Here is a 71,925-nt window from a genome sequence, read left to right on the forward strand (position 1 = left end):
CTTTTAGGATGAGATTCTCAACGTTGGCAAATCAATTGAAGATCTCCTTCCAGGTGAAAGGTATTCTAATTTCCAGGTCTACTGTGTTTATAGTCGTAGTTCCTTCAATGTATAAACAGTAAAGGAAGCCTTTCACAAATAAATACTTAAGTTTTGGAGCATGAATTTTTAAAGAAGAGGATTCATACACGAGTAGATGTAGACTCTCAAGTTGTGGGCATCTTGAAATAAGAGTCTCCAATACCTTTGTCTCAACAGAGAGCTCTTGGCTCCCCACCAATTTAAAGTAAATAAGGCACGGAAAACCCATAAAAGACGGCGGAAGAGAGCGGAGTTTGCATCCGATGAGAGTCAAATGCGTCAAGCCCGAACATGTGAACAAACATTCAGGCAATTTCTTTTTCAGATTTGGATAAAATTCGCCATCACGAAAAACATAGTTTACCCATGGGTATCTTTCTCCGGGGAAAGAGGGAACAAAAAGTACAAACTTAGATATCGGTCCAACATGACTAAGAAGTATACTGTTGACAACCTTTGAGTAACGCAACGAGATATCTGCAGGTTCACTTTTACCATTTACGATGGTAGCACAGAATGACTCATCAAGTACAAGCTGTGGGATAGAAGCCCATAAAAACCTCCAATGTTGCGACAAAACGCTTGTCTTGGCAGCTTCTTGTAGCGGTAAACATTCTAGGATATTGTACGTTAAATCCAGAGGCAAGTTGCTTATTCGATCAGCTTCCATTTTTATTTGCTTGTTTATAGCAGCTCCAATGGCACACATACAATCTGTCAGATAATATAAACTCCTTGATTAAATTTTCATTGATCAATATTTATAGAGTTATAATAAGAGTCCTGATCATATTAGGTAACTAACAAGATATATAAAGATATCAAAAAGATATTTTTATACAAATTATATCTTAAACCTAGGATGAGAATATTCTATGGATATTCTCTATCACTATCAATTGATTTTTGGAATCAAGAATGAAAGTAAGCAAAGAAAACTCAATAATAAAAAGAGGTAGCTTAGTGAGATGTCAGCAATAATTTAAAGCCCAATGAAGAAGGTAGAAAGACAGGTTTTACTTTGAAGTGGAAAGGTTTGATGGTATTTTCAGTAAATCCGTGTTAATGATATTTTCACTATTTAAATAGTCACACCGTTAGTTCTTCTTGATTCATATACTAGCCTTGAACATGTGTGATCAATTAATGGAGAACTCCTTATTAAATTAGAGGATGGAACATTTGGTTACAGAGTAAGTTTGACTCATACTTGCATCATTCAAAAACTACTACGGAGTAGTCCTCGCTAAATATTTTGCAACGTTTAATACGTAGTACTATTTCATATCACATGTATAAAGTATTAAATGGTTTCCTTAAAAAAAAAAAAAAAAAAAAAGGTATTAAATGTATTATGTTAAAATGGACACTGCTAATCATCGTATTCAACATAATCCACTCCTCAGTTTACTTTGATTCTTTTGATAAATCGTTTGAAAATGAAAGGCTAAAACTTACGAAATTTTCGAAATTTTAATATTGAGATTGTAAATTAATTTATTTTAACAAATAGAGATAAATGATGTAAGCTTACATAAGAAGTGAAGGTAATGTCTGATAATGCAAGATCATCAATCACAATGGCTTAAGAACAAAGTTTGTGGGCATAACAGATGAGCAGAAGAGGCAATCCATGGTGCTTTGCTAGTTTGTTAAATCATATTGAGAGACTTTAGTGTTTCACATGTCTTGTGATACTGTCAAATTGAGATATGCAATCTCTGACTACACAGAAGACTACTTTGGATTTGTATTCAAATGTTCAAGTTGAAGCGGCGAAATGCAGTTCGCCCTTTACTTTGAGGGTATATAATGAACAAGCAACCTAATAGAGCATAGACCTCTACACAACTAAATCCAAGGTACAAAAGATTAGCAAGATTTGTTCAGTAGAGAAGAAAGCAGCTACTTGATTAGTTCACAAAAGATAAACAAAATATCATCAACTAGCCATATTATCCTAATAGTAGCAGCATATTTCAAGCCCCAGCTCATATCCAGATGTTACTAAAGTGTATAAAAAAGATCGAAGGCAGACTTGGAACAAACTAAAGTGCATCACGGCATCACTATACAATCCATACCATTTTAGGGACAGATAGAGTCTATATATAAACTTACTGTGTGTTGATAATAACTTCTACATTCGTTGAGGCTCTATGATATTGCATGGTCTCCTTGGCAAAATCGAACTTTTCTGGAGCTCCTCCCATCGTCGTACTGAGTTCAATTGTCATTATCTCCAGCAAAGGAGAGTATGCTAGTAGAAACTTAATAAGCTGTAACTCACCAGTCAGCCCAGAGATACCAAACAGTTGCACATTTTTGAGGCAAGGAAGGATGCAAGAACCTTTGATCTTATCTGAAGGCGGCTGATCAGAGACTGCATACTGTTTTGAAGCCTAAATTTCATAAAGATAAAGGTTATAGATGTCATCAAAGATGTGTGAAACTTGATGCATAAGCTGTGGTTACTTAAATCCAATAGGCCGGGGAGCTCATAAACAGGAAAACAGAAAAACTGTGAAAACTCACTTCGATGTATAGTTCCTGTAAATGAGGGCAGCTTACAAACAAGGAAAGAGCAAGAGAGATGGTCCACTGACGATGAAGAGTTATCCCTTCTAGTTTGAGAGTTCGTAGCTGTTCCAATTTGCTTGGAAATATTTTGGGAGATTCATGGCTTCTAAGTCTGCAAATTAAACATAAAATTATTGAGCAGCTACTAAAGAAATTAAGGAAAAGTAAATGATTAGTTACGACATACAACTTTTAAAGGTCATTTTACCCACCCACCAAAAGAGCTCCCTTAGAACAAGCTTCTCAACATTAGTCAAGCAATTGAAGATCTGATACGAATACAAACATGGAGAACTTTCAAGATTTACAAATACAAACAAGCTTCTCAACATTAGTCAAGCAAGCTTGTCACTAAACATTGATGCAAGCCTAGCAAGCAACGCACACTTTCTTGGATATCAAAGCAAAGCTACGGTTTGTTTAGTAGCTTTTCTTGGTATTTAGATTATTTCTTTGATTAGTTTACTTAGATTTTGCTACAAGTTTTTACCGTTCACTTGAAAGGGTTTTTCTTGGTTTAAGCATTAGGATTCTTCAAAGTTATTCTAGTTAAATTGTTAGGATATTTTTTTTAGTTAGTATAACTAATTTTAGGCATGTGGATTTAATTAAGTTAGGTTGTTAGAGTTGCTAAAACCGTGTAGCTTGGTTTTCAAGCTAAACTAGTATTCTACTTGCAATAGAATTCTAGGATCGATAGTCAAGTATGTTCGGGTCATATTCGGATCAGGTTAAAATCTGGTCGGGTCATATATGGGTTAGGTCAAAATCTGATCAGGTCATGTTTGGGTTGTTTCATATGTGGATCAAGCTCAAATCAATAAGTTTATACGAAGTATATATTTTGTTATTGTTATAATAAAAACTATCAATTCAGTTTTTTAGCTTAGCTACGGTTGAAGATGAACAATTTAAATTATTTTTGGCACAAGACATATTTAGTTCAATTATAAGGTAATTGTAGTTCGGGACATTTCGGGTATTGGGTCTGTTCGAGTTAATTTTGGGTATCGGGTCTGTTCGGGTCAAACACTTCGGATTAATTTCAGGTCGGGTCAGGATCAGGTCAACTCTATTTTCAAGTCGAGTCAATTTAGGGTCAATGTTTTTAGGTCATTTTCGGGTCAAGGTCGGGTCATCAAGTCTGGGTCAGGATTGACAGGTCTAGCCTTCAACACAACTTTTTCCCTATTTCCACCTATAACCCAAACCAATCACCCGAAACCCCCTTGAGAACCTAGGTTCAATTATGAATATAATGGTTTCGATAGAGTTAGTATTATATACTCTTGGAGTACTATGGATCATGGTACTCCATACTCAATATGCTGCTTAAATTTTCTGTTATTAAACCAACATGTTATTTACTTCAACATCAGGTCTTGGTATTTTACATAAAATTTGCGTTATTTTGCCAAAATATTATTTTATTTCACATAAGTTTCAACTTGTGTTATTTTACCAATAATACTCATATTATTTATACAAATTTTGTGCTATTTACTTAGACTTTGTGTTAGTTTGCTTAAAATTTTAATAATCTTTTGTATTCAAAACCAACTTATGTTTATTCTTACTCCTTTGAGAGAATTAAATATTAAATGATTTTTTTTTACAGCACATGAAAATTATTGTTAAGAGTGAAAAATTCAAATTAACACAAGAGCTTCATACAGTAAAATGATCAATATTTAGTTGATTATAAAAATAGCATACATGTATAAAATAACATGTACTTATTTAAAAATAACATATATATAAATTGATATAATAAGAAGTTCACATCAAAATAACATAAAATTTTATAAACCTAACCTGCAGTACCTTGTGCATGGTACTCCAGAAGTACAAAAGAAATTGCGATTTCGACACCCAAAACCCCCTTGAAAACGAAACTAGGTTCAGGAGTGGTGGTTATGGGGAAGCAGGCATGTACGGGTTAGTATTTTGATTATATCGATCTTATTCGTTATTAGTCTGAATTCGTCTTATAATATACCACTAAAAACCTCTTTGAAAGGGCTATCAATCTTTTTAGGCCTTGAACGAATATTAAGTGGCTTGGTTAATTGATAGGCTAGGTTTTTAACAATGTAGGTGTCTACAAGTATATTAATATCGGAAATATGTAAATCTTTTTGTAAATCTTTTTTGAAAGATTGTAAATAGAAATAGTTTTATTAGGACTTGGGAGTATGTAAATATTTTGTAGAACATACTAGACACGTAATCATTAAAGAAAAACACATAAAAGACAAACATAACCCTCTTTCAGAATGGAGAACACTAGCTAGCTAGTACACATACAAATTCGTTAACAAATTAAGGTACCATTTCATAATTTTACCTGAACTTTTTACCATTCTAATCTGTGCAAATCCCAATTTAAGCACTTAACTAAATACTGAGTACAGTGCTATTAAAAAAAAAAATACCGAGTACAAAACTCAGCAATATAAGAAATATATTTACAGATGTCTAAATGTGACAATACAGAACAAATTGTCTTTCTTCAAGTAGAGAAAAAATTCCACTATTTTTTTTTTCATTTTTTTTTTTTGACACAAAGAACAGCCATATTTATTTATCAATCACAGTAGCCAAGTCATTACAAATCTCATCATGAATATCTTGAGGACAATCCTCAAGCCAAAAACAAACGAGAAAGAAACACCATGACAACTTTACAAGCTTTGGCAATGTGAAGAATAACCTTAATGATACTACCAAACGCTGAACATGGAGTTTTGCCTGTCTTCAAGTGCTGAGACAAGATAATATTGTCACTTAATTCTATATACACTTTTCAGTCTTTTTTATTTTTATTTTTTATATATATATATAATTTTGACCATTAATAACTTTAGTTTCATATCAAATATAAAAAAAAAAAAAATCTGTAAAAGAACGGAATGAGTAATTATTGTTATAATTTTTATAAGAAAAAATTGTTAACCATAGATAATTGAAATTAATCATTTAAAAAATAAAAATAAAAATAAAATTGATATCAGCTTACATGCGAAAGCAATGTCTGATAACGCAAGATCTCAATCACAAATTCACAATGGCTTAAGAACCAAGTTTGTGGGCACAAGAGATGAGCAAAAGAGGCAATCCACGCACGGTGCTAGAATTTGTTGCTAGCTTGTTCTATCATATAGAAAGCCTTTAGTGTTTCACAGAGATAAGCAGTCCCTGATTACATAAAAGACTACTTTGGATGTCTTCAAATGTTCAAGTAAAAAACGGCAAAGTGCATCAAACACAAGCCACAGATCATAAAACACACCTAATACAGCATAAATCTCTACACCACTGAATTTAAGGTACAAATGATTAGCAACATTTGTTCAGTAGAGAGGAAAGCAGCTACTTAGATCACAAAAGACCAAAACATCATCAGCTAGCCATATTATCCTAATAGTAGCAGCACATTTACAGGTCATATCCAGATGTTACTAAAGTGTATCAAAAGATAGAAGGCAAACTCATCAACATACCATTTTAGGGCTTGTCCTCCTTCAATACAATACGTCAGTGATGGTTACGATAAAGTCTATAAACGAACTTTCTCTGTGATGATAATAACCTCGACATCTGCTGAGGCTCGACGATATCTCGTGGTCTCCATGGCAAAACTAAACTTTTCAACAGCTCCTCCCATTTTCTTACTGAGTTCTATGGTCATTTCCTCCAGTGAAGGAGAAAATGCTAGTAGATACTTTATAAGCTGTAATTCACCTCTCAGCCCACAGATACCAAAAAGTTGTACATTTTTAAGGCAAGGAAGGATGCAAGAATTTTCAATCTGAATTAAAGGCTGATCAGAGACTTCCCTCTGTTTTGATGCCTAGATTTCATAGAGATGCAAGATTACATATATCATTGAAGATTGTGTTGAACTAATAAACTTACAAGATATATAGAAAGAATTAAACAATAATAACACTCCTATTAAGTATTAAACTCATCTACTCAACATGCAATACATTACATAATTTACATAAAAGTAACCAACTAAAACTATAATATAGGAAGATAAAGATAATATCATGATCACATGATGAGAATAAATGCCTAAATAATCTGTCTACTAACAGCATAATAACTTAGCATAACTACCTAAGACGCGACTAACATATTGACTCCTAACTCTTAGTTAGCAGTTAAGTACTTAGCATAAATAAATGCCTTAACAAGCTAAGTACTAACCAATACTTTAGGAACTCAATTATCTACTTTGAAGGAATAAACTGATAAGGGGAAGAAAATTTTTAGAATTTACTTGATGTGTATTAGTAGAATAAACAAAATTAGAAGATTACTTGAAGGAAATAGGGGATCTCACAAACAAGCGAGCAAAAAAACTGTGATAACTTACTTTGATGTATAGTTGCTCTAAGTGAGGGGAGCTCACCAATAAGCAAAGAGCAAGAGAGATTGCTGGCTGATAATAAAGTGGTATTTCTTCTAGTTTGAGAATTTGCAGCCGTTCCAATTCCCTTGGAAATTGCGTGGGAAATTCATACCTTTCAATACTCTGCAAATTAAACATAAGATTCTTGAACAGCCAATATAGAATTTAAACAAAATTTTATAATTTGTTGCTACGTACAACTTTTATATCATTTACCCACCTTCCAAAAGCTGTTGCTTAGAGCAAGCTTCTCAACATTAGTCAAGCAAGTGAAGATCTCATTCATTTGTCTATTCTGTTCACAAATATGAATATCCAGGGTCAGTGAGGTTAACACTTTGGCTCCTTTCAGATATAATTCAGAAACCAGGCCTTTCAGACATAGGTCCTTCATATTTAAAGCATGAATAGTCAAATTAATTCGTGGCTCGATGATAAACAAGTAGAGGCTTTGAAGTTGTGGGCATTTGGAAATAAGAGTTTCCAAAACTTTGACTGCTACACGAGTGCTTGCAAAATAAAAACTGAACCTCATCTTTAGACTAATAAGGCTTGGAAAGCCTTTAAATGTTGGAGGAAGAGAAAGCAGTTTGCATCCCCCAATTGTCAAATGTGCCAAGCCCACACAAGAGAACAAACTAGTAGGCAAGTTCTTTTCTGGACCCCGATCATCCACTAGAGTGAAATCCTGAACACCATGAGCTCGAACATACCGTATCCATTGGCACAAGTCTGTTTCTTTTGGAAACCAAGCAGGAACGTAAAGAACAAACTTCCGTATTGGGCCAACATGACTGAGTAGAATATCATTGACAGTTTTTGAGTATGCCAATGAAATGTCAGCAGTTCTGGGTTTAGGCTTCCGGATGCTAGAAAAAAATCTCTTATCAAGTATAAGCTGTGAAATCGAACACCATTTTTGCCTCCAATGACTAGATAGGATGCTCATTCTTGCTGCCTCTTCCAGAGGTAAGCATTCTAGGATCTGTTGTGTTACATTTTGAGGCAAGTTGCTGATTCTATCAGTAGTAGTTTTGACGCACTTTCTTGGTAACCAAACTGCCGACATGTTGATGAACCTAAGACATACACAGGTGTAATAAACAATGTAAAAATAAATTAGAAGAAGTGGAATTATAAAGCATAAAATTTTTAGAGTAACAGAGTAAATTACATTTAATGAAGTAACAAGCTCAGAGTAATATTGCTGGCATCTTCTTATTACGGGGCGTTCAGGTTTAGCCAATTCAGGCTCCTTGAATCCTAAAATATGACAGAAATTAGTCAAACTACTCTCCTTAAGAAAGGTAAAGTATTCTTCAATTTTCCACTTACCTATACAACACTCCTCTTTAAAAAATTCTAACATGATCTACCTAAGATTCTTTCAAATTTAGCTTATTTTTTCTGAAATTGAAAAGAAAAACAATAACCCAAAAGACGTCTCATTTAGACCTTTGCGTTACAAGTACATTTTTGTTCATCTCTTTACATCAACTACCTAGTTCACAGCATTCTCTCACCACCAATTTCTGTTTTTCCACTTCCCAAAAAACTTCAAATGTAAAATTTTAGAAGATTTGATAAGTCAATTGTTCCTTAACTTGATGAAACAAGAACACAATTAAGGTTTCCCAGTTCCCACTACATCAATGACAAACTTTCTCCTTTTTAAATCTGAAGACATAGTAGGAACTCAAGCAATCTAAAATTAATATCACCCTCCTGATTGTTGCAATACTGAAAAGATAATATACATAGGTTTTATACTTAAGACGAGAAACCCGCGAGATGACTGCTTTGTGATTGATAGGTGGTAATGAACATTTATGATGACGAGGTATTTATCAAAGGGATTTCATTAACATGGTAATGAGCATGGTTTTCCATATAAATTTACACACAGATTCATTACTTCCCTGGCAATTATGACTGCTTACCAATGACACTTTAAGATCATTTCCAGTTTTAACTGAGATATCTTTGCCAGTTTCAACTGTGATAAAGTAATACTTTGTCACTCAGGCAGTTAGGCCCAATAACAGATCCCTAATCTTCACCGACAATACCCCCCAGAAGAAAAAGAAAAAGAAAAGGAAAAAAAAAAAAAAAACCTAATTAATTAAAAAGAAATGGATCATCAAATTGGTTACTACTAGTGTTATAATCAACTAATATAGCTACATTCCTAAGACAATACATTCTCATGCTGATATGCTTTAACCCGCATACTCATACAAGGTGTAAATAAACCAATGAGGTCTTTGCCAAGACAAAGATTGTGGATTGTACATAATATATCATAGGTTGAACCGCTTGCCATTTTGTAATTTGTACCTTGTTATATACTGACATTTACAAAACCGGTGTATACCCAAATCCGATTAAGATAAATATGAGTATATGATACCATTGATACCCCGATTCGATTAACACTGACATCACAAGTTTCTGAAATAAATATCTCAACAATTTACATCATGAAAATAATCTTTAAGCAGCCAATCCATTTTTAATACACCACCATTAACCAAAGTTAGCATCAAATTGACATATTTTAAGTAAAACCCTTCCATTCCAGCAGTAGAAAAACTCAGACCCCCAATATTAGAAAATTTCAAGGAGACAAAATTCGCCAAAGTTTATTATAAATCATCACAACACATAATTTTTATCTTAATTACTTCGTATATGAAAAACATAGACTACGTCTAACACTAAAAAAAAAAAAAATTAAATTAACTAAAAACACCAAATTTCTAACATAATTAGCAAGATCAAAACTTTAACAAAAGAACCCAAGTAATGTGTATGAAAGCATTTTAATTTATTACGGCAAAATTATCAATTCAAAGTTAAAACAAAAATGGTAAATCACTCAAAATTGAAGCCCAAAAACGGAAGTTAACTCAAAATAATAGCAAAATAATCAATTCAAAGTTAAAACAAAAATGGTAATCACTCAAAATTGAAGCCCAAAAACGGAAGTTAACTCAAAATAATAGCAAAATAATCAATTCAAAGTTAAAACAAAAATGGTAATCACTCAAAATTGAAGCCCTAGAAATGGAAAATAACTCAAAATTAAAGCAAAATTGAGAAAACAAATATATTATGGAGAGACGTACTGTTGTGCAGATAGCAATTGACAATTTGGCGAAGTTGATCAAAGAAAGAGATTCGAAATCAGCTGATGAAGCAAAAGAGTAACCGTGGCAACGAAGAGAAACATCAAACTTCAAGAAGCCATTGATTTAAGAAGTGTCTAGAGTATAGAGAAATCTAAGCTTTTATAGTACCTCCACGGCTCCACATTTTTATTTTTGAAAGTCTTATGTGTGGCTGATCATGCTGGGTGCCATTATATAAATTATTTCGTTAGTATAACAGGGGTTATTTGGTCAGTGTTAAAGGGTTACTTTGTTAGTGAATATGGGTTATCTGATCAGTGCTATAGGGGTTACTCGATCCGTATTACAGGGGTTACTTGGTCAGTATTATAAGAGTTACTTTGTTTTTTTATAAGTGGTCACACAGTGTGGCCAGCCACACACAAGACGAGCTAATTTTTTTAATATTTACCTCGATTTATTAAAAATTACAACACTTAAACTAAGACAAATTTTGACAAGATAAAAGTATATGTTTTAAGTCAGAATATTGTAATTATAGTGAAAACAAAGAGTAAAGCACATTATAGCCCCTAAACCATTGTATTTGTGCACTTTTGGTCCCTTAACTACCTAGTGTGCACTTTTAATCTGATCCTTAACCACCCATTGTGGTGTTTCTAAGTTCTAACTAAATAGTTTAGGGATTAATCCATCCTAATCAGCAATAGTTTAGGGAGGAAGGCCGAAATCAGGACGGAGGAGGGTCGAAATCAGAACAGTGAAGAGGAAGGGGTTGGAATCAGGACGGAGAAGGGGACGGGTCGAATCCAAGATCACTACTAGAAATAGGCTAAATTACGACGGAATACTTACGACGGACATTTTTTTCCGTCGTTAAGGTGGATATTTACGACGAAAAACATTTCGTCGCAATTTAGCGACGAAAAATTTTAGTTACGAGGCATTTTCCCTCGTAAAGTTTACGACGGAATATTCCGTCGTAAAGTAATTTGCGACGGAATATTCCGTCGTAAGTTTATATTTACAACGGAATTTATTTCCGTCGTAAAAGTCATTGTCATTTTTGAAAATTAAAATTGTATCCTTGACCTAAAAAAAGGGGGAAAGAAATGCAGAGAGAGAAAGAGAAGCAGTGGCAGGAGAGAGAGAAAGATAAGGAGAGAGAAGAAAGAACGAGGCGACCTTGGTTTTTCCGGCGACGCCTTGGTGAACGAAAGAGAAGGAGAGAGAAAGAGAGAGGGAATTTTTGGAGTCGTTGCACAGAAGAAAGAGAAGGAGAGAGAAAGAGAGAGGGAAAGAGAAGTCGCCGCCGTCGGTGACCCAAACCTCAGCCCTCCGTCACGCAACTGTCGCCGTCGGTGACCCAAACGGAGCCGACATTGTAAGAGAGAAAGAGGACGAGTAGGAGAAAGAAAAAGTGGCCGAGAAGGAGAAAGAGGGCGGCTGAAGGGGCGGCTTGTGTCCGTCGTCGAGCCTCCGTCGCCACCTTACCAGGTCAGTGTACACCTGTTTTTTTTTTTTTTTTTTTTTCATTCAAATCTGACTCCGACCTCCGGCCTCCTCCCCTAAATTCTGTTGAAGAAAACAAACAATAAACCCCAAAATAACCCCTTTCAATCACCCCTAAATTCTGTTGAACTTCCTGAAGAACTCATCTTTTCTGAAATCCTTCCAAGATTGCCGGTAAATTCCTTAACCCGCTTCAAATCTGTTTCAAAAACATGGAATTTTATTATCTCCTCCCCAAAATTTCATCAATTCCCATCTCAAATGCACTATTTGAAACCCTTTTGTGCCCTCAAATTGTGTGTTTATTAAATCTGCTTATGATTTTTACATTCTTAATTATTCTGCATATGATAGATACCCAGATGATAATTATGATGAAAAGGGTTTGATTAAGGTTAAAAGTCTTCATTTTGATGATAATGGTGTGAATACTTTCTTAATTGGTTCATGTAATGGGTTAGTATGTTTTGGGCGTGGAACTGCTTTTAGTAAATTTGGCTATAACTTTCGTGTTTATAATCCAATAATGGGTCAGTTTCTTCATGTGTAAGATCCTTTAGGGAATTTTCAAGGGAAATTGATTTTTGGGTTTGGGTTCGTTTCTTGTAAAAATGATTATTTGATGTTGGTTGGTGGTCTTCAGAGGAAGAGTTATAAGAATTTTGTGTATAATTATTTATTAAGGTCTAATGATTGGAAGAAAATCGGAGCGTTTGATGAAGATGAGTTTTCGATATATTTGGGTGGTAGAGGAGTATTGGTTAATGAGACATTGCATTGGCTTACAACCCAAGTTCGAAGAACGAACACTAAGTTTATAAGTGGCTTTGATTTGGTTTAGTTTAGTTTACTTTTTTGTGGGGTGAAGATATCAAGTTTAGTTTAGTTTAATCTAATAAGCACATACTTTTTTGTATAAGTGAACGAACACTAAGTGCTTGGGGTGAAGATATCTATGGTGGGGTGAAGATATCAAGTTTAGTTTAGTTTACTTTTTTGTTTTGTTTAATATGATGTATGTTAGATTACTTTAGTTCATTATAATCTATGGAGGAGTGAGGGTTGAAAATTGACATATGTGCTTATTTCTCTTAATTTCTATCCTTAAGCACTTAAAAGCAATTGATATTGGAATTTTAGAAGAAAGAACGAGTCCATTTGCTTGAAAACTTAGAAAATAGGCATGGTTTTAGCCATATAGGCCAAATTTGGATGATTTTGGATGAGTGAGGGTTGAAAATTGACTTATGTGCTTAATTTTCTTAATTTCTATCCATAGGCACCTAAAAGTATGCGATATAACTCCATATTGTTGGTTGTTTTTTTAACAATATTTTTTTTATCTTCAATATTTTGTAGGACACCTACCAGAAGAAGCTCGAAGAAACAAGGAGTCAGGGGATTCAGAAGACCAGATGGAACACAGGGTGCAAACTCTCCAAACTCAAATGGAAGCCCGAATGGCAAAAATGGAGAGGAGATACAAGGAGAGTTTCGATGAGATGATGAGTCGTCTCAACAACAACGACTCATGTTCCACCATTCATCCTCAGCATCGAGACCCTAGGAACGACCCGGGTGGTGGTGGAGCAGGCCAGGGTTTCTAGGCGATTGCGTAGCTTAGCTTTAGTCTAGCATAGAATCACTCTAACCTACCTTTTGTTTGGTATAGATACCAAAATGTGGACTATCTTTTGTACTAGGACATAATTATTATATATATATGTACATAACCATAACCCTAATTTCGGAGGTCGGTAATTAATTTTTTTTAAAACAACAATTTTAGGACTCAATATAAAGTTTTAAAACATAATTATTATATTATTTGTCGATTTATCATTAAAAAAATTCAGGTTTGAAAATGCAGAAAATTACCAAAATTAGTTTCGGGCTGGAAACTAAAATTTGCGACGGAATTTTCCGTCGGAAGTTTGCGACGAATATTCATGAAAGGCCAATTCCAAGTCCGACGATTTTATTTTCGTCGTAAGGTTGGTTTACGACGGAATTTCCGTCGTAAATTGGCCATTTTCCTACAAAAGGTTTTCCGACAACCATTTACGACGGAATTCCGTCGTAAACCAACTTTACGACGGATTTTACATAGTTTACGACGAACTATTTCTGTCGTAATTTTGTTGTTTTCTTGTAGTGGATCAGGATGTGGAAATGGGTTTTCGAGGGTGGGGGATGGTTTAATTTTAGGGGGTTTCATGGGGGAGGGGCTGGGTTGGTGGTTTATGGGGAGGGGGAGGGGGCCCGATGTGGGGGGACGACTAGAGCCGGGGGCAGGTAGGGGGGTCGGGCTAGCGGGGGTGGGCGGCGGTGGGGAGGGTTGTTGGGCTAGATTTATAAAACATAATTAATTTTTTTTTATTTTTCTAAAATAAATCTTTTAATTTTTTTTTATTTTTTTGTCAATCGCATGCCGACACGTGTCAGGTACCATGTTAAGTAACTTGTTATAACAAATAAATTAGATGACTAATTGGGGCCATTTTGAAAGGGATTAACATTAAAGTTTGGATTATTAAAAAATAATTAGAAATTTGGATTATTTTAGGCGGATAAGCCACAGTTCGAATTATTTTGGGCAATTATTCTAAAAAAAGGAAGATTAATTAATCAACATTGAATACGGAAAAAAAAAATCAGTTTTTTTTTTTTTTTTTTTTTTTTTTTTTTTTTGTGTGTGCATAAGAGGGGACAAAGCCCCGAGAAAATAAAACAAACAAGAAATAAAATAAGGAAGGATAAGTCGTGGCAAAGCCTCACTAACTACATCATCATGCAAAATACGCCCTAAAGTTATAGGGGGAATTGAATCAATTCAATGGAGTTGTTCTGGGATACTCTGTGATTGGCTAACCAATCTGCACTCTGTTTGCTTCCCTGTAAACAGAGAATCACCTCTACCTGCCAATTTGTATCCTCTAGCAAACACTTGCATCTTTACAACACGTGCACACTCTCTTTACTGTATGTACTAGAACTACTCAAAGCTTGAACCAATGCTTGACTATCTAGCTGAACTTGGAGTTTTTCAGGTTGCATTCGAGCAGCCAGATGAAGACCATACTCAAGAGCCTTTGCTTCTGCCGGACTGCCATGAAATAAAATATTAGCAATGTGACTATTCGTATATAAAAAAATATTTACTACGTACTCTCCTAGAATGTCTATCCCTACAAGAAGCCGCTAAGACAAGTGTATTGTCGAAATATTGGAGATTCAAATGGGCTTCGACTCCACAACTTATACTTGATGGGCCATTTTATAATAGCATCCGAAAGGGAAGATATGAACCTGCGGACATGCCATCGACTTACTCAAATGCTGTCAACAACATACTACTTAGTCGTGTTGATCCGATTTCTAAGTTCGTGCTTTATATTCTCCATAGGTTCCCAGGAGAAATATACAAGTGGGTAAGGTATGTTTGTGCTAACGATGTCAAGGAACTCACTCTTAAGTATTCTCCCATTATGAGAAATAATTTGCCTGAATGTTTGTTCACATGTTCGGGCTTGACTCATTTGACTCTCATCCGATGCAAACTTCTCTCTCTTCCTCCATCTTTAAAGGGCTTTCCATGCCTTATTTATCTTAATTTGGAAACCTGCTTTAGTCTAGACAAAACTTGTATAGATGCAAATGTGCTGGAAACTCTTATTTCAAAATGCCCAAAACTTGAGCAATTGTTTGTGGGTGGTTTACCTTGATAGTTTACGCTTGAAAGGAACTACGGCTATTGACCTAGCTTTCGGCAGGAATGAGATCTTCAATTGCTTTGCAAACATTGAGAATCTCTTTCTAATAGGCTCTTTTGGGTTGGTAAGTAAACTGAATTTTAAGTTCCAACAGTACATATTGCAGCGCGCTATTCTTTTCTTTGCTCATTCACTTTTGTTAATTGTTGGCTTTGCAGGAGTTTATTATTGAATATATATGTACTAAAACAATTCCGAAAGAATTTAAACAGTTGCGAACTTTGTGTTTGGAAAATATACAACTAAATCCTTACAACATTTCGTTTGTTCTGAACTTGCTTACAAGCTCCTCACAGTTGGAGAGACTGCTATTCACTAAAGTGAGTTTTAGGAGTTACTTCGTATATATTTACTCGTATGATCTGGTCAATTTTAATGTGACGTTTGATTATTTAATTCTTGATGACTTTTATAAATAGGCTGAAGAAATTACAGAAGTCACTGATGATCACTCAATTCAGATTGAATGCTGTTACACCCTTCAATGCCTTAGATATGCACAATTCCTTGATATCTCAGGGACGAGTGGCGAGTTACAGCTAATAAAATATATTCTAGCCCATTCTCCTGTCCTAGAGGAAATGACTATTGAGCTCATAGGAGGAGCTGAAGAGAAGTTCAAATTTGCAACAGAGGTAACGAGGTATTGTCGAGCCTCACCAAAGGCAGAGATAATAATTAAGGCTAAGTAATGTCTTCAACAGATATTTGTTCTGTACTGTCCAATATAGACAACTCTGAAAAATTATAATTCCGATTGTAATTCCTCTGTTTCGTTTACTTGCTACATCTGGACTTTTACCGTATTCATATACTCTACCTTGACCAAGTTTGATGATTTAATAGTCAATGTGATTACTGTAATCTTGTTATATTCACTTCAATTAATTGACAATGTCATAATATCATATTGTTATAATATTGTGGTTAAAATTATATATATGATCGAAAAAATATAATGGAAAGTATATAAGAATTGTTGCAAATAAAAAGAAATTGAAAAATATTGTATTACTAACTTCATTAAATGGAACTTGAATTCCAACAAAGCAGACGAAAGTCTTAAACTGTGTATGACAAATCATAGTTTGAAATATCAAACATAAAATTAGTATTTAGTAGATCAACCTGGAGTAACATTCTTATTATATTCTTCGTAACATGAATCTTTTCATATAAATCAGTAAATCACACCTTATTGAGTTGAAGTCTCAGGGCTTTAGAATAATCTCTGCATTTGGCGAGGCTCGGTCATATCGCATCAACTCCTTTGCTACTTCTATCTCTTTTTCAGCAGTTGAAGTCTCACTGAGCACAATTGTCATTTCCTCAAGAGCCGGAGAGCATGCTAGTAGAACTTTTATCAACTCCATACCCTCCTTAAAGACAAATTCAACGTATTTAAGACAGGAAAGTATGAAGTTTCCCTTGTTCTGTACACTCTTCCCTGAACATTTCTCAAATGATGAAGCCTAATTTTACATGAGAGTGAATGTTAGATTACTCATAATTCAAGTAAGATTTGAGATAAGTATTCAAGCAAGCTGAAAGATAATAGGTGAACATGATATATGAGCTATGGAAAACACTTACATTGATGCATAGTCGTTGTCAGTGAGGAGAGCTTCGAAATAAGCAGAGGATAAAAGGGACTGCATAATTACAATTGAATAGTACTTCCAAAAGTTTAAGAGTTTGTAAAGATTCCAAATCTTTTCCAAGCTTTTCAGGAGGTTCAAGATCACAATAGAGTTTGCAATTCCGCTGCAAGACAATAAGATCAACAATTTAGCACAAAGGAAACAAAAGCAAATTAAGACACTGGTTATTTTACAAAATGAACTACTAATTCGGGCTTTAATCGTAGTTAATTACCATGGTATACCAGAAAGATTTATGAAGAACAAGCATTTGACAGCTGAGCAAGGAGCCGAAGAATTCTCTCATGCTTCTCGTCAATCCAGCGTCCTGCAAAAGTACCGCATCCACTCCTAAATTTTTTATATTTCTAGTTGCTTTGAGGGATAGACTAGACATTATGCCTTTCACAACCAAATCTTGAAGTTCCGGAGCACAAATTGTAAAATTAATCATCTTTCCGAGCATACATAATGTGAGTTTCTGTAATCGCGAGCAAAGGGAAATAAGCTTTTCCAACATCCATGCCTCTAATGCTCCGACTGGTACACTCGACATATGCATGTCCATGCTAGTAAGGCAAGGAAGTCCTTTGAATGTTGGGGGCAGATTCAGATCATGGCAATTGAATAGTGTCAACTGCGTCAACCCCACAAAAGAGCATAAACAAGCAGGCAGCTTTTGTGACAGAGACTTATTATAGTTTTTGAGAACAAATTTTTTGATGCTACTACGAGAATCCAATAGTAATAGCCACTGATTTATGTCGGCTTCTAAAAACATCCAAGAGAGATAGTAAGAGCAAGTTTATCAATAGGGACAATGTGACGAAGTAGCATATTTTCAATGATATCTGAATATGTTAGTAAGGCCTCGATACTTCCCTTTGCAAACTTCTTCAGGGCATGATTAAAGAATTTTTGGTCAAGTATTACTTGAGCAAGCATAAGCCATTTATACCTCCAATATCTGGATAAGATGCTCATCCTCACAACATAATAATAAGGTAAGCGTACTAGTATACACTCTATTAAATGTAATGGCAAGTTGCTGATAAGATCATTGCTCTCTCTGCAAAGCTGCTTATTGATTCCTGCAACAAATATTACAGATATGCTATCAGCAAATCGATTAACGAAAATTGCTACTGAACCAAGCTTAAACTGCTTCTCCTTCATTAGAAATCATCTAGCAAAACACGAATATTGTAATCTAGAGCCTTATAGTACTAATACATGCTTTAAACTTCACATAAATCAGGCCAATTATGGAGGAGGCACTAAGCTAACAGATGCTCATAGATTTTACGCCCAAGTCGAGATTATTGAGTACTTTACACTTATAGATCTAAGTACTTCCCACTAGACAGTATCGTCTTCTGTTTAAATGGAAGAACACCATCCTCAAAAATCAGAGTACATGTGTCATGGTCCAAGAGTTCTGACACCGGATCACGTCGTGCGGCGCGCTCTTGTCTTTTGGCGACAAGGACGCAAGCCTAGAGCGGCTAGGGTTTGTGAGCACATAGCAACACGGACCAAAGGTATCTCAAGGAAGCACTCGTCAACAACGAGTGCGGAGTCGGGACTTGTGACGGCCGATATTTTGAAGCGGGCACAAGCGGGACCGACGACAATGAAGGCGTCTTTTGAGGTTCTCTTGGTTTGGAGGGGATGCTTTAAAACAAGGCAAGCATAATATCTTTAAAGGCTTAAACCAACACACAAGTCAAAGCAATATGCAACGGGGTTGGGAGCTTTGATTCATTCAACCATTCGCTCCCTAAAGAGCTTTATATTGATTACATAGAGAATTACTAGTGAACACTGAAACTACAATAACACAATAATTCTCCCTAAAGCCTAGAAAGCATAAAGAAAGACTTAGAAGACAATATATAAGGAAAATACAAGAAAAAAGGAAAGGGGATACATTGAGAAAGAGGCGGATTCTAACAACATGATACCAAGAATAATAGCTATTTACTAAATATTAAAGACCATTATCTTATTTTAAATCTTAAACAACCCTAGTTAAACCAGTTTAGATCATTTCAATGTACCAATTATCATTTCAATTTTCTTGTACAAGAAATTGGCCCTATATAATACTTAGTATAAACTTTCGGACTTTCGCTTAGAGTGATCCAAAAGACGAATAATTTAAAATAGGCTCTACAAAATCCTAAATATATAGGCAATTTCCCAACAATCGTTGAATAATAGACCATTCAATTGTTAATCCAAATAAACAAGATTACAAGAACCAGGTTCAATTTTAAAGTTCTGAATTCAGTGATTTATCAAATTTCATATCGATACAGAAGAGTTACTCAAATTACATACCATTGAAATCCAATTCTAGTCTAATTTATCAGAAATCAAAGAGAATTAATATTTTATATGATAAAACCACCCTAAAACCTCAAAATATGTACATTTTATTAAATCAGAAAGTAAAAACTAATCCCAATTCTAATCTTAAAATATAAATCGGGTACAATCAAAGTTATAGTTTAACTATCAAATTCAATACTCAAAGATGAAAGATTATGGTATATAAAGAAAGCCTCAAAATTTGAGTTTTCAAAAAAAAAAAAAAAAAAAAAAAATTTAAAAAGAAAGCCTCAAAATTTGAATGCGTGAAGAAAGTTGAGAGCTTGATGAATTGAAAAATATGTAACCTGATTGACAAGTGGACTCCAATGCCATTAATCACAAATTAACAAATTCTGTCAATTTTTGTATGTGACGTCTGAAGCAATTTGATGAGAATTACGCAATTACCTCAAGGGCTCAAGGTGCAAACAAAAGTTATTATTGTATTTCCTCTGGTTTACCGTAATTCCGTCAACGTACTTGTATTATAGATGGTAATCTTATAGAGAAGCTTAATAAAAGATAAACTTTAAGAGACACTTAGAATAATAGGTTATCGAAAGCTGACACGAAACAATAAGCTGAACTCAATGCACATATGTGTGTATAAAATTGGTTCACTTTGTATTTCATGTATCTTATTTCATTTCACGTGTGTATAATAATATGCAGCGGTGCGGTTTGAAAAATCTCAAACCGAATTAATATCATTTCACGTGTGTATCAATGCATGGTTTCAACCATACAAATGTTATTTATTATGAAGTAATAAATAAATTTATAAAATTAAATTTGATATTATGATAGTGTAAATTGAAACTAATCTAACAATATTGTACATAATGATTTAAACGTTTTACTTAAATATTATACTTAGTGTAATGAAAAGGAAAAGTTGTTAGAAACTACCCACTGAATAGGTCATTTTATTAACAACTACTCATATAAAATGTTAGGAAAAATTGCTAGGAACTTTGTGATAGTTAATAACAACATTATATAAATATGTTATAGTCTAGGATAATATCTTCATTCATATTTTCTTGTGTTTCTAGCTGTAATGTCAGGGTTTTAAATGTCATTAGATAACCTAGCTATCAAGAAATATAATTATACAAATTAAATTAAAATATAAAGTGAAGTGTGTAGTTTAGTACCTAATTATCAGTTATCAATAGGTAACCAAATGAGTAGAATGGTAGCATAATAAAAATAATAATTATCAATAAGTAATCAATTTTGTTAATTACATAAACTACGGAGCCACCTAGCTCGAAAAGGGAAAAAAAAAATTAAAAATTAAAAAATTGGCCATATTGGTGCTAAGGAGATTCGAATCTCAGATCTAGGAAATTGAAGCTTTAACTCAAAAAAATATTGCGGATTACCACTGAAGTAACAACTAGATAACATAAATCAGTTGACATATATAATATATATATATATATACAGAATTCTGTAGAGGCTAAGTTTATAAATCAACGATTGCGGAGCCGGGCCTCCACCAGCCCCTTGTCAAAAGCACAAATGCTATAAAAAAGAATTTATCATGGAAGCTTCCTAAAGAAAGTCGTCCTCGTCTTCATATACTCATTCATTGCATGATGTTTGAGTCATGCTCAGAAAGTCAACAGAATAATTAACTACTCTTTAAAAAAAATTGAATTTGTGGTATGTATTAGCTAGGATTTTGATATTAGGGGAGATTTACAAATAAACAATACTATGTAGAATAAGTACTCCGATCCATAGTCCGTACCTCATATGTGCATGTGTCCACTCTTATCATATACACAAAGTGACAAAGGTAATTGTACATTATGATATTTTCTAAATAAAAACATTTTTTTTATACAGTAAGGTCAACTAGACCCAACCTAAAGTCCTATCAAACAACATACCATTAAAATTTTAAATGATATGCATGTAATCTATGTAATGTAATTCCACAATTTTACTTATAAAATCATGTCTGGTCAAATTAAGCTACTTGACTAAGTATTTGCTTAGCACTCATCATTCATCAATCATCATATAGGTCCTGTTTGGTAATTAGCTTTTAGCTGATTGATATAGTTGGTTATATTAACTGGTTTGACTATTTGGTTATATTAGCTTATTTGACTAACTAGTTGTAAATAGCTGATTATTTAAAAGTGTTTGGTACATAGCCGATTATTCTTAACTGTTTCAATGTATTAAATACCTAAAAAGCTAGATTTTCAATAAGCTATTTGCAAAAAGTTCTTAAAATGAGCTTTTTCAAAAAGAGCTTTTTGGACCCAAAAAAGCTTTTTAATAACCTATTTATCAAACACCTAAATTAGCTTTTTAAAATGGTCAAACCTCTAATAGTGATTAATAAGTTAAAAACTTTCCAAGAAGCTCTTTACAAAACAAGGCCATAGTCAAATTATTACTTAATTGTACTTATTTATATTATTAATTTTTTGATCAATAATTATCAAATTAATCAGTCAAGTCTTGAATCTATCTTAATGTAATATTGTTATACGAATAATGCACACTACTTTGTCTAGCTACTTAAGTTTCATGGGTGATTTCTCTATTACAAAAAAATCCTTTAATTTATTCAAACCTTTGAACCGTACCCTTCTTCAAATTTACTTATTTCTTCAGATTACCACAGTACATGAAAATGAAGAGGTTATTCATTTTGCTCTTTCCTCTGTATTCTTTGATTTGCATACAATGTAGTGTTACGACTGCTACCGGTTCTTCTGAGGCCTTTCATACAATTAAACGAGCTGGAAAGTTGTCAACTACGCGCTTTGAAGCCATTTACCAGTTCGGAGACTCCCTCTCCGATACTGGTAACTTAATTCGGATTCCTGGGTCACATGACCCCTCCGCAAATCTCCCTTATGGACAGACCTTCGGTCGTCCCACTGGCCGTAGCTCCGATGGTCTTCTCATGGTCGATTACTTTGGTATGGTTCACCTAACACCTTTTATGCATATACTTTAAAGTATCAACTTTTATTATACTCGTATTAAATAAAATATTTAGTATACAATGATTATCATACTCGTATTACATAAAATACTTAGTATACAATGATTATTATACTCGTATTAAACAAAATATTTAGTATGCAATGACTGTATCGGGTCAATACAACCGTCTCTCAACCCCCATAAGATAAGAACGAGGGTTGATCTGATGATTGAATTATTACCTCCGTTATTTTTTAGTTGCAACAAAGAAATTTTTTATATATAGCAAAAAACCCTTTGTTACATCTAAAAAGTAACGGAGGTAGTACATGAAGAGATTGACAATAACTAACATTATTAATTTGGAATCATAGCTAAGTACTTTCACCTACCACTCGTAAACCCATTCCTGGCCAACGGAAGCAACTTCAACCATGGAGCCAATTTCGCCGTTGCAGGTGGGACTGCTCTAGACGCGGCCACTTTGGCTACAAGAAATATTACATTGCGGCTAGCCAATGTCTCGCTGGTTTCTCAACTTAGTTGGTTTAAGTCTCACCTCCATAATATTTGCTGCAGTCCAGCAGGTACATGTACTAGATACTCGTAGTAATCTTTTACTTCAGATTAGTTGCAACATCTATTTCAAAATGTTATCAACCCTGTATTATTTTTTTCAAATTTAGTTGAAGTTATGCATTAACAAATACTAATGTAAAAGTCAAAATGTTTAACTTTTTCGAAATGATAAAGGAATTTTATTTTTATACTCCGTACTAAGTACTAAATTGCTTGCAGAGTGCAAAGAAAAACTTCGAAAATCTCTAGTACTAGTAGGGGAAATTGGAGCCAATGACTATAACTATGCTCTTCTTCAACGCAGAACAATGAAAGAAGCATATAAGCTAGTTCCCGAGGTTGTAAATACCATCATACATGTCGTTAGAGTGAGTTACTTTGCATCTACATAACTAACTAATTAAAATAATGTTGTCAAAAAAATTTAAGTGATCGCGATTGATGCTATGTTTCTTGCATAATTATTTTGCAGGAAGTGATTAAGCTTGGGGCGGTTAATGTTGTGGTACCGGGAAATGTTGCCATTGGTTGCGTTACTTCTCTTCTATATAGATATGGTTCAAATGATTCCTCAAAGTATGATGATCTTCATTGCTTGAAAGAGCATAATACTCTTTCAAGGTTCCACAATCACCATCTAATACAAGCTATCAAGATTTTGAAACGTGAAAACCCGAGTGTTGCAATTGCTTATGGAGACTACTACTCTGCCACAACTTGGGTCCTTCGCCACGCTTCTTCGTTAGGTTAGTTATTGGCTTAGCTTCTTTCTCTGTCCATTCGAATTTAATTGTCACTGTGCATTATCATCCGATGATCTTACTATAGTAGGGGTATGTTTGAAAATTAATTTACAGGATTCGAGAAAGATGGCCTGTATAAAGCATGTTGTGGAATAGGTAAGAATTCATACAATTTTGATCCAAGCAGACCTTGTGGGAGTCGAGGTGTTACAGTTTGTACAAATCCTAATAGGCGCGTGAGTTGGGATGGGACCCATTTGACTCAACAATCATACAAATACATGGCAAATTGGTTGTTAGGACAGTTCCTACCTAAACTTTAATTAAGATCGATGTGTATCGATGTCTAGTGTATGGATCGAAGTAATATATCTTTACTTTAATCTATTTACATAGCATAATATGAGCCATTTAATATCTAATAGTATGGATATTTATGTTTGCAATACTTCTAGTTTGTTTTCTACTCTTTTTTTGATGCATTAAGAATTCCTCATAATGAAAGTTTTCTAATATTTATTTATCTTACGTTAAAAAAAATATATATTAAACAGCATTTATCTCCGTACTTTGCATAGCTTTTGTATTGCAAATAAGGAATTTTAGCTTATTTAATTATGCTCTTGTTGATGATGTCGACAAATATTTCCGCACGAGGGGCGAGTGTCAATTGGTAGAGACATGAACTCCTTCGTATACAACAAATTGTCTTTTATAGATCGGCCTATCTTTATCTACAAGCTAAAATTAGAAACAGTTAAAAAAAATAACTTTTTAAAAACAATTTTTTGTATGCGGCTTACCGTACCGAGCAACAGTGGTTACTCGAGTTACTCGGCCAGGGGTTACTTAAGTTACTCCTGACTAAGTAACCCCTGACCGAGTAACGTATCCTTCAAGTAACCCCTGATTGAATCCTCAAGTAACCTCTGACCGAGTAACCCCTGACCAAAATCCTTATGTAACCCCTGATCGAATTACTCGAGTAACCCCTAACCGAGTAACTCGAGTAACCCTTGACCGAGTAACCCCTCAAGTAACCCTTGATCGAGTGAACGCCTCGATTGAGTAACCTTTGTACGAACCTCTCAAGTCACCCCTGATCGAGTAACTCGAGTAACCCCTGACTGAATAACTCGGGTAACCCCTGCCACACGGTGTGGCCTGCTGGTAGAGGGATAAATCGGTCGTTGGATAATCATCCTAAGCCAAACAATATATCTACCTAATCAAACCTAGGACAAGTCTAGGGTAAGTAGAGGATCGTATTCATAGGGAATGGACAAAGAACACCAAGAGTATGAAACGATTGTAAGCTAATTCGGTCACAAATTAGGGTTTGATTAGTTAATTTCTATAGAGATGAGTGCTAGGGGAAACAAGATTCAACGCCAACCAAACCAAACAATTAATAACAAGGATAAATCATGAACATACCCTGGTGATAAAATAGGAACTTAACATTATCTTCTTTCAAAGTACGTCACAACATAAGTATTCCCTAGATCAAACACTAACATGAATAAGAGTAAGTCTCAATGATAGGAAGTGGGTTTCTAGCTCGAGTTTGTCTCTCGATTGTTTCGAACTATCATGAAACACAAATAATTGGGATTTCTCACCTAATTACCACACTAAAGCATCCTATTCAATGGAACCAAACATCCATAATCATGAAAGTAGCATAATCTAACTGCACAAGAAATGACTCACTACTAAACCCCATCTTTCAATGTAAGTAAAGGAATGAACACATGAGCATGAAGTGGCCACCAAAATATACATGCAATAATCAATTCAAGCACAAAGAGACATCAACCCAAAGTAAAACATGAAGGAATCCAAGTCAATCAACCATGGCTTTGTTTGGTTTTCACCCATCCCCTAACTAAGGAACTACTCACTAAACATGGTGGAAATCAAGCTAACAATTAAATCTAGGGTTATCATGAATTCAAATAAATTAGGAGAGAGATAAAACAAGGATGGATTAAGCATGAAAGAACAATTGACAAAGATTAAACAAAAACTAGAATAAAACCAAGATAAAATCAGAAAATTAAACAATAAAGGAGAGAGAAAGAGATTACTAATTGATACTTCAAGGTTAAGAATGATTGTTGATGAAATTGATAGAACAAACTTCAACTAAATCTTACAAATGATTGTGTTTTTGAGAATCTAAATTAAGGGAGAGGAAAACTATGCACTAACTAAGAGGATAAGCCTAAGGGAGTTAAGAGAGAAGCAGGTCCGTACAAATGAAGCTAAGGGTGGTATTTATACCCCCAAAAAATTACATAGGAAAATCCGTCAAGAAAACCGGATATCAGCTAGGAGCGCCTGCTCCATATACTTGTGCGTCCGCTCCCGTGCTCTTCAGAAAATTGGCAGATTCAAAATACTAGGGAGGAGCGCCCACTCCATGCAAGGTGCACGCCCGCTCCTCGCAGGTGTAAAACTTGGCAGATTGTTTGGGGAGATGAAGGAGCGCCCGCTCCTGTGGAGGTGCATGCCCGCTCCACCAAGAGCGGGCTCTCCCTTCTTCTTTCTTGCTCCATCTCAAGTCCTTAAAGAGCTATTTTTGCACCAAAGCTTCACTTACACTTGCAAGTCATGTACACAAACACACAAAGAGAGGGAAAAGCCAAAAATGTAAGACTTATATACAAAATGGGTTAGAAAGAGGGGCAAAAATTACAAAACCGGGTTAAAATCACTACAATAAGTGGTCAAATAAACCACTTATCACCTGCTGCACCAAAAAGTTGTTGCTCTTTAAAAGGCGTTTTTATAGTCTTGCACAATTAGGGTTGAAAGTTCGGTTTGCAATGCGGTTTATAGCCCAAACCGAAACCAAATCATATTAATTCGGTTTGAGATTTTTCAAACCGCACCGCTACATATTATTATTCGTTCAAACCAAACCACGCCATTTTTAACTCGTTTAAATAATAAAATTAACCGCACCGCAATTTTTGGGTCCTATTGCTTTGAGCTTTGATTTGTATTTTTTTGGATTTACTCAACATAATCTATTTTTGGCCTTATAAAGTAGTGCTGAAAAGCAAAATAGGGCTATAATTTAGACATGGGCCCATATTTCGGTTTGGTTTTCGATTTTCGATTTTTCAAATCCTAAACTGAAACCAAACCGCAAACCGGAATTTTTTTATTTCTCAAACCGCACTGAATCAAAATAAATCGAACCACATTACTAATTCGGTTTGGTTCAGATTAAACCATAGTATTAGTTTCACCCCTAAATATTATTATTCAAAAATTCTTATACTCCCTCCGTATATTATTGCTTGTTTCATTTCTTCAAACGTGGAGTTTTAGGAGAAATAGTAGAAAGTAATAAAATATGAAAGAATGTTGGTGGAAGAATAAAGTATGATACTCGTAGTTGGGAGGAGAGAATATGGAAATATTAAAGTATGATAGTTGAAGGAGGGGTCTACTAGGAGAGAAGAAATTAATTAAATATAGTGAAAGGTTTCAAAAAAGAAAATTGAGGAAATAATAAAATACAACCGCAATTGAAAAGTGGAGCAAGTAATAAAAATACAAAGGGAGTTGGCTAGTTATTTATTATGGGGGTTAATTCGTCGATGTTATAGGGGTTACTCAATGAGTGTTATAAGAGTTACTTCATTTGTGTGTTATAGTGGTTATTCGGTAAATGCTATAGGGGTAATTATGCAATATTTATGACAAGGAAGTGTGAACATTCCACAAATGATCCATCCAGTTTATTTTACACAAGAGTAACAAAGGTTAATTTACTCTGAGCTCGAGTAAGATATGAGATAAGTACTCCCTCCGTTTTTAAATACTTGCTTTATTTCTCTATGCACAGAGTTTTTGGAGAAATTGATGAAAGTAATAAAATATGGAGGTAGAGGGGTTAGTAGAAAGTAAATTTGAGAAAAGAGAATATAAAGGTAATAATAATTTTATAAGGTTCCACTAGTTGAGAAAAATGAATTAAATATCGTAAAAGCTTTAATTTCCAAATAAGGAAATGAAGCAAGTATTAAAAAACAGCCGAAAATGAAAAGTGGAGCAAGTATTTAAAAACAGATGAACATTACATACTACGTATAAGCTAACGAGGACACTTACATGATCGATGAATAGCCGTTGTAAATTAGGAGAGCTTCGAAGTAAGCAGAGGATAAAATGGACTGCGTAATTGCAATTCAATGGTACTTCCAAAATTCTAAGAGTTATTAAAGCTTCCAATTCTTTTCCAAGCTTCTTAGGAGGTGCAAGATCACAAAATACATGACAACCCAGCTGCAAAACAATAAGATCAACAAATTATTAGGACAAAGGAAACAAAAGCAAAGACTGGTTTGTTGTTTTCCAAAATCAACTGCTAATTAAGTCTAAAATCGTACTTACCATGGGTAAATGGAATTGTTTGTCAAGAACAAGTTTTTGACAACTGAGCAAGCTACCGAAGAATTCATTCATGCTTCTCTTCAACCCAACATCTTTAAAAAGTACCACATCCATTGCTATAACTTTTATGTTTCGAGTTTCTCTCAAGGATAGACTAGTAGAGAGTATGCCTTTCACAACCAATTCTTGAAGATTTGGAGCACAAATTGTTAGATTAGTCATTATCTCTATTAGTTTGAGGTGCTCTAGCCACGAGCATAGGAAAATAAGATTTTCCAACATCTGTGCCTCTAAAGGTCCAAGTAGTTTTGTAAAGTACAAATCTAGATCCATGAATTTAAGGTGAGGAAATGCTTTGAATGTTGGAGGCAAATTTAGATCATGGCAATTGTAGAATGCCAACATCCTCAAGTTCTCAAAAGAATATAGACAAGAAGGCAGCTTTGGTGACCGAACATGATGAATATTAGCCAAAGTAAATTCTTTGATGCCATGACGAGCAACAAATTGCAACCACTGACTTAAGTCTGCTTTCTTTGAGGGAGCCCCAATTCGTCATTATGAGGAACACTTTTGTTCCTCAATGACATTTTAGAAAATAATGTGATGTTTTTCGTTTGCAGGGACCGCCTATGTGTAATGAGTGGAACTCTCATGTCTTGACACATACCCCATGAGGAACAAAACCTGTTCCTCACAATGAGGAACAAGGAATTCCCCGCTTTTAATGGAAACCAAGAGGGGATACAAAGAACAAATTTATCAATAGGGCCAATGTGACGAAGTAAAATGTTGCTAATGATATCTGAATATGCTTGTGAAGCCTCAAAAGTTCGATTTTTAAACCTCTTCAGGACATATTCATAGAATTTTTGGTCAAGTATTATATGTGGAAGCATAACCCATTTACACCTCCAATATCTGGATAAGATGCTCGTCTGCACAGCATGATGATAGGGTAAGCGCATAAGTATACACTCAGTTATTTGTCGCGGCAAATTGCTGATAATATCATTGCTCTCTTGCAAAGCTGCTTGCTGATTCCTGCAACAAAAATAACAGATATGCTATCAGCAAATCGAATAATGGAAAGTGGTAGTAACCAGAGCTTATACTGCTTCTCCTCCCTAAGAAATCATCTAACAAAGCACAAATATTGTAATATATACTTAAATTTTCACATAAATTAGGCGAATTGAGGAGGCACCAAGCTAACAGATACACAATTTTACACCCAAGTCTGGATTATTGAGTGTTTTACCACTTACAGATCTGAAGAATATATTTTTGGCATATATATTTTAATTTTTTTCCACTAGAAAATGGCTTCTGTTTAAAAATCCCATTTCTGAGATATACGTAAGAACACCATCCTAAAAAATCAGAGTATATGATACCAAGAATTATCTTAAAATCTCTACAAAAGTCTTTCAGCTCCTACTAAAGATTAAAGACCATAATCTTATTTAATTCCTGACAACCCAAGTTAAACTAGTTAAGATCAGTATAATGTACCAATTATCATTTCAATTATCCTGTAAAAGAAATTGGCCATAAAAATTATACTTCGTATAAACTTTATTTCGGTCGAGTGATGGCAGTGGGTCCAGGACCCTATCCAGAACTTGTTGAACCTTATCCTAAAACACAGGTATGGGTCTTAATTTTCTAGACCCTATGGGTCCGAGAAGGGTATAAGTCTAGGTGGTATCGTGTAGAGTAAGGTCCGGTTATAATGTTTGATGTGTAGAGTAATGTTCGGTTATAATTTTTGATGTTTCTAGACCTAGACCCACACTTGCATATAGACCCGCATAATAAATTAAGTTAGAAAAAGTTTTGTAATCAAATATAAAAAGAAAAAGCTTAGAGATCTTGATTTGGTAAGAAGTTGATGATGAAATCGAGTATGATACAAAAGACGACTACAAAATGAAAGCATACCAGTATTATATTTGTAGTTGTACAATTAATGTCATGAGACTTTGAATTGTAACTAGTTTGTGGCCCGTACAATGCCCTGAGTCATTATATTTATATTGAAAATGAGCTTTTATAATAAAAAAATTATGTGATGAAATGTAAATATAGAGACTAAATTAGTTACATCTACTTCAGTATTTACATCTTCAAGTTTATGAATATAATTAAATTTCTTTAAAAAAACATTGTAGACATTAGATATGTCATTGGAGTAGTGGTTGAAATTAAAGTATAATGAGCACGAGGTTATGGGTTTGAACATTAATGCCAACAATTCATCATTTTTGTTGTAATCTATGACATAGCACCACCTGGGATGCGTGCACACGCCACCAGGAAAACGTGTCCGAGTCGACACGGGGCGACACGTGTCCGACACACAGAAAACCGTGTCCGTTTTTTTTAAAAAAAAATTGATGCTTGGACACGGACCGTGTCACCCCAAGACATGGCCCCTTTTGTATTGGACACGCAAAATAAATATACCCTCACTAGTCACTGCTCGTTGCTCTACCTCTCTCAAGTCTCAATCCTCTCATTCTCTCACAACAACTGAAACCCTAAGTACACTTTGTACCTCGTCGCCTTCAGTTGTCACCGTCGGTCGTCACTCACACCATCATTGTTACATTCGGTCGTCGCTCTCAAGTCTCAATCCTCTCATTCTTGATTTCTCTCGCAAATCTGCTGCGTGCTCTCACCGTTGCTGCTTAGGGTTGCTGTCGCTGTCGCCGTCGCTCGTTCTCACCTGTCTCTCGTCAGCCGTCGCACCGTTCAGGTATGTTTAGTTGTTTTCTCTCTCAAATCTACTATTCTGCTACAGTGTTGCTCTCAATTTGATTTGATATGAGATGTTAGGATTTGGGAATAAAGGATAAAAATTTGTAGGAATGTCTTCTAGTATTGTACATGTACACTGTTTAATTTGATTGTGTTGTTTGATCTGAACTGAAAATGTACATTGTACTCTGTTTAATTTGATTTGTTGAAAATGTATTGTTGTCTTGCTGAAATTGTCAGGAATATCTTCTAGTTCCTCTGCTTCTTGCAATGTCAATGGTAGTAGTAATTCATCTGAGTCTATGAAAGTCCCCTACCATTTGTGGAAGTTTGTTGTTAAGAGTGATAGAATATCAGGTGGTGGAAGAAATTATAATTGGAAATGTAACTTTTGCGGCGAAGTTAAAAATGGTTCATCCACTAGAGTGAAAGCTCATTTGCTATGTGAACAAGGGAAAGGGATTGTAATAAAGTGAAAATTGATGACCTTTCTAAACTAAGAAAGCTTCATTGTGAATCCGAGGATTATAAAAAATCTTTGTTACCAAAAGTTCCACCTTTTTCAAATGAACCCATATCTTCTCATATCAACTGAAGCTACATCAGTGAGACTAGGTTCATCTGATAATGTAAAGAAGAGGAAATCAAACAATACAATTTCTGATGCTTTTAATATGATATCTCGTGACCACTTGTGTTTTGAAATTGCTAGGATTTTTTTACATAGGGGGGTTGCCTTTTAATCTTGCTAGAAACCCTTATTATGTTAGATCATATACATTTGCTGTCAATTCTAATCTCTCTAGTTATAAGCCTCCTGGATACAACAAACTTTTTGCTTTGTAAAGAGACAAAAAATGTGGATATGTTAATTATTACAACCTATTAAAGCCACATGGAAAACAAAAGGTGTTAGCATTGTTAGTGATGGGTGGAGTGATCCACAAAGAAGGCCTTTGATTAACATTATGATTGCTTTCGAAACGGGTCCTATGTTTATGAAAGTTATTGATTGCTCAGGTGAGATTAAGGACAAAGATTTACTTGTTTAAATAAAATTGTGTGTTTTGAGGCTAATTATTTAGTGTTTTATTGAATAGGTTGTCAAATTCTCGTTTTTTTTTTATATATTATATGCCTTGTTATACGCCGTACACGTGTCCCCTATTTTAGGATTGCCATTTTCCCGTGTCCGTATCGTATCCGTATCCGTGTCCGTGTCAGTATCCGTGTAACCTAGAGCACCACATCATCTGCCTAGTAATGATTACACGTGACGGGCTCATGTCTTCCCATTGAGTTTTAATATAGATATATAGATATGTTTATAGATAAAAATAATTTGCTTATTTTTATCATTCTAACAATTTTTTTATATAATTATTTTATGATAAATCAAATTAATCTGTCATTTACTTATGTGTTTTTTTTTTTTTTTTTTTTTTACATACAAATCATACACTAAACAATAAACATTTTAAATTTAGGGAAAAAATGGTAAAGGACCCAAATTGAACCCTGGACCCAATCTATGCCTTGTTAGATCCATAGGGTACGGGTAAGGGTATCGGTATGGGTATGAATTAAATATTTCAGGTCCTGGTCCTACTAGACCCTACATATTGCCACCACTACTTTCGGACTTTCACCAAGAGTGATCCGAATAATTTAAAATAGGTATGGGTGAACACTGATATCCGAAGATTGTGAAATTTGATATCCGAAAATTTCGGATCATACTGGATATTTGATTTCCGAAATACTATATAAGTATTTAGAATTTTGATTTTTTTTTAAAAAAAATGTAAATAACACCCTTTTTTGTATTTTGGATCAGATATCCATTATTTGATATCCGAAATAAGTGGATATCCGAAATCCAACTTATTTCGGATATCGAATATTTGAAAATCCGAAAATTGATAATCCGAAGAGGTATCCGATATCTAAAATTTTCGGATCGGATATCCAAACCGCAATTAATATCGGATCGGATATTCTAAATTATCATATTGGATCTGCTTCTATAGTTTTTCTTAGCCCTAAAAAAGGCTCTACAAAATCCAAAATAAATTAATCAAGTTATAGACCATTCAATTATTTTTCCCAACAAGATTTCAAGAACCATGTTCAATTGTTAAGTTCTAATTTCAGTGATTTATCAAACTTCATATCAATACAGAAAAATTACTCAAATTACAGACCATTTGAAATCCAATTTACATTTAATTTATCAGATATCAAAAAGATTTAGTAATTTATATAACAGATCCATCCTATAACCTAAAAATTAAAAAAAAAATAAAATAAAATAAAATAAAAACCTTCCAAAATATTTGGCTTGGTAATTAAAAGAAAGTCCCAGAAATTGAATGCATGAAGAAAGTTAGGAACTTGATGAATTGAAAAAAAAAATTAAAAAAAATTAAAATAAAAATATTGGTAGGATGCATAGAGATGAATAACCTGCTGACTGACAAGTGGACTCCAATAATGCCATTAATCCCAAATATCAAACTTCTGCCAATTTTTGTAGGTAGTGTCTGAAGCAATTTGATGAGAATTACCTCAAGGGCTCAAGCCTCAAGGTGCATAAAAAAAAAGCCTCAAGGTGCATAAAAAAAAAACAAAAACAAAAACAAAAAAAATATTTTCAATTCATTGTAAGAGTAAAGTTGTAGTCTAGTGGAATATTATTTTCAATTAATTGTAAGAGTAAAGTTGTAGTCTACTTTAATATCGTCTACATACATGTATAATATACATGGTAATCTCTTAGAAACGCTTAAAATGGGATAAACATTAAGTGATACGTGGATAATAGGTACCACAAGCTGATGACACAAAGCAATATATTAAACTCAACGTGCATAATGTGTGTATCACATTATTGTTCACTTCAATTTCACTTATCTTAGCTTGTATTAAAAACAGAGTCGGCAATATCAAGAATACACTCACGAATACACACATAATAAGTTAATTACGTAATTTTATTTTACGTTTTAAAATAAAAAAGACTCCTAATCCAAGTCGATGCTCGATAGGGACTGTAAGGGGGTTAAGGCCTCCAAAACAAAGGACATAATTATATCAAAAAGAAGAAAAAGGCTTAAATATGTAAATAGTCGTTACAAGCAACTAAAAATGTCCATTGTTCCTAAGCAAATAGAAAGATGGGAGCTACTGAGTAAAATTTGACCAAATTACATGTCAGATGTTGCACCATAACATACAAATGTGTTGTTACACCTTGAAAATGACCTCTGCTGTTGAGGTCGGCCAAAGTGCATGAGCTTCTTGGCTAAATTTAACTTAAACTCTGATTCATAGCCTGAAGGCCATGGACTACTATAAAGTACAACAGTCATCTTCTCAAGTGCTGGCGAACTTGCTAGTAGATATTTTATGACCTCTAAATCATTATGTATACCTAAGGTCTCAATTTCTACATGTTTAAGAGATGGAAAGGTAGAAGATTCGTTGATTCGAAGCAACTCACAACAACAATGCACACGCATTTTAGCCTGAATGTTATATGAAAAGCAGAATTAGTTATCTCATTTGATTATTTGAAATCAAGTGACTTCGATCATGACAAAGTTAACAAGGAGAATGAATGTAGAATTTTAAATACTTACATTACAACGTAGTCGCTGTAAGTTTGGTGAGTTTTCAATCAAGTAAAGAAAAATATGGAAGATGTACTGACAACCAAAAGATACATGAAGAAGTTCCAGCACTTTCAATCGTTCAAATTTGATTGCAGGCAAATCAGGAGATCGAGTATTACAGACCTGTTTCCACTGCACAGCATAGTATCAGTAAATCATAACAACAATATTTAAGAGAAATAAGCAGATCAATACAGAGAAGCTAAATGGATTTAGTACCGCAGGCCAAAAAAAGTCGTTGAGAACGAGCTTCCTGATATTGGGCAAGCAACTGAACCACTGACTTCACCTAAGTCATTTTCCAGTACGCATGAAACACGTAGATCTAACGTGCCTATATTTGCTGTTCCTTCAATGCGTAATAAATTATCAAAAATTCCTTGTACAATTAACTCTTGTAGTTCTGGAGCACGAATAACCAGATCCTCCACTCTAAAAGCGTTTAATTTGAAACTCTGTAGCCTAGGACAACTGGAAATGAGAATTTCTACCGCTTTTGTGTTACTAGGATTGGCTAATCTCGTATGCATAAACAAATTCAGGCAAGTAAGGAATGGAAAGCCCGAAAATGTTGGTGGAAGGGATAGAATGTAGCAATTGGTGCAGAAGAACAAACAAGAAGGTAGCCTCATTATGTCATAGCGACTATCATTAATCAGATGGAATTCTTTGACCCCTTTACCATAAACATACTGCACCCATTGACTAATGTTCACATCCTTTGTAAACCAGAAAGGTACACTAAGAACAAAAGTGTGTATGGGGCCAATGTTGCTAAGTAGAATATTGTAAGTGATATCTGAAAGTGGCAATAATAAATTGTATGAACTTCCTGTTATGAAATGTTTGATGCTGCTAAAAAATTCCTGATCGAGTTTTATCTTGGAAAGCGTTTTCCATTGGTATCTCCATTTGTCTTGATAAGACGCTTGTCCTCACAGCATCAAAGAAAGGTAAGCATTCAAGGATATGCTTTGCTACGTCTGGTGGCAAGTCACTGATCATATCAGCCCTTGCTCTGTACGACCTACAAAAAGAATGCAACAAAATCAGATGCTGCTTCCTAGCCTAAAATCAATATGAATTGTGATGATTTTCTTCAAAATTAGGGTGTTTAATACCAATAATAGATTATCTCTATGTAATTTTTTATACCAATAAGCAATATGTAAGTACTCCGTAACTTGTCACTAACAAGTCACTTCACCTGCCCCTCATATTTCCTGCAAATCTTGCAAGATTCTAGTGTTTGTTCATCAGTCAAATCACATAATTTGATTTATTCCACAAAATAAATTTCCTCTGTTTTTGGAGTATAATTATATTAGGGATATTATAATTATTGTATATATCTTTTGCATATATTTAGGGATATATGTATAGTTGACTTTCTTAACTTAATATTCTCTAGGTAGCTCTAAGGCCTCTAACCTAAGTGTATATATGATTATATGCTGAGAGGCAGCAGCCGTAAAAGGCACACAGAACTACAAGAAGTCTTTGCCTCTTTCTCTGTTTTCTATAATTGATTTTTTATTTTTTTTTTCTTTCTTCCGCACATTAATCTATTAGTTCTTGATTACTTGCAACAATGGGTGAAGACGGAAAAGCTAAAGCAGAATTTGTAGCCTTCACAGTACGAAACAAATTTAAAACATCAAATCTTAAAACAGACTATACAAAGATAATAGCAACAAAATTAGGGTTAATGAATAATTAAATTCGAATAATAATGAGCCCTAATAATAAAATAAAATAAAAAAAAAATAAAAAAAAAATCGGATTAGAGAAACAATAAAAGTTGGAACTTGACATAAAATAAACAAAAATGAAGAGAGAAATACGGACCTGCCAGAGAGGATGCCTCCATAGCCATTAAGCAAACACCTAAAATACCTTGTTCAGATTGATTTTATGTTAAATTGTTTCGAGTCAGGTTTCTATCTTTAGAAGTTTAGAGGTGTAGGCTTACACTTTGTATTAAGTAATAGAGTCCACTTCAAAATCAAATAATATTTTATTAATGTGAGATACTTATATGTGTTGTTTGGAAAATTCCAATTTCAACAATTTATTTTTTGATTAAGATCGAATTTTGGTCAATTTTTTTTTTTTTTTTTTTATTTAAGATATGGTAAATGACCATTAGTAACACTAAGATTTGCATCAAAACTAACCAAAAGATAACTATTGGTTGAAACCCAAGTTTAAAGTTTTTTTTTTTTTTTTTTTTTTTTGGGTGGGCCTTAAGATATGAAAATAAGGATTGCTTGATTCTATTTGCATTGTACATGCAATTACGTGCAACTTTAATGATACTTTTTTAAAATTTCAAACGATATTAATTTGCATTAGCTAGAGTGTTAAAGAAAGAATGAAATTTACTTGATATTAAATAAAATAAAATAAAATCTTAACGATCATTGGGTGAGAAAGGGAACATATGATTACATTTAAATGCAATTGTAATGATAAAAAAAAATTAGTAAAAAAAAGTTCAACAAGTTCTCAACGTCGGGCTTGATATGATGCAGCCTTCAATTCAGCTATCAAATTTCACTATCAGAAGCAACTTTGAAATTTGATTAATTGAACCTACTGCACGTTTTTCTAATTTCTCCTTGGTTGCCTGTTAGTACATCAAGTGCTTGCAATTTCACCATGGCATTAGCCAATTTGGTGTTGAATAAGGAAGCACTTTGCGCGAATTGTTGAACAAAGGGAATCGTTTTAGGATCACGAGCCAAGGCTTGGTCGATTGGGAGAATTCCTCTTTGCTTTTGGATTTGAACAAAGAAAGAGTTGTCGACTATATTCGAACTTTGTGGATTTTGATCAAGAAATGTCGAATTGTTAGCTGTTGTGCCCTTGGGGCATGTTGGCATAAGTTGTTGGCGAAGAGTTGGGTCCATATTTGGGTCAAATTCGCTAGTACCTTGGTATAGTCTATCTTGGAAGAATGCACAGCTTGAGACACCAACTGTGTGGCAACCTAAAAGAATAACCATCTCTTCTGTTGTAAATCTTTTAGCACTGAATGCTGAAATAGTTTCACTAACTGTCAAAAATGGGCTCGGAAGATTGACATCTTGGGCTGTTGACACTTGTCCATCTCTTCGCCCTGTTTGTACGGAATAATTTGGTCCACCTCCCTATTTTTGGAGACGATTTATTAAAATATTTATAAGAAAAAGATGCAAATTTTCCCTTGATGCAAATTAAACAATTCGAGGAAATAATTAAGGCTATGAAATTACCAGTTTAATAAGCTCCTTAGTAGCAATAGCAATAATGTCAGCACACGAAACAACTCCTGGACATTGTGCTTCTGCTATAGCTTTCATGGCATCAATCAATTCATATCCTCTTACGCTAAGGTTGGGACCAGCTGTTTTCTCGGTTGAAAGTCCATTTATAAGGATTGATGCATCACATCCCTTCAAACAATTAAAAAAAATCATTGGATGACATATTTATAATTATGACATGATCCGATGGGGGTTGGAATTACTGATATTAAGTTACGTTGATTAGCATTTTGTATGAGAGCGACGTACGTGCACTATAAGCTTTTGCATGATCGTGTAATTTTATTAAGAAAAAATTAACATTTTGCAATATGAGGTAAGTATAAGTACCTATAAAGCTATAATAACTGTTTGTTTATAGTGTCATCACCCTTTGAAAGTAAAATTGATGCAATAATAGAGATAGAAAGAAAGTTGAGGGCTTACATGTACGAAACAATCATGAAATTGCATGCGAAGGATGGCAGGAAGAATAGTTGGATCCTTTCGGAAATGTTCTTGTACTTTGGTTGTAAGTGCTGCCTCAATATCCACTAGTTTGTTAGGGCATAGACCCTTATAAAAGCCGACTTGCAAAGCCGAAGGTCTAGTAGGGGTAGGACTACTTGGAGGAACATTAGGAGGACTCGGAGGAGGACTTGAAGTGATTGGGGTAGGACTATTTGTAGGGGGCTTGTTATTTCCACGACCCATATGACGACCCTTGGAACCATGGTTCTTTTGCCCATGACTAGAACCATAGGATTTATGACCATGACTCGATTTTGAACCTCCTTGTTTCCAACCTGAACCTTTAGACTGACCCACATGGCTTAGAGCCAAGATGAGCATGGTTAGAGCTAGCACTCTAACCAAAATACTATTAACCGGAAACTTCATTTTTTTTTTCTAGCTTCCTATGAACAACTATGGATGAAATTGCTAGTGTATGTTTGCAAATGTGTTAGCAAATTGGTTTGTATGTTTCATTTGCGCGAATGCCTATTTATATAACGATGGAAGACATGCAAATTAAACTTATAAAATAAATAAATTGGTTAATAATTTAGTTTTATTTAATTATCAATCAATAATTTCTAAACTTGGCTGTTAAAAATCACAATTAGGTTTGCAACAATACGTGCGAAGCAGATTGTATTGTCTCCAATTCAATTCGCCGTGAAATGTACATGTACTTATATACGTCGGTGTATACGTAATAACCTACAGATAATTCCTTCCAGACCATCCTTATATTTATATATTCTGGTAGGTGGATGTTTCCTAGACAATTATTCTGAAAATTACTATATTATTATTATTATTGTACTGTCAAGAAATTTGGGATAGAACACAAAATAGAAGCGTTGACTTACAACTAGAAGCTGAAACAGGTCCAAAAATTCTGGTTTACTCCTAAGAATCTGAAAACATAAGAATATAGCCTGATTTTTCAAGCTCGTCTCAAATATTTCAAATTTATATCAGAAACTTATTTTTCCCCTGTTCTTTTTTTAATTGTAAAGTTGAGATTTCACCCTTTCATTGCACATTTTATATCATCAAAATGAAGGAGTATTTGTGAATAATATAAAATATTAAACTTTGAGCTTAAAAGTACTAGAGCAAAGTTTTAAACATTTGGATCCTTTAAAAATATAGCATGGGCGAACATTTAATTACGTTTTAATAGTATTTTATGAGATTGATAAACACATACCCAAGATTTACCGGCATATTTATAATTGATAACTTATTACTCTCTTCATTTCATAATACAGTACAATATAATGCTCATTTCTACCTAAGTTCAAACAAGTTTTTTTAATTAGTTTTTAGAGCAAAAAAATTTATATTAGTTATATCACTAATGCTGGAAAGCATTGCAGATCATGACAATTGTGTAAAGCAAGGGTCGTGCCATGTTATTATTTTATGTAATCTCAACTTACCAACCGTTTAAACAGCTATATGCCTGGATATAATATTTTTTTGAAGAAAATATTTGCAAAATCTGGTTCATTTAATTTGAACCTGGGTTTGGTATTTGATATAATATGTTGACTTTTTCAGGGGAAAACCAATCATTTGACCTTGAGTTATTTTTGTGATCACCAAAGATGTGCGAATATTTTAAAAGATATGAACAAATATTAATCATAGACATTATTTGGATGCACATAGACATGCAGACGTTAATCAGATTCACATTAGGTGGTTGAAACTTCTATCAATAATATTTCCCAATTGTCTAAACTAAGCCATGCATGTATAAAGTTACAACTAGTATTTAGCCCGTACCCATATGATAGTCCGTACCTACTACCATAGTAAAGTTAGGATTATCAGTCGAACAAAGTTCTATTGACTTTATTTAAGTTGTATAAACCGCGAAATTTTGTTATACATAACCTAAGGAATAGTTCCTTACTTTCATTTACAACTAAAATAAGTTCCAATAGGTGCACCAAAAAAAAAAATTAAGTTCCAATAAAATCTAGGAAAAATTAAAGTCTAGGAAAAATAAATTTAGAAAAAAATAATTAAGTTTTGATAAGGATTAATAAGAGCTAAATATGTTCAATTTACAATTAAAATTAATATATTGAAAAAATTGTCAAAAATAATACAAACTTTAGCGGTCCGCTAAAAATAAGTCAAACTTTTGATTATTTCTAAATAATACAAACTTTGGTGTGTTTCCGCCTAAAACAAGTTATAACCAGTTAGTGACTTGATTAGAAGGTTATACGGGACACGTGTCCAAATTTTATTGGTTTAGCAATTTAATTTGATTATTTATTTATTTATATTATGTTTTTTTTTTTTTAAAAGATTATTATTATTAATATTATTTAAAAAAAAAAAAACCATTCCCCACCCAACCAAGCCACGCTTCCAACCTTCCCCTGCACTCCGGCGCCGGCCACGCCCAGATCCACCCTCCCCCGGCGCTGACCCCCACTCCCCCTGTCGCGCGTCACCCCCCTTCCCTCTTCCCCCTAACCACCAACTCTCCCCGAAACCACCATTCCTCCATGTACAAAACCCCCTAAAATCCATCTCCCACATTCGAAAACTCTGATCGAAACCCTAGAGATGGTGGGGAAGGTCCGGTTAGAGTTTTTCGATGGTGGGGGGCCGGGATAGTTTCAAGGGGTTTCGTGGGGAAGGAGGGAGATTCCAGGGAGAGGGTCAGGGTTGTTGGTTCAAGGGAAGTGGGAAATGTGCACGCGTGATGAGGGGGAGGGGGGAGAGGGTTAGCGTCAGAGCCAGGAGACGGTGTGTCTAGGCGTGACTGGCGCCGGAGTGCAGAAAAGCAGGCTATTGCTAAGGCGCCGGGGAAAGGGAAGGGGAAGGGGGTGGCAGGCCTTAGGGGGGAAACTAATGCGATTTAAAACCAAACCAAACCGCAAACCAAACAAAATAAGAAATGTGGTGCGGTTTTTTTTTTTCTAATATGGTTCGGTGTGGTTTGAGGAATCCCATAACCGAATTAATATGGTTTGGTTTTGTTTCTATGATTTGAAAAACCAAGAACCGAAATCCAAACCGAATTATGGCCCGTATCCAAATTATAGCCTAGCCCAATACTAATTTCTACCCTAAATATATAAAGCCAAAAAATAATAGAACTTGTGTTTTTTTATATCCTAAAAGGTCAACCAATGTGGGCAATGTTGGAGTGAATGACCAGTTAGATGGAGCAAAAAGGAAGAGGATGAAAAATTTCGGTGTGGTTCGGTTTTCTTTTGAAAAATCGAATTTAAAATAGTGTGATTTGGTTCGATTTCAATAGTAATATGGTGTAGTGTGGTTTGAATAATCCCAAACCGAATTAATGTGGTTTGGTTTCGGTTTGGGTTATAAACCACACCGCAAACCGAATTTTCACCCCTAGTAGGCCTGGCAGCGGTGGCTGGTAGAGGAGGTGGGTTGGGGATGGTTTTTGTTTTAAAAGAAAAATTATTTTAATTTTTAAACATAATTAAAGTTGTAATTAATAGTTAATTAAACTATTAAACGAAATTATTAAAAAAAAAATTAACCGGTCATTAAGGTTACAGTTAGGACCTTAAGGAGTGGGAAATACTCGGTGAAATCTAGGTATTGGATTGCAAAGCTAGGCCCTGCTGCTGTCCAAAGGCAACCATATGATGAGATTTGGCGGATTATATGGGGTCTAAAGGTCCCTCCGAAACTAGTCCAATTTCTTTGGAGGGGCTGTAAGGATTTTCTTGCGGTTAGAGAGAGGTTGTACTATCGTCACATGGTGCCTGACAAAGCTTGCTCAATTTGTGGAGGTGTTGAGGAGACTGTAATTCATGCCACTTTTGAGTGTAAGTCTGCCAAGGAAATTTGGGCTGGTAGTAGTTTCACTCACCTGGTGACTCAAGCGCCTACTTTCTGCTTTAGGGACAGATTATTGTGGCTTGCTTCAAAATCCACAAGTAATGAGCTGAGGTCGATGGTAACTCTAGCTTGGGCTGCTTGGTGGTGCCGCAACAAAGCCATCTTCGAGAATGAGTACCCATGCCCTGTAAGTATTGCGACAAACCTGGCAGTAGCTGTACATGATTATGGGGAATATGCGTGCTAAGAAGGTGTTCGTGAGAACCGGAAGTCTCGTACCTCCAACTGTGAGCTCTTGGTCTCGACCTTGTGAGGGAATGGTGAAGGTAAATTATGACACCCATGTGGGAAGGGTGACTGGTTTAGGGGTTGTGATTAGGGATAAGGATGGTAGGTTGCTAGCTGCTGCTGTGAAACAGGAAAGGTCAAGGTGGTTACCAGAGCTGGCTGAGGCAGCAGCTTATCGTTTCGGGATTTTGGTGGCGAGAAGGCTTGGATACTCATTGATAGTCCTGGAAAGTGATGCGTCTCTGGTAGTGCAAGGAGTGAAGAATAAGGCCTCCAGCTATGCCCCTTTTGCTTTACTGATTGATGATATTTGCTCCCTTTCCCGCTCTTTTGTTACTTTTTCTGTATCTCACGTCAAACGTACGGGTAATACTGCAGGATAAATCTGTTACTACTGCTTTAGCAGAAGAGGATTCAAATGCTGAGTATGACATTGCGGGTAAACATACATATCATAATGATGTGTTGGTTCTTGATTCTGGGGCATCGTATCACATATGTCCACGTAGGGAGTGGTTTACTACCTATGAGCGGGTAGATGGAGGAAATATTTCGATGGCTAATAGTGCAGTGTGTAAGGCAATTGGGATTGGCTCCATCAAGATCCGGACACATGATGGTACATTTTACATATTGAACGATGTTAGACATGTTCCACAAATGACTAAAATTTTATTTCACTTAGCGTATTAGACAATAAGGGGTTCAGTTTCAGGGGTAAAGCTGGAGTTCTGAATGTCTGCAAGGGTTCGGATGTGGTTTTAAAGGGTGTCAAGCGTGGTAGTTTGTATTTTCTACAGGGTTCCACTCTATCAGGTTCAGTTGCTATTGCTCATCTGAGGTTCAAAAGGATGATATGACCAAGCTATGGCACGTGAGGCTTGGGCATATGAGGGAGAGAGGGATGCAAATTCTCTCCAAGGCGGATCTTCTAGGTGGCCATAAGGTCACAAACCTTGATTATTGTGAGCATAGTGTCTTTGGGAAATTACATCGTAGCAAGTTCCCTAGCTAAAGACGTTCATAGAACTAAAGGTACTCTTGATTATATCCATTCCAATTGTTGGGGTCCTTCACTTGTTTAGTCATTCGGAGGTCACAGATACTTTGTATCATTCATTGATGATTTTTCAAGGATGACTTGGGTGATCATAATGAAGTTTAAAAGTGCAGCTTTCAAGAATTTCAAGCAGTGGAAGGTGTTAGTGGAGAATCAAACTGGGAAGAAGATTAAAAGGCTACGAACTGATAATGGTCTAGAATTTTGTTGGTTCGAGTTCGATGAGTTTTGTAAGAATGAGGGGATTGCTAGGCATTGTACCGTTAGAGATACACCACAGCAAAATGGTGTAGCAGAACGAATGAATCAAACGCTTTTGGAGAGAGTTCGGTGCATGCTCCCTAATGCTGGATTGACTAGAAAGTTCTAGGCAGAAGCCGTCAGTACGGCATGTTATCTAATCAACTGTGGACAGCACTCTGGAATTAACATCAAAACACCCTATGAGGTGTCTGGTAAGCCTGCAGATTACTCAAATATGCGAACTTTTGGTTGCAATGTTTATTATCATGTTAATGAGGGTAAATTAAAGCCAAGGGCCAAAAAAAGAGTATTTTTAGGGTATGGAGATAGGGTTAAAGGCTATAGGATTTGGTCTCCATCGGAGAATAGAGTTATACTTAGTAGAAATGTAGTCTTTGATGAAAATTCTATGTTTAACTCTAATGTTCAGTCCATAATTGTATCAGATGGCGGAAGTGTTGACAAACAGATGGAGCAGCAAGTCACTCATGATAAGAGTGATGAAGTACAGGGAGAAGATGTTCAACACAAAAATTCTAAAGCACCAAAATCATCACACACCAACATTGAACAAGCCTAGTCTAGCTCTGGAACGTCCTAAAAGGGGGAATTTTGGGAAACCGCCCAACAAGTTTGGTTTTCAAGATATGGTGGCTTATGGACTACAGGTTGCCGAAGAGGTGAATGTTTATGTGCCATCTACCTACAAGGAAGCGGTTACATGTACAGAATTTACCCATTGGCTTCCTGCAATGAGAGATGAGATGGAGTCACTTCATAAGAATAAGACTTGGGATCTTGTTCTTAGGCCTTCAGGGATGAAGGTTCAATGGGCACTCAAGAGGGGGGGGGTGAATTGAGTGTTAAGTAATCGTTAGCGATTTTTGCTTCTTTTCGGATTATGTATAAGGAACCAGTTGTGCTGGTTCCCTTATGCAGCGGAATAAAACAAAGAAATAAAGAACACAACAAATTTAACGAGGTTCAGCCAACTCAGGCCTACGTCCTCCTATCCTAAGTCCTTTATTAATCTACTCCGAAAAACAAAGACAAAGAACACTCTACTGTTTCCCTACTCCGGGAACCAGTCTACCCCACACTCTACTCCGAGTGTGCTCTCGACTTACACTCGTAAGCCCAATGTGTTTGAACTCACAAACACTCACCCAGCCTTTAACCCCTTTGTTAAAGACTCAATACAAGAATCAAGAACTCTCCTTTGATCTCACTTCTACGAAGCTAATTAAGAGAAAATGTTTTTGTACTAGAATGCTCTTGTATATGACTTGATGAATGGGATTAGTGCTTAAGTATATGCTCTCAAATAATTGCTCTTTTTAATTTCTGGAGAGGCACACGAAATATGTGAAATAAGATGAGTTTATATAAGCTTAGATTCCTAAAACCTAGTTTCCTTAAATCACACAATCTTAGAGAATAAGATATATTGTAATTTTAGGAAAGTATTTATCTTATTTGATTTAATCACAAAGATAGAATCAATTAAGATAAATACTCCTAGTTTTTAGGTAACCAAGAATATTTCATCTTATTTCCAGCTGCACAAAATATTTTCAAAATAATCTTTTCGAAAAAATCTTTTTGTAAAATCTTTTTCCAAAACGGCAGCTCGAATATTTCGTACAGTGAACCTGGTTCCCCGACCTGGTTCCCTGAATTGAAACATGTTATGAAACCTGTTCCAACTTTGTACCAGATTTCATATCATACTTCAATATACTTTTAAGCACTTATATAACCCAAACATGCAAGCATACTACGGAGCATATTACATGAAAACCTAGATAACATATTAAAGCATAAATCGTCTTTTCTTCATGTAATCTTCAAGACTTGAATCTTCCTTGAATACTTCTATTATGAGCAAACAATCTTTCTTCGAAATATCTTCGAAAGACTTCTATGCTCCAAGTCTTGGAATCAACTCAACTACTGCACATGTAACATGGTTAATGCACAATAAAGAGTATGTGACTGCTTTTCCGCATAGCAGTCAAGGAAACGGTTCATACTGGTTCCCCACCAGTACATAGCACATTTATCATCTAACTGTTTCCTGTATATAGATAAGTTAGTTCAATAGATAACTCATATAATCAATAACTTATCTAGGAAAACAGTGTTCTATTTTAGTTGGTTCCCCCAACTGTATTGAACACTTTCAAAGACCTGTTTCCCTTAGTTGTTTGTCATCATTCAAAACTATCAATCAAAACCTAAGGGACTCAACAAATTCCCCCTTTTTGATGATGACAAACTCTTGAAGTTCTTGAACCTGTGGACATGCTCAAAAAGAAAACCGTCAAAAACTTCAAGGACTCAAAACTCTTTGGAACAAGTCAGTTAGGCTAACTGGTCCCCTAAACAGAAAATAGAAAATACGAAATAAAAAGACTCAAACTGACTCAATCTAAACTAGCTAAACCTCAAACTGACTCAATCTAAACTAGCTAAACCTTAGGCTTCAACTTCAAACTACTTCCCCCTTTTGGCATCATTAAAAAGTATCCACAAGTAAAAGCAATGTGCACAAGTTAATGTGCTTATCCATACAATGGCATCAACCACCATTCAAGCATTATGCTGCAAAAAGAGATTAGTCAAACAGTTCATACCATAGCAGAGTTAGTAGTTCATACAAGCCAACAAAGTTCAACCAAAGAAGCCCAAATCCATCCAAAAAGAAAGTTCATGGAATGGAGAGAAGTAGACAGACCAACAAAATCAGTTATTTTAGAATAAACATGAGGGTGAGGAAACAAGAACAGAAACAGCATCACTCCTCATCATCATTCTCGTTCCCTTCCTCCTCCTCGAACTTTGCAACATCTTCTGTATTATCATCTGATTCCTCTTCATCCTTGTCACCATGCTCTGCTTAAACCAAAATCATTATATTACTAAGCATATTCTTGTGATTCCCCAATCTGTTTCAAAACCACTTCCTGACCTGCTGGTTCCTCTATTTTTTTTTTTTTTTTTTTTTTTTTTTTTTTTTTATAAATCATGAGAGATCCGCACTTATTCATAAAGTTCTCCTTGTTGCATAACGAGTACAAGACTAGCATCACATCAATCAAGCAAAGACCTCCACCCTTTTGTGGTGTGAAAGGTTCTTGCTGGTACCCTTTTTCTCTTGGTTTCCGGAAGAGAATTAATGGACTGTTCCTCCTACACCTTCTCAGTGAACTTCTTTAATGAAGATTGAGTTACTCTACTTCGTACCATGGTCTTAACAATGAGTGTCTCCTCATTGTAACCAACAATCTCTATTTCATCCTCTTCACTCTGACTTTTCCGAATTTCCTCCAACTTCGGGCTTAAGGACATTTGAGCTTCCTTCTGATGTTCCCCCTGAGACTGAGCTGGTTCCTTGAGTGAACAGTAACCGAATGAACAATGATGAATTTAAAGCATACGAGAGAGAGAAAGAGAATTTCGAGTGATGATGATTGATGATCTGCACAAAGGGTTAGTGTATATTTTTAACAATGAAGCACAAAGAGAGAAGAAGGAAAGAAAAGAGTTAGTTGAGCCAATAAAAAGCAACTGTAAAGGATATTTTTTTTTTATATTTTTTTTTAAATTGAAATCAAAAATTTGGTAATTATCTTTTACCATAATTATCTCAACCAACTATAAATAAGGCATATGATATGTTTGCCTTTTATATGGGATTAAATAACTGAAATAAGATAAATTCCTTCCAAAAGGAAATATCTTATAGTAATCTTCCGAAAATAAAAGATATTATCGGATGACATATCAGAGCTGGTCTGCTGTTTTCCTTTGCTGGTACCTGTATAGAACCATGTCACGCTGTTTCTGGCAATTCAGCCTGATTTCACCTGTTTCTTACAACAATGATTCTCAATCCTTTTGAGATTTTGAACCATCTACACAACACTTGAAAGATATCAACATAAGTATGTACACACACTATACAAGAGAATACCATTCTAACCAATCATTGAAGGAAGTAATTGAAGCCAATACCTAAAATCTAACTAGACCTAAAAGGACTCTTAACCTACAAAAAGACTCTCTACACAAAGGCTTTGTGAAGATATCAGCAATTTGATCTTCACTTTTACAAAACAACATCTCCACCAATCCTTTTTCCACATTGTCTCTTAAAAAATGGTGTCTTATTTCAATGTGTTTTGTCTTGGAGTGTTGCACAGGATTCTTTGAAATATTGATTGCACTAGTGTTATCACAAAAAATAGGAACACTTTTATAAATAACACCAAAATCTTTCAGCTGGTTCCTTATCCACAGTAGCTGGGAACAGCATGAAGCTGCAGCTATATATTCAGACTCTGCTGTGGATAGGGCCACTGAATTTTGCTTTTTAGAACCCCATGAAATTAGACAAGAGCCAAGAAAGTGTGCCATACCTGATGTGCTCTTTCTATCAACTAAGAAACCAGCATAATCTGCATCTGTGTATCCAATAAGATCAATGGTACTGCCTTTGGGGTACCACAATCCCAGATTTGTTGTTCCTACAAGATACCTAAGTATCCTTCTAACAGCCTTCAAGTGAGATTCCTTTGGATTGCTTTGAAACCTAGCACACAAACCAACAGAAAACACAATGTCAGGTCTACTAGCTGTTAGGTAAAGTAGAGAACCTATCATTCCTCTATAAAGAGAAGCTTCAACATCTTTTCCCTTAAGATCAGCATCTAATTTTGTAGATGGGGGAACAGGTGTATCATAAGCTTTGCTGTTCTCCATGCCGAATTTTTTCAGCAACTCTTTTAAGTACTTTTGTTGATGGATCATTATTCCATCATCCATTTGCTTAATCTGCAGCCCTAGGAAGAATCCTAGTTCTCCCATCATGCTCATTTCAAATTCACTCTGCATAAGATTAGCAAATTCATCACATAAAACCTGATTAGTAGCACCAAATAAAATATCATCAACATAAATTTGTACTACAATCAAGTGTTTCCCCCTGGTTCTTATGAACAAGGTCTTGTCTACTGTTCCCCTCTTGTAATCATTTGCCATCAAGAAATTGGACAATCTTTCATACCAAGCCCTCGGAGCTTGTTTCAACCCATATAATGCTTTGTCCAACTTGTACACATGTTGGGGGAACAGTGCATCTTCAAAACCAGGTGGCTGCTCCACATATACTTCTTCCTTTAAATATCCATTGAGGAAGGCAGTCTTTACATCCATCTGAAACAGCTTAAAATTCATGTGAGCAGCATAAGCAATTAAAATCCTAATAGCCTCTAGCCTAGCTACTGGTGCAAACGTCTCATCATAGTCAATTCCTTCTTGTTGATTGTACCCTTGCACCACTAGCCTTGCTTTGTTTCTGACTATAGTACCAAGGTCATCTAACTTGTTTCTAAAGACCCATCTAGTGCCAATGACTGATCTTTCCTTGGGACGGGGAACCAGGTGCCAAACCTGGTTCCTCTGAAACTGATTTAACTCATCTTGCATAGCTAGTACCCAATCAGGATCAGTCAATGCCATTTTATAGTCAGTAGGCTCTACATTAGACAGGAAAGAATAGAAAGCACAAAAGTTTTGAAAAACATTTGTTCTCGTTTGAATCCCCTTATTTATATCACTAATTATTTGATCAGTGGGATGAGAAGATTGATATCTATAACTTTTAAAATTAAGACTGTTTTGTGCTTTCTCATTAAGTTGGGAACCAGCATGTTCATGGATCTCTCCTTCTTCTGAGGAGCCAGGAGGATTCACATTCATGCTGTTTCCTCTATCATTACTTACCTCAGGTTCAGGGGTGGTACCTTCTTCTGTTCCCCCTGAACTCATTACCTGTCTATTATTTGAGGAACCATCAGGACTTGGTTCCCCTTCAGAGTCCTCATTATCTTCATTTTCTTCTCTAGGCACTTCATCATTATCATCTGGTGGAGTATTTGGTAGGCCTAGATCTGCTTGCACTTCATCCGTGGGACCAGTATACTGGTTCCCCGTGAAATCCATCAATCCAATCACTTCATCAGGTTGTACCTGCGCAATCTCAGAAGACATGTTAAATTCATCAAAAATGACATGGACACTCTCCTCAACACAAAGAGTCCTTTTATTGAAGACTCTATATGCTTTGCTGTGAGAAGAGTATCCAAGAAAGATTCCCTCATCACTTCTAGGATCAAACTTATCAAGTTGATTCTTCCCATTATTATGCACATAACATTTACATCCAAAGACACGAAAGTATGTGATGTTGGGCTTTCGACCTTTAAGAAGTTCATAGGGAGTCTTATTTAACTTTGGTCTAATGAGACCTCTATTCAATATATAGCAAGCAGTGTCAACAGCTTCTCCCCAAAAACTCTTTGGGAGACCACTCTCAATGAGCATCGTCCTCGCCATCTCCTCAAGAGTTCTATTCTTCCTTTCTACAACACCATTTTGTTGAGGTGTTCTAGGGGCTGAGAAGTTGTGATTAACTCCATGTTCCCTACAATAATCAATAAAGTTAGCATTATCAAATTCAGTACCATGGTCTGATCTTACCGAGACCAGCTTGTGGGTGAGCTGGTTCTCCACTTGTTTCACCAATGTTACCCATTCTTCAAACGTTTCATCCTTTGTGTGTAACATCATTACCCAAGTGTACCTAGAATAATCATCAACCATAACACAGACATATCTATGACCTCTTCGACTTTGTACTCTCATGGGACCACACAAGTCAATATGTACAAGTTCGAAGGGTCTGCTGGTACTCATAATAGTTTTAGGCTTAAAAGAAATTTTGACCTGTTTCCCCCTTACACATTCAGAACAAACTTTATCAGCTTCATACTTAATGTTAGGAAGGCCTACAACTAAGTCACGTATTTTAAGTTTGTTTAGAAGTGTTAGGCTAGCATGTCCAAACCTCTTATGCCAAATCCATTGATTATTGTCAGAAACAGCTCTCAAACAGATGGACTTGTCTTGAGGGATTTTATCTAAGAAGGTGATGTAAACATCATGCTTCCTGGTTCCCTCACATACAAGTTCTCCTGTTTGTGAGTTAACTATGTGACATAGGTTGGCTTGAAACTCAACTCTATTACCTTTGTCACATAATTGAGAAATACTCAAGAGATTATGTTGCAAGCCTTCAACATAATAAACATCATCTATTGCGTTAGAAAGTGTCTTACCAACCTTACCTAAACCAGTGATGGTTCCCTTGCTGTTATCCCCAAAGGTGACACTTCCTCCATCAAAGGCCACTAGTGAAAGGAATTGATCTTTATCCCCGGACATGTGTCTTGAGCAACCACTGTCCAAATACCAATAGGTGTCTCCCTTCACTCTAGCCTGCAAGAGCAAATCAAACATTAGATTTAGGAACCCAAACATACTTGGGTCCCTTTTCAACAATATTAACAACTTGTTGATCCTTTCTTCTCCAAACACACTTTGCACCCTTGCTGTTCTTATTAGCACTAATTTTCTTAGCTGGACATTCATGTATCTTATGTCCATTTTTACCACAATGAAAACACACATGCATCTCTTTAGTCATGACATACTTGCCTCGTTGATATTCTTTGATCCAGGTGGTTTCTCTGGGAGACCAGTTAGTCCTGGTTCTCTGTCTAGTATAACCGAGACCAACTTTTCCTCTGTTTCCTCTTGATGAAGTCAGGTAATTTAAGGATTTTTTAGCATTCAATAATTTGTCCACATGTCTATGACTATCATTAAGTTCTTTTTCTCTGGTTTCAAGTGTCTTAGTCAACAATTCGTTTTTCTCTTTAAGAAAATCAAAGTTACTTTTTAAAGCTTCGAATTGTAGATTAAGCTTTGAAACCATACGGTCAATAGACATGTCAACAACCACTGGTTGCTTGTCCTTTTTCAGTTGATTGATTTCCGCATGCAAATCACAAATATTACTTTCATACTTATCAATCATATTACTGACATCTACACTGGTACCTGTAGGGGAAACAGTGAACTGTGCAGCTTTAAGTGAAGCAATTTCCTTGTGAGAATTTTCCAGGTTGTAAGCCAATGTTTCAAAGGCCTTCAACAAGGAAGTTCTAGTACATGAATTTGCTTTACTTATAGCTACTGAAAAATCAAGAGTATCACTAGTGGTTGATAAGTCTCTAGGGAACCAGGAGGTCAGATCCTCTTCACCATCAATTGGTTCAAACGATCTTTCCTTTTCTAGTTCCACTTTACACTTGTCCAATTCAACCTCTAGTTCTTCTACTTGATTTTTTAGTTCATAACAGACTCCTTCTAGATGATCACAGCTAGCAATAGCAATATTACATTCACCACTTTTTTCTTTTAATTCTCTTTTGCAAATTATGTATGTTTCACTTAATTTATAGCATTCATCTAGTAAGGAATCAATACAAGCAAGCATATTTTCTCTATCATATTCATGCATATCTTCTCTAATTTGCTCTAAGCTTACCTTGCGTTCATGTAGTACATCCTTCTTTGCCATAAAGCATTTGTTGAATGTACTGGTTCCCCCTCTGGTTCCTGGACCAGTGTTGTTTTCCTTGATGTTTGTAAAGGCAGTTAGGCAAACATCTGAGTTGGGTGATCCTTCTTCTTCATCTGACCCTAAGTCAGAGTCTCCCCACATGGAAGCTATCATGGCATTCTTGTATGCTTGTTTATCTCCGGATTTAGACTGTTTGTCATTCCACTTAGGACAATCTCGAATAAGATGTCCTTTTTCTCCACACTTGAAACATCTTGTAGAAGAAGAATTAGAGTTAGACTTTTTATAGTTTTTAAAATGCTTACCTTTGAAATTCTTTCTTTGATCTCGAAGAGATCTCTCAAATCTTTTTGCAATCATGCTAATTTCATCTTCATCATCTTCTACTGTTCCCTTAAGCGTCATGCCTCTTGCTGGTTCCTTCTCAGACTTAGAGTCAATCAGCATCTCATGAGTCATAAGGGAACCAATCAGCTGTTCCAGAGACAAGGTAGACAGATCCTTTGCTTCGTATACTGCTGTTACCTTGGCTGTCCATGCATTTGTTAAACTACGCAATAATTTTCTCACAAGATCCTCGTCAGATAAATTTTTACCAAGAGATCTAAGATCATTTACAATAGTCATAAACCTACGAAAGCAATCATTGATTTTTTCATTTTTATTCATGGCAAACAATTCATATTTAGACAAGATTAAATCAATTTTAGACCGTTTTACCTCACTGGTTCCCTCAAACGCAAGTTCAAGGGTGTCCCATATCTCCTTAGCACTACTGCAGCCAGATATACGATTTGTTTCGGTCTCACCTATTGCTTGTTGTAGTATTGACATTGCCTTAGCATTCTTCTCCAGCAACTTGTAATCAGCAGTGACCAATTCGCTATCTTTCTTGGGAACCTGGTTCTCCTCAACATCTGTCTTGAGAATGATATTAGGACCATTTTTAACTACGAGCCAGCATTCATAATCAATACCCATGATAACATTCTGGATCCTGTTCTTCCACCAAGCATAATTATTTCCATTAAACTTGGGTGACTTGTTGTCATAACCGATTGCACTTAATTCTTGAGTACTCATTCTTAACTCCTCTAGATGTTACTCTTTCGAGAAGCTTAGGCTCTGATACCAATTGAAGGTTCAATGGGCACTCAAGAGGGGGGGGGGGGTGAATTGAGTGTTAAGTAATCGTTAGCGATTTTTGCTTCTTTTCGGATTATGTGTAAGGAACCAGTTGTGCTGGTTCCCTTATGCAGCGGAATAAAACAAAGCAATAAAGAACACAACAAATTTAACGAGGTTCAGCCAACTCAGGCCTACGTCCTCCTATCCTAAGTCCTTTATTAATCTACTCCGAAAAACAAAGACAAAGAACACTCTACTGTTTCCCTACTCCGGGAACCAGTCTACCCCACACTCTACTCCGAGTGTGCTCTCGACTTACACTCGTAAGCCCAATGTGTTTGAACTCACAAACACTCACCCAGCCTTTAACCCCTTTGTTAAAGACTCAATACAAGAATCAAGAACTCTCCTTTGATCTCACTTCTACGAAGCTAATTAAGAGAAAATGTTTTTGTACTAGAATGCTCTTGTATATGACTTGATGAATGGGATTAGTGCTTAAGTATATGCTCTCAAATAATTGCTCTTTTTAATTTCTGGAGAGGCACACGAAATATGTGAAATAAGATGAGTTTATATAAGCTTAGATTCCTAAAACCTAGTTTCCTTAAATCACACAATCTTAGAGAATAAGATATATTGTAATTTTAGGAAAGTATTTATCTTATTTGATTTAATCACAAAGATAGAATCAATTAAGATAAATACTCCTAGTTTTTAGGTAACCAAGAATATTTCATCTTATTTCCAGCTGCACAAAATATTTTCAAAATAATCTTTTCGAAAAAATCTTTTTGTAAAATCTTTTTCCAAAACGGCAGCTCGAATATTTCGTACAGTGAACCTGGTTCCCCGACCTGGTTCCCTGAATTGAAACATGTTATGAAACCTGTTCCAACTTTGTACCAGATTTCATATCATACTTCAATATACTTTTAAGCACTTATATAACCCAAACATGCAAGCATACTACGGAGCATATTACATGAAAACCTAGATAACATATTAAAGCATAAATCGTCTTTTCTTCATGTAATCTTCAAGACTTGAATCTTCCTTGAATACTTCTATTATGAGCAAACAATCTTTCTTCGAAATATCTTCGAAAGACTTCTATGCTCCAAGTCTTGGAATCAACTCAACTACTGCACATGTAACATGGTTAATGCACAATAAAGAGTATGTGACTGCTTTTCCGCATAGCAGTCAAGGAAACGGTTCATACTGGTTCCCCACCAGTACATAGCACATTTATCATCTAACTGTTTCCTGTATATAGATAAGTTAGTTCAATAGATAACTCATATAATCAATAACTTATCTAGGAAAACAGTGTTCTATTTTAGTTGGTTCCCCCAACTGTATTGAACACTTTCAAAGACCTGTTTCCCTTAGTTGTTTGTCATCATTCAAAATTATCAATCAAAACCTAAGGGACTCAACAAGGGAGAAAAATTGTTACTTGTAAATGGGTTTTCAAGAAAAAGGAGGGGATGAAACCTATAGAGGGGATCAAGTATAAGGCTCGAGTAGTTGCTAGAGGGTTCACACAAAGAGAGGGGATAGACTACAATGAGATCTTCTCACCTGTGGTCAGACACACTTCCATCAGGGTGCTACTAGCAATGGTTGCACATCAGGGTTTGGAGCTTAAGCAGCTAGATGTGAAAACAACTTTCTACATGGAGAGTTGGAAGAGGATGTATACATGACTCAACCGGATGGTTTCCAACTCCCGGGAAAAGAGGACCATGTTTGCAAGTTGAAGAAGTCCTTGTATGAGCTAAAGCAGTCTCCTAGGCAATGATATAAGAGGTTTGATAACTACATGGTGGAGCTAGGCTACAACAGAAGTCCGTATGATTGTTTTGTATACCACAACAAGGTGACAGATGGGTCCACTACTACATTTTTGACCAAATGCAACGGGTAAGAAAAGGCTAATGCAACGCTATTATTTATTACCGTCGCAATAGTTAGGCTAATGCGACGCACTCTCCTTCAACAATCTAGGTGGTAGAGTTAATGCGATGACTATTTGGAGCCGTTGCATTAGCCTAGCTGATACAACGGCTGGGTAAGCTAATGCAACGACATATGAATAATGGAGTAATGGCGGGCTAAATTTTAGTAGTTCCCTCTACTTTTTTCCCCAAAATTTGAAAAACCTTACACGTGCTTCCAATTTTAAAGAACAAAAAAATGTAAAAAGAAAAAGAAAAACAATATAGCCTTTTTTGTCCTCATTCCCCCAAATCCCCTATTTTCAGGCAGAAAAACTTAGAGGAGCATTTTACAATAGATTTGGGAGAAAATTACGTAAACAATCTGAGAAAAATTAAGAAAATTTGAGATGACTAAGTACACAAAAGTGGTACTGATTATCTCGATCTGTCGAAGCGGTTGTGTTTGATTGCTAGAGGCGATGGTGTGTTTGCTAGAGGCGGTGATTGTTTCAGTCGGCGGTGACCGACACCTGACAAACCTGGCCTGTAATTTGTGGAGGTGAAAGTTCTACCAGTATGTATAAATGTCCTTTTTCGTCTTGCATATTCTGATATTGTGGTCGATTCCTCAGAGGAATACTTTGAAACTTTGTTCTTGAGATAGCATACTTAAATTTGAAATTTATGTTAGAGTTTTTCATTCAAGTTGTAGTAATATAGTTTTATTTTTTAAAATTGGTAAAATTGAAATTGCTTTTGAAAGAACTCTTTTGCTCGTAAGATTTCTATGTTTTAATTTTTGGTTCCCTTTTTTGTTAGATATTGTTTTTATGCATGTCATTTTTCTGTTAATTTTTCTAAATTCCTCTGCATTAGCTTGCTTTCAGATATAGGGAAGAAGGAAAAGAGTGATAAAATAAATATATATTTTTTCCTGTGTCCAATTAGATGTTAGATGACAATGGAGCAAAAAGTGAGCATTTTTACTATGTTCTCTTAATTTTGTGGAGTATTGATCTATCAGCTATAAAATACTCAAAATTGGTATTAGATTAAAATGATTAATCATCTAGTATGTGTATTTTGGTGCAAGTTAAGAAGCTATAGTTTAGTTATTAGTGCCTTAGTGGATTATATAAGTTAGAAGTAGTAGTTTATGTTGACTACATTTTAGTCATGTATATATACATTAATCTCATTTAACTTTCTCATAATTAGCTTGTGGGTAACTTAAACAAAAATCTCATGGTTTATTCATTTATTTGAACACATTTATCAAAGAAATATTCTATATAAAACTGTATTTTTATAGTAAAAAAGCTATTTGAACTATTCTCAACATCCTCTCATGGCTTCATAGATGGTTCAAAAGATGTATTTTGATAGTCAAGGTACATTTTCTTGAACACATATATAGTTAAAGAATACCCTATTTCAATTGTTTTGATTTCCATACAGCAGAAGTAGATGAACAACAATTCTTGGCAAAATCTTGATCACGGAACTCAAAGCATTATTACTCCATTACAGTCAAGCATTAGCTGGGTTTTTTTAGCTCATTATTATATATTTTAGTTTACTCTTTGCTTTTGGGTGCTTGATTGGCTTTATACTTGGCATGGCTTTGCTAATTTTTGGCTTGTGATGTGCCTGTTTAGCAGTTGTTTGAAAGTTTCTTAGGTAGGATATCTTTTATTTTTAAAAAACGATTGACATCTTTTTGCAGTACTTTTGTTGTTGGGCTTGAAGGATTACCCTCAATCAAGTAAATGAGACTTTTTTTTTTTTTGTGTGAGAGATTTGAACTTGTTTTTGTTGTATGTGTGGATAAATAAAGTAGAATACATAGTGCTTAGTTTAGCTTCTGCTTTCTTTAATTGGGTTTGTTTAGTAAAGTTTTTATTAAAATAAAGTGGAGTATGATGATGGATGTTTGGGATTTAGTTTTCAATTTGCGTTTAGAGCTTTTCACGGTCTTTGCTGATATTGTTACTTATCTAGGTTGTTTTTGTTTATGTTTTTTTTTTTTTAAAGTATTGTTTGAGGTGAATATTGTGTATTTTGCTTCACTTATGTGGGCTATTTTTTTATTCTATTTAGGGGATTACTTGTTTCACTAACTTCTGATTTTGGCAGGTATTATAAGGGCAATGAACTTGGATTTGATATTGCTGTTTGTTTTTTGGTAAGCAGTTTTAATTCTTTATTTATGTTACCTATGGAGTTTCGATGTCTCTCTTTGTTATGACATGCAAGTGCTTGTTAGACATATAGCTAAAATTTTATTATAGAGTAGGCTTTCTTATTTGCAATTTTTTTTTTTTGTTTAAACTTATCAGCATTATCTGCTTATGGTGTTTCTTATGCATTATCTGCTTTTAGTATGGCGTAATGGCAGTAGGATAAGTTTACATGAATTAGTATATAGTAGGGATTACGATAAGTGTACAAATATGTTCTTTAAGAACTGGATATATACTTTCCTTTATTACGATTCTAATACATGAATTAAATTAGTAAAATGCAAAGGGTTGTGGATTCCAAACCATAGAATCTTTATTAGTTGAAAAGCCAAGCTTTGAGTCAATTTCAGACATAATTAGAGAATTGAATATATAGTTGGTTATGTGCATGGCTTTTTTAATTTGATAATAAACATGAAGAATCAAGATATACTCGTATAAGGTGTAGGTAAGAGAGCTAAGCTAATTTGAATAACTTGAACCATGCCTTTATTTTACCAAAGATAAGATTGCCTAATTTTGATCGAAACTTATTTAACCTTTCCAGATTGAACTAAATCAAACTACTGTAGCTATGTTTTCTGTTATAATAGTGCTCATTAATTATGTATTGCACTAGATATATAATTCCTTGCCAATTTCAGCAAAATTGTATTAATTAAGCCAATTTTAACTCATAGAGTGTGTATATCAATTGAGTTAGTTAGGTTCCAAGAAGGTAATCCCAAAATAAATCTTGTGGTTCCAGAAATTTTGAGACCATCAAATCCGAAGGATGTGTCTAATGTACTACATATCAGTGAGCGATATGGGCACTCTAGTGGGATAGTTAATTAAGTTTTTTTTATTTTTTTTTTCTCTAATCTTTATCTAGTTCAATGTTTATGAGGCTTAATATTTTTCTTCCCTTTTGCAGGAGATACTCGTGTTAATATTTTAAAAATTCGTGTTGGTTTTGGTGAAGGTTGCATTCTACGGCGCATGAGACAACAATTAAATTAATCATGGTTATTAGCTTTTCAAGTTTCTTGGCTTTTGTCTTGGTAGTCACCTTATCTAATAAGACTTGTATGTAGGTATTAGGAAACTAATTTACTAACCCGGGATTAATCTTGTCATTCCTACAGGCCTTACAACCGCTGTTTTGACTCAACTTTGTGAAGCTAACCCTGGGATTAATCTTGTCATTCCTGATTTTGTGATGCTATCAGCTCCAAATGATGCATCTAGTGCACCACGTCAGTTCATTGATCAAAACGGGCAATCTTCTAAATCTGGTGGAACAGTTAATTAGGTATCAAAAATTACTTCCTATGCTTCTAAGTTGCTTGTGTTGATGCTGCCTTGGTTCGCATTTGGTTGTTGGTCATAGGCTATCACCCAACCTTGTACAACCTTTTTCTGTCTGTGCACGTGGCTGGATTTTTCTTCATCCTTTTCTGGTTGTGTATCTTTGCTTGGCTGACTGTTGCTTCATCAAACAAAGTCATCTTTTCTAAGATCAAAACCCATTTCCTTCAATTTATTTCTGAACATGATTGCTTGGTATTTTGTCGCTATCACTCAGTTTCAGATTTTCCTTATTATTTTATATGAACTTCTTTGATGTTGTTGGTGGCTTCCACTGCTGATGTGGAATGAACTCACTAGCAATGGACACTAACTACAGCAATTTAAGAAAGTAAATAAGAGAAGAACAAGCAGAACAAAAATAGCGAAAGAATGAAGACTGATTAATTGAATAATTAATAGTATCTTGAGGATATAATTTTCCTAAATGACCAATCTAAAAAACATGTCTCTCTACTATTTCAACCTTTTTCTATATACCAGTCATTACAAGACACCAGTGTCAAGGTTTTGTCTTCATTCTACTCTGCAGTGCTGTTCTACTATATTGTGTGTGTTTTGTCCTCAAAGAATCACAGTAGTCGTATGAGCATTAATTTGTTTTGTCTTCATGTGTTGCTTCCTTGTGTGCTGCTTCATTGTGTGTTGCTACCCTCTCCCCTGCTACTATTGTTGTAGTAGTTGTTTTTTTGTCCCCTTGTGCCACTTGGTCCATTACATGTTGTATATATAGCTTCACCGGTGTCCTGCATGCGCTGCCACCATGCATAAATCTCCCCACTTATCAAACTTTATCATGTGTACATTAATACATTTATTACTGTCTTTTATCTTTTACGTGTAGGAGCATGGCGAGCTAGATGGAGATCAAGTATGGTGACTATAGTACGTCAATCAACAAATGGTGAATAAATGTTGTTGGTGACTCAATTTTTATTAAGCACGAGCTTGTGAAGATTTGGAATTTTCAGCTTAATATATATATATATATATATATATATATATATATATATATATATATATATATATATATATATATAATTAATATATTTTATGCTAGTATTATACACTGATGTTACATTTTAATTTTTCGACGCGGCACGGTCGTATATGATGTTTTACGTTGTAATTAATTATAAATTAGTAGACATATATATATTTATTAGTACGTAGTATGGAAACAATATTTTGTTGTGTAACGTACGTTATTAGTACGATATATTATTGTTAATTTAATGATAAAAATTTATTTTTATTTGGACTAACGAATTAATAATTAACAGCTAACTAACAACATATGTGTGTGTGTGTGTGTGTAGCCGTTGCATTAGGTATTGCTCTAATGCGACGGATTATATTGGTCATTATATATATATATATATATATATATATATAGGGGAGGGATCCGGTAAGAACCCCTCCTTATATAAGAACCCTAGTTATATAAGAACCAATCTCAGCCGTAGGATTAAGGTAATTTAGACGGTTAAGATTAAAACACGTATTTTTCCTTATACCCTCTACCAACCGATCAAAATTTTCTCTCTCCTCTAACTTTCTCTCTCTTCGTGTTCATCACATTCTCTCTCTGCAAACCCCAAAAATCTCCATAGAAATTGCAATTTGAAGGATTTTCGACTCAGGTTTGTTTTTTTTTTTCGATTTTGTTCAAATTTCCATGAACTTAGCATGATGTTCATAGATTTTGCGATTTTTTGATTTGATTTTTGCGATTTTATGTTTCCGATTTTTTGATTTGATTTTGCGATTTTGTGATTTGATATTTGCGTTTTTCTGTTTTGATTTTAATGAATTTCGCATGGAGTTTGATTTTTTTGAGTTCGATTTTTTCAAATTTCGCGTTCGAATTTAGGGTTCTTTTTTTGCGGATTTAGGATTCTAATTTAGGGTATTCAAATTTAGGATTTAGGATTCAACACACAACAAACCGCTTGTTTTCTCTCTTTTTTGTGCAATAGTGTGTATAGCACAATGATTATATTAGTGGCTTTGCAGCCATTTTTCCCTGCTTATATTCATTGCTGTAATGTTCTGTATCAATTTTGATTCATTGATTAAATATATCAGGTTTTGGGTAATTAAACTCGTGTTATTAAAATTGAAAAACATTTATTTTTTTCCTTTTTTTGTTGGTCATTAGTTCAGTTCATAGCAGTAGTCATCCAAATTATGGTGTAACAACTACTTGTGTATAATGCCTACCCCGATACACTCAAGAATAAGAATAAGTTCTGTTAAAAATTGTTTGTTAAGTAAACAATTCAGGCTAAACAAAACTTTTAAACTCGATTAATGAGCAAGCATAGCTTGAACAACTTGGCATTACTTGTTCTGCTTGCATCAATTCGTCATGTCTAAAAACAAATCTGGCTTATTCTCTATGTTCTATTTTTTCTTATTTTTGCGGATCTATAGTTCGAATTTAGGGTTCAATTTTTGCTGATTTTTTCGAATTTTGATTTCGAAATTGGTGATGTTGGTGCGATTGCCCCTGCTTGTAGGGGTTGTGGTGTGGTGGTTGATTTATGCAACAACAGCTAATTGGTTAGGGGTTGTTGGTTGTGAACTTGTGATTGCAGGGCTGAAAATAAACTTTAGAACAAAGGTAGAAAAAATTTGGAACATAGAAAAAAATTAGAACATAGGTTGAAATAATTTAGAACATGGTGTTGATCTTTCCACGTTGTTCTTGTCGATATGTTTATAGAATGTCAATGTTATGATCTAAAATACACTTTTAAGATACGCAAGCAACTGACATAGCTTAGCATGTTCTAAACTCTTTTTAAGCATGTTCTAAACTCTTTTAGAACATGGTGTTGATCATTGTGGAAATATATGAAGTAACCAGCATTATTCGTTCAACACTTCTGGTTATTCTCCATTTTGTTTTATGGGAAGTTTTGAAGCTACATGTGGTGCTCTTCCATTCTGGTCTAGACTGGTCCTCTTCTCTTTTGTGAACTATAATGATTTGGTGTTGACTGTTGTTGCCTAGCTGGGTTTGCTCTTTTCTGTTTCTTGCTCCTATCTGTGTCCTGCTCCAGCTTTCCTGCTTTGTGCTGTTATGTGCAGCTGTTGCTTGGTGTGCAGGCTGGCTTTCTCTGTTTCAGGCTGCTGTTTGTGGTGCTGGTTCAGGCTGTGATGCCTGCCTTGCTGTGTGTTGCTAGCTGTTTCCTGGTGCTGCTGGTGCTGTTCTTGGTGTTAGCAGCCTAGTCTCCTGCTAGCTGCTGTTTCTTTGTGCTGTGTTGCTGTCTGGTGCTGCAGCTGGCCTTCTGGGCTCGGGTTGTTGCTGTTGTCCGTTTGGTGGTGCAGCTGGTCTGCTGAGGTCTGTTTCTGGTTGCTGCTGCTGTTGTAGGTTGGTGCTGCTGGTTCCACTTGCTGCTGCTGTTTCTGCTTGCTGTTATTGCTGTTTCCTGTTTTTGTTCGGGTTTTTTTTGGCAGTTTCTAGGCGTTGGTGTTTTGGTTTCTATTTGTTATTTTATCTTTGGCCTTTTCTTTTGTTCCCCATTTCTGGCAATAATAAAGAGTATAGTTCATTCTATATTATGGGACTGTTTTAGCCTTCATTTTTGTGTTGTCGATATTCTTCGCATTCAACTGTCTTGTTTTGGTAGGACAATAAGCTGGTGCATTCGAAAGTCTGAGCCTCTTATTGGAATTCCAATGGTTAAGGTGATGACTTCCCGTCTTGGGTCAGTAAACACAATGAACTGTCAATTAAACTTTCAGTTGTGTGTTGCAGGGATTATGCTCATTCAGGAGCGGCATGTTTAATTATGCTTAACTAAACCTAGATTATGTAACGGTAATGACACGATTGGAGCATTGTCTCATATTAGGGAAAGGTTAATTCACGGCTAACCTTTGATTCAAATACACCTAATTCCTACATTGAGTGCCGTTACTTACTCGTTACATTCTACTATCCCAAATTTTGCACAAATTATTGACATTGTTACTAATAAAACTTTAGAACATAGTTAGTAAAAATTTAGAACATAGAAAAGAAAAACAACTTTAGAACATAAGTAGACTAAATTTAGAATATAGGCAAAAGAATTTAGAACATAGGTAAAAGAATATTTAGAACATAGGAAAAAAAAAAAACTTTAGAACATAGGTAGAAAAAACTTTAGAACATAGGTGTAGAATATACGAACAACTTTAGAACATAGGAAAAATTTGGAACATAAGAAAATGATTTGCAACATAGTAAAAATTTAGAACATAAGAATATAGAACATTGGGAAAAAAAAAAGATCATAGGAAAAAAAATTAGAAATTTAGAATATTGGGAAAAAAAAAAAGAGCATAGAAAATAAGTTTAGAACATATACTAAAAATTTAGAACATACGGTGAAAAAAATTAGAACATAAGGTAAAAATTTAGAACATATAATAAAGTTTAGAACATAGATAGAAAAAATTTAGAACGTACGGAAAAAAAAATAGAAAATAGGTAGAAAAAATTTTGAACATAGGATAAAATTTAGAGCATACAGAAAAAATTTAGAGCATATGAAAAAAATTTAGAACATACGAAATAAATTTAGAACATAGACAAAAAAATTTGAATATAAGATATATATTTAGAACATGGACAGAAAACTTTAGAACATAAACAATAAAATGTAGAACATAGGAAAATAGTTTAGAACATACATATATTTAGAGCTTAGATTGAAAAATTTAGAGCTTAAGCAATAAATTTTAGAACATATGCAAATAATATTTAGAACATATGATAAAACCTATTAGCTCAATTGGAAGAGCATTATGCAAATGCATAGAGGATGTAGGTTCAATTCCTTCATAGGTTATCTTTATAAATAACTAAAAAAAACTTCAAATGTTTTTTTTTTTAAAAAAAAATCCAATAAAACAAATTAAATTAGCACTAAGTTATATGAGCAGAAAATAAGTAGACTAAATTTTGAACATAGGAAAAAAAAAAACTTTAGAACATAAGTAGACTAAATTTAGAACATAGGAAAAAACAAATTTAGAACATAGGTAAAAGAATATTTAGAACATAAGAAAAAAAAAAACTTTAGAACATAGGTAGTAAAAATTTAGAACATAGGAAAAAACAAACTTTAGAACATAAGTAGACTGAATTTAGAACATAGGCAAAAGGTAAAAGAATATTTAGAACATAGGAAAAAAAACTTTAGAACATAGGTAGAAAAAATTTAGAACGTAGAAAACAAAACTTTAGAACATAAGTAGACTAAATTTATAACATAGGGAAAAAAAATTAGAACATAAATAGACTAAATTTAGAACATAGGAGTAGGCAAAAAAATTTAGAACATAAAAAAAGAATTACAGAAATGTCATTACTAAAGGATCATTTTAGATAGTTCTACTATCCCAAATTTTGCACAAATTATTGACATTGTTACTAATAAAACTTTAGAACATAGTTAGTAAAAATTTAGAACATAGAAAAGAAAAACAACTTTAGAACATAAGTAGACTAAATTTAGAATATAGGCAAAAGAATTTAGAACATAGGTAAAAGAATATTTAGAACATAGGAAAAAAAAAAAACTTTAGAACATAGGTAGAAAAAACTTTAGAACATAGGTGTAGAATATACGAACAACTTTAGAACATAGGAAAAATTTGGAACATAAGAAAATGATTTGCAACATAGTAAAAATTTAGAACATAAGAATATAGAACATTGGGAAAAAAAAAGATCATAGGAAAAAAAATTGGAAATTTAGAATATTGGGAAAAAAAAAAGAGCATAGAAAATAAGTTTAGAACATATACTAAAAATTTAGAACATACGGTGAAAAAAAATTAGAACATAAGGTAAAAATTTAGAACATATGATAAAGTTTAGAACATAGATAGAAAAAATTTAGAACGTACGGAAAAAAATAGAAAATAGGTAGAAAAAATTTTGAACATAGGATAAAATTTAGAGCATACAGAAAAAATTTAGAGCATATGAAAAAAATTTAGAACATACGAAATAAATTTAGAACATAGACAAAAAAATTTGAATATAAGATATATATTTAGAACATGGACAGAAAACTTTAGAACATAAACAATAAAATGTAGAACATAGGAAAATAGTTTAGAACATACATATATTTAGAGCTTAGATTGAAAAATTTAGAGCTTAAGCAATAAATTTTAGAACATATGCAAATAATATTTAGAACATATGATAAAACCTATTAGCTCAATTGGAAGAGCATTATGCAAATGCATAGAGGATGTAGGTTCAATTCCTTCATAGGTTATCTTTATAAATAACTAAAAAAAACTTCAAATGTTTTTTTTTTAAAAAAAAATCCAATAAAACAAATTAAATTAGCACTAAGTTATATGAGCAGAAAATAAGTAGACTAAATTTTGAACATAGGAAAATAAAAACTTTAGAACATAAGTAGACTAAATTTAGAACATAGGAAAAAACAAATTTAGAACATAGGTAAAAGAATATTTAGAACATAAGAAAAAAAAAAACTTTAGAACATAGGTAGTAAAAATTTAGAACATAGGAAAAAACAAACTTTAGAACATAAGTAGACTGAATTTAGAACATAGGCAAAAGGTAAAAGAATATTTAGAACATAGGAAAAAAAACTTTAGAACATAGGTAGAAAAAATTTAGAACGTAGAAAACAAAACTTTAGAACATAAGTAGACTAAATTTATAACATAGGGAAAAAAAATTAGAACATAAATAGACTAAATTTAGAACATAGGAGTAGGCAAAAAAATTTAGAACATAAAAAAAGAATTACAGAAATGCCATTACTAAAAGATCATTTTAGATAGTTCTACTATCCCAAATTTTGCACAAATTATTGACATTGTTACTAATAAAACTTTAGAACATAGTTAGTAAAAATTTAGAACATAGAAAAGAAAAACAACTTTAGAACATAAGTAGACTAAATTTAGAATATAGGCAAAAGAATTTAGAACATAGGTAAAAGAATATTTAGAACATAGGAAAAAAAAAAAAACTTTAGAACATAGGTAGAAAAAACTTTAGAACATAGGTGTAGAATATACGAACAACTTTAGAACATAGGAAAAATTTGGAACATAAGAAAATGATTTGCAACATAGTAAAAATTTAGAACATAAGAATATAGATTATTGGGAAAAAAAAAAAGATCATAGGAAAAAAAATTGGAAATTTAGAATATTGGGAAAAAAAAAAAGAGCATAGAAAATAAGTTTAGAACATATACTAAAAATTTAGAACATACGGTGAAAAAAATTAGAACATAAGGTAAAAATTTAGAACATATGATAAAGTTTAGAACATAGATAGAAAAAATTTAGAACGTACGGAAAAAAATAGAAAATAGGTAGAAAAAATTTTGAACATAGGATAAAATTTAGAGCATACAGAAATAATTTAGAGCAAATGAAAAAAATTTAGAACATACGAAATAAATTTAGAACATAGACAAAAAAATTTGAATATAAGATATATATTTAGAACATGGACAGAAAACTTTAGAACATAAACAATAAAATGTAGAACATAGGAAAATAGTTTAGAACATACATATATTTAGAGCTTAGATTGAAAAATTTAGAGCTTAAGCAATAAATTTTAGAACATATGCAAATAATATTTAGAACATATGATAAAACCTATTAGCTCAATTGGAAGAGCATTATGCAAATGCATAGAGGATGTAGGTTCAATTCCTTCATAGGTTATCTTTATAAATAACTAAAAAAAACTTCAAATGTTTTTTTTTTTAAAAAAAAATCCAATAAAACAAATTAAATTAGCACTAAGTTATATGAGCAGAAAATAAGTAGACTAAATTTTGAACATAGGAAAAAAAAAACTTTAGAACATAAGTAGACTAAATTTAGAACATAGGAAAAAACAAATTTAGAACATAGGTAAAAGAATATTTAGAACATAAGAAAAAAAAAAAACTTTAGAACATAGGTAGTAAAAATTTAGAACATAGGAAAAAACAAACTTTAGAACATAAGTAGACTGAATTTAGAACATAGGCAAAAGGTAAAAGAATATTTAGAACATAGGAAAAAAAACTTTAGAACATAGGTAGAAAAAATTTAGAACGTAGAAAACAAAACTTTAGAACATAAGTAGACTAAATTTATAACATAGGGAAAAAAAATTAGAACATAAATAGACTAAATTTAGAACATAGGAGTAGGCAAAAAAATTTAGAACATAAAAAAAGAATTACAGAAATGCCATTACTAAAGGATCATTTTAGATAGTTCTACTATCCCAAATTTTGCACAAATTATTGACATTGTTACTAATAAAACTTTAGAACATAGTTAGTAAAAATTTAGAACATAGAAAAGAAAAACAACTTTAGAACATAAGTAGACTAAATTTAGAATATAGGCAAAAGAATTTAGAACATAGGTAAAAGAATATTTAGAACATAGGAAAAAAAAAAAACTTTAGAACATAGGTAGAAAAAACTTTAGAACATAGGTGTAGAATATACGAACAACTTTAGAACATAGGAAAAATTTGGAACATAAGAAAATGATTTGCAACATAGTAAAAATTTAGAACATAAGAATATAGAACATTGGGAAAAAAAAAAAGATCATAGGAAAAAAAATTGGAAATTTAGAATATTGGGAAAAAAAAAAGAGCATAGAAAATAAGTTTAGAACATATACTAAAAATTTAGAACATACGGTGAAAAAAATTAGAACATAAGGTAAAAATTTAGAACATATGATAAAGTTTAGAACATAGATAGAAAAAATTTAGAACGTACGGAAAAAAATAGAAAATAGGTAGAAAAAATTTTGAACATAGGATAAAATTTAGAGCATACAGAAATAATTTAGAGCAAATGAAAAAAATTTAGAACATACGAAATAAATTTAGAACATAGACAAAAAAATTTGAATATAAGATATATATTTAGAACATGGACAGAAAACTTTAGAACATAAACAATAAAATGTAGAACATAGGAAAATAGTTTAGAACATACATATATTTAGAGCTTAGATTGAAAAATTTAGAGCTTAAGCAATAAATTTTAGAACATATGCAAATAATATTTAGAACATATGATAAAACCTATTAGCTCAATTGGAAGAGCATTATGCAAATGCATAGAGGATGTAGGTTCAATTCCTTCATAGGTTATCTTTATAAATAACTAAAAAAAACTTCAAATGTTTTTTTTTTTAAAAAAAAATCCAATAAAACAAATTAAATTAGCACTAAGTTATATGAGCAGAAAATAAGTAGACTAAATTTTGAACATAGGAAAAAAAAACTTTAGAACATAAGTAGACTAAATTTAGAACATAGGAAAAAACAAATTTAGAACATAGGTAAAAGAATATTTAGAACATAAGAAAAAAAAAAACTTTAGAACATAGGTAGTAAAAATTTAGAACATAGGAAAAAACAAACTTTAGAACATAAGTAGACTGAATTTAGAACATAGGCAAAAGGTAAAAGAATATTTAGAACATAGGAAAAAAAACTTTAGAACATAGGTAGAAAAAATTTAGAACGTAGAAAACAAAACTTTAGAACATAAGTAGACTAAATTTATAACATAGGGAAAAAAAATTAGAACATAAATAGACTAAATTTAGAACATAGGAGTAGGCAAAAAAATTTAGAACATAAAAAAAGAATTACAGAAATGCCATTACTAAAGGATCATTTTAGATAGTTCTACTATCCCAAATTTTGCACAAATTATTGACATTGTTACTAATAAAACTTTAGAACATAGTTAGTAAAAATTTAGAACATAGAAAAGAAAAACAACTTTAGAACATAAGTAGACTAAATTTAGAATATAGGCAAAAGAATTTAGAACATAGGTAAAAGAATATTTAGAACATAGGAAAAAAAAAAAACTTTAGAACATAGGTAGAAAAAACTTTAGAACATAGGTGTAGAATATACGAACAACTTTAGAACATAGGAAAAATTTGGAACATAAGAAAATGATTTGCAACATAGTAAAAATTTAGAACATAGGAATATAGAACATTGGGAAAAAAAAAAGATCATAGGAAAAAAAATTGGAAATTTAGAATATTGGGAAAAAAAAAAAGAGCATAGAAAATAAGTTTAGAACATATACTAAAAATTTAGAACATACGGTGAAAAAAATTAGAACATAAGGTAAAAATTTAGAACATATGATAAAGTTTAGAACATAGATAGAAAAAATTTAGAACGTACGGAAAAAAATAGAAAATAGGTAGAAAAAATTTTGAACATAGGATAAAATTTAGAGCATACAGAAAAAATTTAGAGGATATGAAAAAAATTTAGAACATACGAAATAAATTTAGAACATAGACAAAAAAATTTGAATATAAGATATATATTTAGAACATGGACAGAAAACTTTAGAACATAAACAATAAAATGTAGAACATAGGAAAATAGTTTAGAACATACATATATTTAGAGCTTAGATTGAAAAATTTAGAGCTTAAGCAATAAATTTTAGAACATATGCAAATAATATTTAGAACATATGATAAAACCTATTAGCTCAATTGGAAGAGCATTATGCAAATGCATAGAGGATGTAGGTTCAATTCCTTCATAGGTTATCTTTATAAATAACTAAAAAAAACTTCAAATGTTTTTTTTTTTAAAAAAAAATCCAATAAAACAAATTAAATTAGCACTAAGTTATATGAGCAGAAAATAAGTAGACTAAATTTTGAACATAGGAAAATAAAAACTTTAGAACATAAGTAGACTAAATTTAGAACATAGGAAAAAACAAATTTAGAACATAGGTAAAAGAATATTTAGAACATAAGAAAAAAAAAACTTTAGAACATAGGTAGTAAAAATTTAGAACATAGGAAAAAACAAACTTTAGAACATAAGTAGACTGAATTTAGAACATAGGCAAAAGGTAAAAGAATATTTAGAACATAGGAAAAAAAACTTTAGAACATAGGTAGAAAAAATTTAGAACGTAGAAAACAAAACTTTAGAACATAAGTAGACTAAATTTATAACATAGGGAAAAAAAATTAGAACATAAATAGACTAAATTTAGAACATAGGAGTAGGCAAAAAAATTTAGAACATAAAAAAAGAATTACAGAAATGCCATTACTAAAGGATCATTTTAGATAGTTCTACTATCCCAAATTTTGCACAAATTATTGACATTGTTACTAATAAAACTTTAGAACATAGTTAGTAAAAATTTAGAACATAGAAAAGAAAAACAACTTTAGAACATAAGTAGACTAAATTTAGAATATAGGCAAAAGAATTTAGAACATAGGTAAAAGAATATTTAGAACATAGGAAAAAAAAAAACTTTAGAACATAGGTAGAAAAAACTTTAGAACATAGGTGTAGAATATACGAACAACTTTAGAACATAGGAAAAATTTGGAACATAAGAAAATGATTTGCAACATAGTAAAAATTTAGAACATAGGAATATAGAACATTGGGAAAAAAAAAAGATCATAGGAAAAAAAATTGGAAATTTAGAATATTGGGAAAAAAAAAAAGAGCATAGAAAATAAGTTTAGAACATATACTAAAAATTTAGAACATACGGTGAAAAAAATTAGAACATAAGGTAAAAATTTAGAACATATGATAAAGTTTAGAACATAGATAGAAAAAATTTAGAACGTACGGAAAAAAATAGAAAATAGGTAGAAAAAATTTTGAACATAGGATAAAATTTAGAGCATACAGAAAAAATTTAGAGCATATGAAAAAAATTTAGAACATACGAAATAAATTTAGAACATAGACAAAAAAATTTGAATATAAGATATATATTTAGAACATGGACAGAAAACTTTAGAACATAAACAATAAAATGTAGAACATAGGAAAATAGTTTAGAACATACATATATTTAGAGCTTAGATTGAAAAATTTAGAGCTTAAGCAATAAATTTTAGAACATATGCAAATAATATTTAGAACATATGATAAAACCTATTAGCTCAATTGGAAGAGCATTATGCAAATGCATAGAGGATGTAGGTTCAATTCCTTCATAGGTTATCTTTATAAATAACTAAAAAAAACTTCAAATGTTTTTTTTTTTAAAAAAAAATCCAATAAAACAAATTAAATTAGCACTAAGTTATATGAGCAGAAAATAAGTAGACTAAATTTTGAACATAGGAAAATAAAAACTTTAGAACATAAGTAGACTAAATTTAGAACATAGGAAAAAAAAAATTTAGAACATAGGTAAAAGAATATTTAGAACATAAGAAAAAAAAAAACTTTAGAACATAGGTAGTAAAAATTTAGAACATAGGAAAAAACAAACTTTAGAACATAAGTAGACTGAATTTAGAACATAGGCAAAAGGTAAAAGAATATTTAGAACATAGGAAAAAAAAACTTTAGAACATAGGTAGAAAAAATTTAGAACGTAGAAAACAAAACTTTAGAACATAAGTAGACTAAATTTATAACATAGGGAAAAAAAATTAGAACATAAATAGACTAAATTTAGAACATAGGAGTAGGCAAAAAAATTTAGAACATAAAAAAAGAATTACAGAAATGCCATTACTAAAGGATCATTTTAGATAGTTCTACTATCCCAAATTTTGCACAAATTATTGACATTGTTACTAATAAAACTTTAGAACATAGTTAGTAAAAATTTAGAACATAGAAAAGAAAAACAACTTTAGAACATAAGTAGACTAAATTTAGAATATAGGCAAAAGAATTTAGAACATAGGTAAAAGAATATTTAGAACATAGGAAAAAAAAAACTTTAGAACATAGGTAGAAAAAACTTTAGAACATATGTGTAGAATATACGAACAACTTTAGAACATAGGAAAAATTTGAAACATAAGAAAATGATTTGCAACATAGT

At 33.6% G+C, this 71,925-nt stretch overlaps 6 protein-coding genes and 2 pseudogenes across 6 annotated transcripts in view; 3 read left to right on the top strand and 5 right to left on the bottom strand.

The window, feature by feature from the left end:
* The window catches only part of LOC110685678 (putative F-box/FBD/LRR-repeat protein At5g56810), a 1,380-nt gene extending 629 nt beyond the window's left edge, over nt 1–751 (bottom strand). The window contains exon 1 of the mRNA XM_021862209.1: nt 245–751. Within this exon, the coding sequence (XP_021717901.1) occupies nt 245–751 (507 nt within the window). The remainder of the gene's footprint in view (nt 1–244) is intronic.
* Nucleotides 752–6,162: 5,411 nt separating this feature from the next.
* On the bottom strand, nt 6,163–8,150 carry LOC110685630 (F-box/FBD/LRR-repeat protein At1g13570-like). Its single transcript, XM_021862170.1, has 3 exons — nt 7,302–8,150; nt 7,046–7,204; nt 6,163–6,514 (listed from the first exon to the last, which is right to left on the bottom strand). The coding sequence occupies exons 1-3, from the start codon at nt 8,148–8,150 to the stop codon at nt 6,221–6,223; spliced, it is 1,302 nt and encodes a 433-aa protein (XP_021717862.1). The 3' UTR covers nt 6,163–6,220.
* Nucleotides 8,151–11,784: 3,634 nt separating this feature from the next.
* Nucleotides 11,785–12,837, top strand: LOC110685679 (annotated as a pseudogene).
* A 356-nt stretch (nt 12,838–13,193) lies between these two features.
* LOC110685680 lies at nt 13,194–16,189 on the top strand (annotated as a pseudogene).
* A 519-nt stretch (nt 16,190–16,708) lies between these two features.
* LOC110685681 lies at nt 16,709–18,313 on the bottom strand. The gene is made up of 4 exons (XM_021862210.1): nt 18,016–18,313; nt 17,373–17,908; nt 17,175–17,261; nt 16,709–16,969 (listed from the first exon to the last, which is right to left on the bottom strand). The coding sequence occupies exons 1-4, from the start codon at nt 18,311–18,313 to the stop codon at nt 16,709–16,711; spliced, it is 1,182 nt and encodes a 393-aa protein (XP_021717902.1).
* Nucleotides 18,314–22,032: 3,719 nt separating this feature from the next.
* LOC110685631 (acetylajmalan esterase-like) lies at nt 22,033–24,346 on the top strand. The gene is made up of 5 exons (XM_021862171.1): nt 22,033–22,464; nt 22,846–23,058; nt 23,270–23,418; nt 23,523–23,796; nt 23,908–24,346. Exons 1-5 carry the CDS (start codon nt 22,167–22,169, stop codon nt 24,114–24,116), a joined length of 1,143 nt encoding a protein of 380 aa, XP_021717863.1. The 5' UTR covers nt 22,033–22,166; the 3' UTR covers nt 24,117–24,346.
* A 1,095-nt stretch (nt 24,347–25,441) lies between these two features.
* Nucleotides 25,442–35,272, bottom strand: LOC110685682. The gene is made up of 7 exons (XM_021862211.1): nt 34,925–35,272; nt 34,692–34,772; nt 34,177–34,493; nt 28,926–29,247; nt 28,204–28,737; nt 27,922–28,095; nt 25,442–25,519 (listed from the first exon to the last, which is right to left on the bottom strand). Exons 1-7 carry the CDS (start codon nt 35,270–35,272, stop codon nt 25,442–25,444), a joined length of 1,854 nt encoding a protein of 617 aa, XP_021717903.1.
* Nucleotides 35,273–37,036: 1,764 nt separating this feature from the next.
* LOC110686014 (peroxidase 57-like) lies at nt 37,037–38,915 on the bottom strand. The gene is made up of 3 exons (XM_021862586.1): nt 38,375–38,915; nt 37,898–38,077; nt 37,037–37,792 (listed from the first exon to the last, which is right to left on the bottom strand). The coding sequence occupies exons 1-3, from the start codon at nt 38,825–38,827 to the stop codon at nt 37,226–37,228; spliced, it is 1,200 nt and encodes a 399-aa protein (XP_021718278.1). The 5' UTR covers nt 38,828–38,915; the 3' UTR covers nt 37,037–37,225.
* Nucleotides 38,916–71,925: the final 33,010 nt, after the last annotated feature.

This window comes from Chenopodium quinoa, unplaced genomic scaffold, assembly GCF_001683475.1.
Source record: "Chenopodium quinoa cultivar QQ74 unplaced genomic scaffold, ASM168347v1, whole genome shotgun sequence".
Lineage (NCBI taxonomy): Eukaryota > Viridiplantae > Streptophyta > Magnoliopsida > Caryophyllales > Amaranthaceae > Chenopodium > Chenopodium quinoa.

What these genes read in the sequence shown, in the direction of transcription:
- LOC110685630 (XM_021862170.1), bottom strand. Translation starts at nt 8,150, where the DNA reads ATGTCGGCAGTTTGGTTACCAAGAAAGTGCGTCAAAACTACTACTGAT. An exon ending in TAAGCAACAGCTTTTGGAAG is followed by an intron (nt 7,205 to 7,301) that starts GTGGGTAAATGA and finishes TTTAATTTGCAG; the next exon opens with AGTATTGAAAGGTATGAATT. An exon ending in TAGAGCAACTATACATCAAA is followed by an intron (nt 6,515 to 7,045) that starts GTAAGTTATCAC and finishes TATGAAATCTAG; the next exon opens with GCATCAAAACAGAGGGAAGT.
- LOC110685681 (XM_021862210.1), bottom strand. Translation starts at nt 18,313, where the DNA reads ATGAAGGAGAAGCAGTTTAAGCTTGGTTCAGTAGCAATTTTCGTTAAT. An exon ending in AATCTTTCTGGTATACCATG is followed by an intron (nt 17,262 to 17,372) that starts GTAATTAACTAC and finishes ATTGTCTTGCAG; the next exon opens with CGGAATTGCAAACTCTATTG. An exon ending in AAACTCTTAAACTTTTGGAA is followed by an intron (nt 16,970 to 17,174) that starts GTACTATTCAAT and finishes ATGTAAAATTAG; the next exon opens with GCTTCATCATTTGAGAAATG.
- LOC110685631 (XM_021862171.1), top strand. Translation starts at nt 22,167, where the DNA reads ATGAAAATGAAGAGGTTATTCATTTTGCTCTTTCCTCTGTATTCTTTG. An exon ending in TCTCATGGTCGATTACTTTG is followed by an intron (nt 22,465 to 22,845) that starts GTATGGTTCACC and finishes TTGGAATCATAG; the next exon opens with CTAAGTACTTTCACCTACCA. An exon ending in TCGCCACGCTTCTTCGTTAG is followed by an intron (nt 23,797 to 23,907) that starts GTTAGTTATTGG and finishes ATTAATTTACAG; the next exon opens with GATTCGAGAAAGATGGCCTG.
- LOC110685682 (XM_021862211.1), bottom strand. Translation starts at nt 35,272, where the DNA reads ATGAGGCTACCTTCTTGTTTGTTCTTCTGCACCAATTGCTACATTCTA. An exon ending in TGGAAAATGACTTAGGTGAA is followed by an intron (nt 34,773 to 34,924) that starts GTCAGTGGTTCA and finishes TATGCTGTGCAG; the next exon opens with TGGAAACAGGTCTGTAATAC. An exon ending in AACAATTCCATTTACCCATG is followed by an intron (nt 28,096 to 28,203) that starts GTAAGTACGATT and finishes ATTGTTTTGCAG; the next exon opens with CTGGGTTGTCATGTATTTTG.
- LOC110686014 (XM_021862586.1), bottom strand. Translation starts at nt 38,827, where the DNA reads ATGAAGTTTCCGGTTAATAGTATTTTGGTTAGAGTGCTAGCTCTAACC. An exon ending in TTCATGATTGTTTCGTACAT is followed by an intron (nt 38,078 to 38,374) that starts GTAAGCCCTCAA and finishes AATTGTTTGAAG; the next exon opens with GGATGTGATGCATCAATCCT. An exon ending in CTAAGGAGCTTATTAAACTG is followed by an intron (nt 37,793 to 37,897) that starts GTAATTTCATAG and finishes CTCCAAAAATAG; the next exon opens with GGAGGTGGACCAAATTATTC.